We start from the raw sequence: 72,089 nt of genomic DNA, 5'->3' as shown, positions 1-72,089 counted from the left end.
CATGCATTGGTGTGTGCAGGGATATTTGAAGAATGCAATATTTCGGTGGTATTCCCTCAGCGTGAACGTGAAAGAAATCCCCAAAAGAAGCTGTCAATCAACGCATGAATCATGCTTCTGTGCCTCTCCCTCTGACCCTCTTTTCCCGCCAAATTCATCATCAAGATCGTCAAATCAAATAAAGGACGCACACATCGAAAATCACCCTCGTGCAGAAGGACTTTTCACTCGTCACCAAAATTTAGTTGTGAACCAACTTTACACTCAGAGAAAGCACGTAAATAGAGCAAGCAATAATTCTGGGTTGAATGCTAAATATTGTTAGCATTTTATCAAAATTTAAGTAAAAATAACCAAATAAATCGGAATTTATACATGCCTTTAAAGTTTAAACTTCTGCCCTCTACCGGAAAAATGTGGAGAAAATTATAAAATATTTGAATATATTTGAATTTTCAATAAATTGTTAGAAAATGAACCAAATACTTATAGAATAATGAAAATTTAAATAAAAACATCGAAAAAATAAATAAAGAATAATCACTGCGAGTGACAGTCAAATTTTACTATTGAATTGACTGCCAAATCTTTAGGGTTTTTGAACGATAAATCAATGCGAAAAGTGTTGAATCACATTGTAAGTAGAGCCAAAATCAACCCTTGTGCGCCTTTTTTCTGGGTGCAATGTTCAATTCTTCTCTGAGATTAGAATAGGAAATGAATGCAGAGTAAATATATTTCACAGGGAATTTTTCCCCGTCAATTCGTGTGATTCAGATGCTCTGAATTGACACTCCAGCGGAAAGTCCTCGTGGATAAAGAGAGGCGCCCAGGGTCTCTTGAGGAAAGTGTGCGAGGGTTGCAATTTGAGGGTGTGTCACAACTGAGAACTTGTCATCTGCACTTCGATGGAATCACAAATAAGCGAAATCCGCCGTTTTTTCTCTCGCTGTTGCTTTTCCTGTTGCCCCTTTGCGAAACGTGATAAATTCACACTCTTGCGACGGAATCTTCACAGGGTGAAATTACCCCAATAATGCCTCTTGAGTCTCGGGCAAACACACTTGCCACGTGACTCAATTACTGCTCCAGCATTATGCTGAAATTTTTAATTATTGACACAAGAGTGTGCGAGTAAATTGCATTATGTCCCAGGTTGAGTATTGAGTGGATGAGGTTTTTGGGGTATTTGCGAGCGTGATTCACGAGCGAGAGGTAATATAATTTATCTATGTGTGTATTTTCCAATTTGGCAGGCAAAATTAATAGCAAAGAATTGCGTGTATTTGTGGTGGGATTAAATTAATAATGAGAGTATATGTGAGTGGGTTATTTGCATTTCGTGAAATGGATTTAAATGCCTAAGTGCGCTGTTCAGTTAGGATTATCATTTTCATATTGTTCATGGTATTTTCAACAGATACCACATTGAAAATCGCCGCTATATTGATTTCATTTTGCGTGCATGCAACAAATATTTGATTCGTAAATCAAGAATTTATTTTGCATTATAACCGAATCATACTTTGTCATTCTCGGCATGGCGCAAAATTGCTGGACGCACTGAATATTCGCAATTTCATTGGATTCCATGCAATTTTTGCCTTTTCCACAATTATATTGATTTTCCCTTTATGTTTATTTGCCAGTACACGAGACAAATCACAGCGTGGTGGAAAATTAATGGAACTCAAGGGGGAGATAATATGCCTTAAATCTCTTTACCACTTCCAAACACTTCCTAATTTGCCTGACACTTTTAGAGCTTGAAGTTTATAGACTGTTCCCAAATTATAATGAATTTCTTAAGTTTCTATCTGATATTTCTCTAAGAATCAACTTAAAAACGCATTTTTGGGCATCTTTTCCGACCATAACCTCAAAATATAACTAAGAGATCTTCAAAAACTCCATTTCGAAGCATTCCATATCACAAAATGATCTGATTATGATTTGCCAATGATCTCAAAACTGTTGATGTACAGTCAAAATTGTCCAAAAAGCTTTCTAAATAAACATTTTTCAATTCCACATGACTATTTTAATCTGTCTGACTAAATATGTCCGTGATTCGTTACATAACCAAAAAAAAAACATTTTAATTATTGATTTTGCGCGAAAATCGAAGGAAATCTAGAGAATTGGGATAATTTGTCAGTAAATTAGGCACTCAGGACAGAAATATTGTAAGTTTCTGAACACTTTCACTTCTTAATGACTTCTGACTGTATTATCTCCCCCTTGATGGCAATTTTTTTCACGCATTTTCACGCAATCAATCTCAGCCTGCTTTCCGCCGATGCTTGTTAGCCGTGTGCGAGTGTAAAAATATCAAATTCTGATAAGGATTAATGTGGAAAATTGAATAAGAGCTGCTCACGTGTGGTAATTAATTGGAATCTCTCCCCCGACTTTGAAATCCCACCTTTGCCATTGTCCTCTCCCCAAAAGCCGGGGGAGATCGGGTGACATGTGGAGGCCTTTGCAATAAATGTAACGAATCGCTTATCATTAATCATTTTGAGACAAATGGCAAGAGTTGCCCATGGGAAAATGATGAGATGAGGATCACTCTCAGTCACTCACAGTGTTGCAATTACCTTTAGTCTCCCGCCAGTGAACTCGAGGGTGTTGTAATTTGAAAAGCTCTCCCAGATGAATGTTTCCAGTGAAAGATCACGTCTCTTCACCTTTCATCATGCTTTGTTGCCACACTCTGGGGCGCTTTGTTGAGCTTCGTCCCCTCCAAACAAGGATACACACACTTTTTGCTGTGCAGCTCTCAATCACAATTTCGTTTCATCTTGCTGATTGTCGAAAATGGCAGAGAGGTGAGAAGAGGAGCAGAAAAAGTTGCACATGATTGTGGAAAATTGGTAGAAATTGATGAGAAATGGAAATCATTTGCGTTGATGGTGGAAAAGATGAAATGTAAGTGGGTTTCTCATCACTTTCCCAGAGTGTCATGCTTTTTTTTTACTGAAGGGCGTTTCTCGCATCGATATTGCGAAAATGCGAGATTTTGTGATGGGAAATGTTTGCTGAATTTCTCTTTTTGTACATTTGATTTCCATCATGATTGCAGCAATGCGTGAATTTCCGCAATACAAAAGTTTGTTCACATTTTTCGAGCTTTTTGTATGATTTGAGAGGATAACTAGAGAGAGAGCTTCCTTTTAATTAACACAGAAAAAAAATATGTCAAATGCGACTCTTTGAGCAACAAAGCGCTGAATTCTCGAATGTCAGCTTCTGTTGGTTGCTTTCTATCGCAATTTCACCTCGCTCTCTTTGTTTTGGTGAAGCCAAAAAAAAAATCAAAATTCATGGTGAGGTGAGAAAATGTGGTGGAAAGTGAATCGAGAGGAGGTAAAAGTGCTGTTTTCTATATTGTTTATGCGAGTGAGACACAGGGAGTGGGTGGAAAATACCACAGAGGGTGCAAGTGAAGGGAAAAATGTAAGTATGTGTGGCTCAGGTAAAATATTTATGCAAATAATGGTGTGGATTATTCGATGGTTGGGCGCAATGCTGACTGAGGGGTGGAATTGTTGCAGACAAAAAATTGACTCTCAACTCGAGAGAAGATTCATCAGGTGATGCTATGCAAATGGCGAGGGTGGAAAGGACAGAAATTCATCTCGCTCTTCTGGGGGGGGCGGAAACACGAGCCCTCGAGTGTTGGAATAATCACACTTGGGGACACTCGATGGCGAAGCGCGTGGTTTGGCGACAGCGACACTGTTTTGCTAACGAGCACCGAGTTGATTTTCTCACTTAAGCCATCTCTTCATTAATCTTCCCGCCATCGATCTAATTCCCACCATCCGCCCCGCGGGAATGATAAATTGGCGAATGATTTCGCTTCTCATGCACTCGGCCATTGTCATCGCGCCGAGGCGAGGCGAGACGATAAATTATGAAAATATTTTTCTCTGCAATTTTCCTCAATTTACATATTTCACTGGCTCGACGTCATGAAGAAAAATCGCCATCAGATGCGAGACAATATAATGGATTGCTCTGTGTATTAATAATTAAATCGTGTAATTTTGCTTCATCATCAATTTGAGGGCCGAGGGAGAATTTTCTCTCCCCCCTTTTGGAACAAGTGGAATTTCATGAATTATTAGTAAAAACTACCCACATTCTTCATACATTGTGTATTGATTTTTGTGTCAGGAAAAGCCTCATGCATCAAACCATTTCCCCGGCAATGACCAGAGAGATTTCCACGATTGCTGGGGGAGAAATTCAAGTTCTTCTGCAATTAAACTCAATAACATCGCATTCGTCACACTATTTTCTCTCTCCCCCACAAAGCTGAAAATGCCATTTCTATTCCACAATACATAAACATATGTACATACATTGGGGTTATGCGAGGAAGGAAATATTAATGTGGAGTGGGAGCTTTCCTGCTTTTTCAGCTACGATTTCTAGCTTCCTTCACAAATATAATACAGTCTCGTCCTCGTATGAACTTTCACTGCACTGAGAGGAAAATCCTCCATTTTCCCCTAAATTCGTGGGGTTTCTCTAAGGGAAGAAGATTGTGGCAGAATAGACAGCGTTTCATTTTCTGGGAGGTTTCAATATATTTACAGTGAAGCCTCAAAATTCCTGAACAGCTCAGTATTGTCAATAACATATTGATTATGGTTAGACGGATTATTTATTGAATCAAGCTATTCTGTACATATCATTAGTCGTGAATTATATTTTTCTTTCAGTGCATTTATGTATATTGAGCGCGATCGGGACGCCAACAAGCCCAGAGTACCGAGTGTAATTTGAATATTATTGAATTGAAAAGCAACCCCAAATTTACCCGCACACGCAGCTTTACATGAGAATCCTAAAAGCCATTCAGTGTGGTTGTCTGATATGTTGGGGGCGCTGTGCATACATAAATTTCCATTGTGGATGACGCCACATGCTGATATTTCAATACGTCAGCGAATTATGTAGGAAATTCATGTCATTTACTCTAAGTAGAAAATTATTCCGGGCAGTTTCTCAAAGGCGCAAACTTCAAGGGCCTCGCAAAGTGGGTTTTGTGCAGAACTTTCCTATAATGCGATGAAAGCGCCAAAACTCCTTAAATTTTCATGGCACCTGAGAAAATTTTATACATGTAAATAATTTAACCTTCCGTGGGTGAAGAGTCATGTCTTATCTTTCGGGGGGGTGGATTGAGAAAATGGATGTTGCGGAAGTAAGTGGAGTAAATCAATAAAAGTCACCCCGAAGAACGACCTCAGAAAGCCTTTCGCCAACCCCCCTGTAGAATTGTGGCGATCAGAGGGCGGAAGTTCGCCGGATAGTGAAGGCAGAATCTATGACTAAAGAAACTGACTCCCAAGATGGAGCCTTTCTATGAGAATCCTTCCTGTTTTCTCTATTTCTCTGGCGCACAGCATAATTCGGTGTAGAGAAAATCTTCTCCAAAGGCACGAATAGCATACTTTTATTGCTGATTTAGATAAAATTTACAACTCTAGAGGAGATAGTCATCAAATTCACACTTCGAGGCGGAAAAGAACGACCAATAAAAGACCACCCCTTCTTATATGAAAAGAAGGGGAGCAATTAACGATGCCGTTTCATGTTAGAAAATCATTTTTACCACCCAATTAACGGCAATGCCATGTGCAATTTGTGGTATGTTGTAAAATTATAATTAATAGCTTTACAATTTGACAATATACAGTCGACATGGCTATAAATAAATTTCAATACAGTCCTCTCTGGCGTGTGGAATGTTGGTCGAAAGCGTGAGAGTCCACTTAATCCTCCACGTTTTGAACCCATTCCGCCCGTTCAATTTTCCACACACACACGCTTTTCCCTCCTTTTTCCCCACTCGTGCGACTTTGAGGGAGGCTTTGGGGGAAAAATGGTAAGCCACCTCGTAAGTGCTTGAAACATGACACTTAAATTGTCCAATAGAATTACCTTTAAGACGGTGTTGGGCACCGTATCAAATTTCGTGGTTTTTGACGTCAAAGTGGATAATAGCAGGTGAAAATGCTGTCGTTCGGGAACGCTTGGATTGCTCGGCAAACAATTCTTTTGTGCGGCTTCACCGGCCAGAGAGCAGAGGTGAAACATTTATTGGCATACGAAAATGCTCGCTTTCTTAAGGAAAATCAACATTTTCCCTCTATATATAAGAAAGTGTGCAACATTTGTAAGGTCTTTTGATTGAGTTCTCGAGACGTAGAATTTCATGCTGAGATCAAAACATGAATCTCGACCAGAATATTCTCCCATTTGAGTGAGTAGTTTATGGTTTTCATGTTTAATTTCAATGTATAATCACAATCTTATTACATTTCACCCCCATTGAAAGCTCTTCCCCTTGCCGAATCACTAGGGGGGTGTGATACATAACATGGAGAGAAATTTCTTAAGCTGCACGTGAATGGATTGAAACGAACTTTGATGTGGTTATTTAGCTTTCTGACTTCCTTTTCTGCTCATAATACGGAAAATCGCATCTCCCGCTGGTTCCACTGTAAACTTTACTTCACAGCTTTTGTGCGTCTGTCATTCAAAATAAGGAGCGCGCTGAAGAAATTAGAGGAAAAATAATAAAGCTCTTCGGTGGGGATTTTCTCACTGTTTTCCCGCGGTTTGTGTGCATGGGATCAAAGGGACGGAAAAACACCTCTTGACGATGGAAATTCATCAACGTGTGTTTGCCTAAAAGCTCTCTCACCCCGCACACTTAGTTTGCCAAACATCTTGTAATGTTCAAATTTCTGTGGTCTCACCATGAGCTTTCACTCCCAATTTCTCACAGCTTTTAATCACACTTCCCACTCCCATCTGCGCCTCTGCTTCGCACGTCATCCTCAAGAGCTTTCTCTAGGCGGTTAGACGCGTGGGAGGCGGGCGAAAGAGCTTCCGCCGCGAATTAGAAGGCTAAGGAGATTAAAGCACTTCGTGTGTAATTGAATTGAAGAGAAGACACGCTAAGAGCTTAATGCGACTCGGGGAAGTTTCTGCGCGCGCGGTGCAGAAAAATGGGCATGGAAAATTCATGCAGAGAAGCATTTTCCAGCCTGTCTCTTCACATAATGCGAGGATAAATATTTTTTCTGCACATATATTTTATTCAGGCGAAAATCATGAAGCGTAACGTGAAAAACATATCCATTTGTATTCACGAGGGAGTCGGAGGGCGATTGTGGTGGAGTTTTCTTGGCACCCAAAGACATCTCAACTCATCCTATTCACTGTGGCTGTGGCGTCACGTAAGTAGAGTTATTTTCCAACCATTTTCAATACATTCTTCTGCTATTTTATTCATTCAGGACCGCCAGAATTGCGCCAAGGGTGGGGAAGTTTTGGACCATCAAATGTACGGCCGCGATATGGTGGAAAATGATGCTGTAATTTGGCTGCAACTTACCCATAAATTCGCCCACTAAAAGCCCGCGGTGATTTGTCTCTCGAGCACACCAAGCAACGCACAATCACTGAAAGCCCTGAAAGCTCATATTTTGAGTCCACTGCGGAGGTTCTTTGTTAGGGATTTGGCACGCACAAGCTCGCAAGGAAGCTAAGGAATGCCAAAGTCAACACAAAGGCGAGGTTAGAAACATCCACTTGAGGTCCACCAAGGGCTCTATAGGGATTCCTTGTGGGCAGCACTTTGGGGTGAAACGATAAAATGGATGAAATACTTTGATATTTTGCACTGAAGAAAGGCGAAAAGCATCAAAATTACCCGCAAGATTTTTAAGAGGCACAGACGTAAACAAAAGCCGGCAACCAACACAAAAGTCAGCGACACAAGCGAACTGGGAAATTGGGAAAATGTGGAAGACTGTGGATGTGTTGGGGTGAAAAAGAGGGTTCGTCGTGGTGATTCGGGAAGTCACAGATTCTGCAATCGCGCGAAATGCACTGAAATCGCTTTAGGTTCATCGACTTATATAAATCTTTCTATTCACGGGGAAAAGTGACGTTCAATCAGAGATATTTCGTGATTTCATGTCGTGATAGTGCTTTATAGGTAAAGTATAGCGTGATAAGTATTTATGGTTAACAAAAGAAGCATAATTATATGTCTTGCGGTCTGGATTCCCGATGGTTTTGTTCCTGTCATTGCGCGTAAATGTAGTTGTGAATGGGGAGCGGAAAATTCACAAAGATTCAATGTTCGACATTCGTTTCTGGTAGAATCTTTAGAAAATTTCCCTCCGGGCAATCATTACTGAAAGAATGCATTGGAGGGTAGGGGAAAGAATTTCGTGTTTCTTTGAAGAATTTCTGGGTGAAATTGATGGTGAATAAGTATCGACGCACGTGTAAGATTGCAGCGAATGGAAATTGTCGCTCCCCAAAAAGACACAAACATTCCACGAAGCAGGGATGCAAGGGAAAAACATCCTGCGCCAAGGATCGATACAGTGAACTGTACATTAATGTGTGCGTGTGTTCCATAGGGAAAAATGGGCATGACAGGGAGGTAAAAGTGTTTCTCAGCAGGAAAAGAAGTTCCCTCCACCAAAAGCAACCCTCATGGCGTCATGCGCGCTGCCGAAAGTGTCCATTGTTGCGCGGGTGGGAAGAAAAGGGGAGAACAATTATATTCATTCCATGAACGCGATGATCAAAATGAGAAATTTCACCAATTTTCTTTCACTTCCAATTCACACCCTGAGTTGACCCTTCTAAATTTTCATCGCTTTTGTGTGCTTAATTGGGAGCTATATTGTCTCTTGGAAATCCCGTCATTGCCTAATGGATTTTTTTCTCGTGGGGTGAAATTCAGAGCATCACCGCGTGGACAAATGGAAATTCACTTTCAATGCACACTTTCGTTCTCTCTTCGCAACCATGGCATATGTACATTGTGCATATATAGAGTAGAATATAATAATAACGTACAACATATATACAATTTTTCCGAGTGCTCTCATTGTTCGGATTGCAAATAATTGTCCATGTTAATTTTTTATAGTAGATTGACAAATTGATATCGGTGAATATTCCGATAAATAAACTGATTACTACCTTTTGCAATGCATTATATTAATTGTGCAGTCGTCGCACAATTGGGTTAAAATGTCCACAAAACCAATTTTAGGGTTTGATTAAAATCTACATATAGAGAAATCTAAATCCAGCTGAGCCCTGACTGAAAATACAGTGTCTGGGTAAGTGTTCTTTGTCAAGCTGTGCAAAATTATGCATTTTCAGCGTTCTCTGGTCATTTTCCACCCCAGAATTGATATTAGCGCAAGAGAAAAATTACACTAAAATTGTATTAAGTCTATTTAATGGGGAAATGTTCATTTTTGGAAAATGCTCGAGCACGGAGTGCAAAGAGAGCTTTTTGCTTCTGTTTCGTATGCAATAATAAAAACTACGCTTACATGTGTATATAAATAGCTGATGGAGGCGCCTGGTGTCAGGTTTTTCTCCACTTCTGTCACTTTTGTGGCAATTTTCGTACAAAGGCAACACTTTTCCCGCCACCCATCGTGTGAATCATACAATCTGTGGAATTATTTTCTCGTTTTTGGGAGGAATTATGAAAACGCGAGCGGATTTTTCCTCCATTTCCTCCACATCACTTTATGTGTGTGTGTGTGCTTTTGGGGTTGTGCGAAGTGGTGGAATGAGGGGAGAAAAAAAACGATGAAATTTATATATATTGTGTGTAATTTAGAGTCTGCTTCTTGTGTGATTTATAGCACAGTTGCAAGATATTATTGTTTGAGGAATTTGCTCTCTTTTTGCCATGGCGAGAGAAGTGCAGAAAGTGACCAGAAGAGAAGAGGGCGGACAGAATGGGAATTTTTGGCACACAATTGCCGAGTGGGTGTAGAGAATTCGAGTTGAGATTATGCCATCATGAAACCACTCTGGGCCATGCCTGGAAAATGCGCCTCGCTCGAGAGCCCTTTTCAGAACATAAAGTTCAATTACACCAAGATGGATTCGCCCAACGTTTTCCCATACTGAAACTATCTGTAATTGTAGCCAAAGTCATAAATAAGTGGAGGCACAACTTTTGCTCTCTGTGTGAACTTTCTGAATTTCCCATTGAAGAGACCAACATGGAAATTTTCACTCATGCTATGCGGAATGTTTCACCAGTCATTGAAGCTTTGCATATTGGTTAAGCAGATAAAAGCAAGGGGGAGATAGTACATTGTGAGGTGGTGTACAGTTCAACGGAAGTCTTGGGAAGTGGAAGTGTCCAAAAACCTACAATATTCCTTTTCCCGGTGTTTCTTTTCTGGACAAATTGTCCCGATTCTTCGGATTTCTTTTCATTCTTGCGCTGGAAATAATCACAATAATCCTTTTGTGTACATATTTAGTGTATATTATTCTCCCCTTGGATGAAAGTGAAGTGAATTTGCTACAGTTTGCACAACAAGGTGTGGTAAAAGGTGAGAATTTTCATTTAATTCATAAACAGAAGTTTGAAAGTCTGTGTTTTGCTCAAAATTCTGACTCAATTGAGTACTTTTGGGCATTGATGACGCGTGAAAACATGGTTGAATTATTAAATTTTGCAAGAAAATTAACTTAAACTCGCTTCGATGATGGTTAAATTGAATTTCACTGTGGTGAAATATTTCAGGGAAACTTACACAAGTTCCGAAATGCCAGGGAAATCTTATCTTTTGCCCCATTTCACTTTGGATACTTGGGTGATTTGGTGTTTTATTGTGTGGTGGATTTGTACAGAAGCTCGAAACTCACATTATTTGATAGTCACTATGACTATAATTCCGAAAAAGGCCAAAAAAGAGCAATATAGTGGCTGAGGAGGAAAAGTGTATGGCTTCATAAATTTATGGTGGAGAAGTCATAAATTCATCAAATTGATAAAATGTGCCAACATTCAGAGCTTGTTTGCCTGCGTATCGTAAATTTATTATTGCAAAATTATAATGATTCTGCTGTGTGCTCTCTATCTAATGGAGTGAAAAGAGTGTCTGGCAGCTGACAAGATGGCACGGCGAGTGTGAGGTTGAGTAAATTTTTAATAGCACACCTCATGAGAGCCCAACATCCAATAAATTCATCAAAAGTGACCATGATTGATCGCACTTTTACCAATTTACCGCCGCACACCCACTTTGGAGGGGGGGGGGGGAAGGGGAAAAGGAGGCGAAATGATGATTTTCCTCGTGATTCTACACCCACATTTTTTCCTTCGTCTTCGATGAATTTCTTGCACATGATATCCCCCAAGTTAAATTGAATCTTATCTTGTGTGATGTGGGAAAATTGAACGTGGATTTATTGGGGATTGAGTTTTCCCCCACCCCTTTGATGGACATGGAGGCTATCTATATTGAATTTTCCGAATTTTTGCCATTTCCTCATGCTGCATCGCGGCGGAAAATTGAGGAAAGTAATTCATCGAGCAGGGAAGATTGACTGGGCGGCCAGAGAGGACAAATTTGCTCATGTTGCGCCTGTCCAGAAGAGTCGGAAGCCGAGACATGGCCATCAAAATGGTAAATGAGTGGCTGTGACTCTCTGTGGAATATTGCAAGCAATTTGCCTAATTCCCCTGCAGAGGAGAGTGAGAGGGGGGAAATCCATTTTGCGGGGTCAGAACGGGGTTCGGCAGTCACTGAAGGAGGCGAAACGAGGAAAAAGCATTAAATCCCCAAAGTGAATTAATATAAAACTAATCCTCCGGAACATGATAAACAAAAGACACTCAATCGCTTAATGGAATAATAATGCCAGGGGGTGGGATGGGCGCCAAGTGGGGCCCACAGCTCGGTTGGGGTTTTGTGTGTGCGAAATAAATGATCTCGCATGTGCCACCCGGAGACACATTCTGGGCGCCCGAGCAGAGAGTGTAATGACTTATGCGGAGACACTGGGACATCCTTCCGCAGAACAATGGTCGGGCTCTGGGCGCAACCCTGCGGCCGAGGGTGGGCGGAAGCCTCCACTGACCGCAACACGAGGGGAAAGCATTGAAATTGTCTCAGATGAACAAGACACATTCACCAGAAAGGATAATTATCTGCATTGTCACCCTCGAATGTTGAGGGTGTCAAGTCATCAGAATAAAATGTATTTCCCACAATTCATGTGCGATTTACACATTTTGCACGCTTTTGTGCGAAATACAGTAAACACGAGGAAATTACTTGAAAGCCCAGGTGTTGAGCTCAGGATTCATTCAAAGGAATTGTATGTTTTTGAACAACAGACTTCACTTAAGGGAAATTACAAGGGAAATAACTATCATATTGCAGTGCTCAGTGTCTTTTGTTGTGATTGAGGAAGCTTTTATTTGAAGTGAAAATAGAACAGTTTGGATATCGATGGGTGAATTGAAAGCTCTGAAAAGTCGATTTACAGAGTTTTCCTCTTGTGTATATTTGAAAAACTCTTTTCGTCGCACATTTTTTCGAAGAAAATTGCTTCAAACTGCAGTAAAACGGTATTTTCCTAAGATTTTCTTAGCTTTTAAATGAATATAATATTTATAAAATTAAATATAATAAAAAAATTTTTGAAAATGATTAATATAGAACAATGTTAGAATTTTATAATTAACAGCTTGGAAGATTTTTGAGGTGAACTTGGCAAATTTCGAATCAATTTAACGTTTAATTTTCCATTTAATCTCCTGAAAAATGGCAATTTATAAAGAAATTGAATGAGAATTCATGTGCAGATTTCACACAGGGCTATTAAATAATATAATGTCTTGATTAGGTTAGGAAATTCTCATTATGTTTTAGCGCAATGAAACTGCATTGTCAACAAATGATATTAAGCCTGTCAATGAGGATGCTTGTAAAGTTTATAGTTTTCAATTTCAGTCGTTTAGTACGGCGCAAACAGGAGGTCATTGAGCCATTACACCAGATAATCCAACACGTTCCCTTATTTACATTTCTCTGACTGTGCACAGTGATTGAGAGGCGTGTGGGTGGAAAATTCGCATCCCTTCGACGGGGAATTCAGCCCGGAATAATCCCAGCGTGGAGATGCATAGTGGGAAATGTCTGTTTCGATTGGACTTTTATTGATTGGCAGTGAAATTTAATTAGTGTATAGCCCAACCATTCAGAAGCACTCCCACTTTCACGCGCAATAATCCACCCCCGCGTGCCAAAACACCGTCAGCCGGCGCTTTTTGCTCGTCGCGGCGGGAAAACTCATTCACGTGGCTGAAGGAGGACAAAGGAGGAAATTCCCGTGGTGATCAAGAACTTCTGGTTTATTTTCCACACACATTTACGAGCGTCAAAGCACGAGTGGGGCGAATGGACAAACGGAATTTTTAATACCCCCCGCGATGGTCTTGAGATAATCCTCCCGATGCGAAGACTCCGGATTGCCATGGAGAAAATTGAGAAAATAAACGAAATGAATTGGCGTGTTTCTATTTTTAATTGAAATTTCCCCTTTTCCACCGTGTGGCGGAGATGAAAAAAAGGCCACTAAATCTTCACACCCGCCATGGAAAATCGAATCAATTGCTGTGCATTGAATGATTTGGAAATCCGTGAAAATTCCGCAAAGGCGCGTTTATTTTAATTTGTCAATGGGAAATCAATGAATGGTGGATTGGAAAAATAAATCCAACAATTGTCCATTTGCTATCTGGAGTTTCTCACTTTCAATGGATGTTTTTTTGTGTGGGTTTTATGTGTTTTTCCTTTAGTCATGTTGAGGAATTATACAAACCAATTTCATAAGAGATTTATTCATTGCTCTGCTGAATTCATTAATTGCGCCAAGAGGTAATTCAAGACTGTTGCAGAGGGAAATCCAACTCCATCGATGTGGAATTGACTTGCTTGTGCCAAAGTGAAGGAGTCAAGCGGGAATTTCACTTGAGAGCCTCCGTGATGTTTGTTCTAGAGAGGGTGAATTTCCAGGCGCCACTGCAATAAATAATCACCAAAGTGTCAAGGCGGCAATATTGAAATATCCTGGAGGATCTCATCATGGAGAATCAAGTGAGAGCAATGCCTCGGAGGTATTTTCACATTTACCATTCTCTCACATGACAGCGCTTCCCAATGGAATTCTCATCGTCGGCCGTCTCCAGTCATCCCTTTGCCTCCGGGCTAATGACACGTGACACGATGTGATGCGGTGAAAAATATTGGATTTGGATATTTTCGCCCTGACTTCCGATCAAACACCATAATATTGGATCACATCCACCACTTCCAATGAGATTAATTCATGGTCATCGAGGATTTGCTGGCGTGGAAAATAATCTTCGCCTGCATCCGACACAGAACGGACTTCAGTGGATTCCGGAGGCGTGGCTGCGAAGCTGAGCGTCGAAAGCAGAGCTTTTCCCAGTCACCAAGGGTGAAAGTGTACACATGAAAAAGCCCGCGAGCCATTTTCGAGGAAAACACTCAGTGATTGAAAATCGGAGATTATGTATGGAAGAGGGAATTTCAGATGGAGGAAAAATCAATAAAGAAATCCCTTTTTTTCTCAGTCCAAGAGAGGCGAATTCTTTGCAAGAGTGAATTGAAAAAAAAAAAAAAATATGGAGAATTTAATTGAACAAACATATATTCATGTTGTTCCAGAATGGAGCAAATATTTCGGAAATGTTTGGATATTTCTGTTTACAATTTGTCAGTGAATTCATTGTTAATTTAACTATTGCTTAAGTGCTTAAATTTCCTCTATTTCAGAGCTAACTATAAAGTTCTAATGGGAGTTAATGAGGGAGCATATCTTGGTGAGATGTTTTCCGAAATACGCTTTATCACCCCGAATTTCCCGCCATTCGCATTTTCCCCATAGGAAATGTCAATCAAAGTGGCGAGAAGAACACGATAAGGAATTTCTCCTATTCAGGTTCATTCAGCAATTGTTCTCATCTCTAAATTTCCTGTTTAAGTGCTTCAAACTGTACGGCTGAAGGGGTTTTCCTCTCTCTCATTTTCACACCGATGGGCGCTTCCAAGCGTGACCAAAACAGTGAGTGACAGATCGGAAATTGAAATTTCTGTGCGGCGTGAAAAGCCCAGGGAAAAAGTGCTTCACACAGCAGATGCACTCCGACAATAGCGATGGATGATCAGGAAATATCAAAACTTTCTTCACGGCGTGAAGGGAAATTTTTATGAAGTTTGTTTTTTCCCAGAGTAATTTCTGAGAGCAATAATTGTAGGTTTGGGGTGTGATTTAAAAATGAATTGAGCACCACTAAATGGTACTTTTTGGCAGTCCTTTTGGGGGTGTTTCAGATGCTTTATCGACGCCACACACACACAACCCAAAAATGAGACCCTGGAAATTAGTTAAATTTGCTGGGAAAACTCAATGAGAGTATTTAAATTTTAATTATGTGACTTTCTCACTTACAAGAGAAACCTCTGAATGTCTCCACAATATAATTCGAGTGCGGGTGAAGGGAAAATTGAGCGCGTAGAGTGATATTTTGTAGCAAATGGAGCCAATTATAATATTTGAGTGGTGGTTGTAATTTGATAAAGAAAACCACCGCGCAGAGAATTTCCACGGAGAAGTGTCCTTAAGTGGGTGAATGGGGAGAAGTATAAATTTTCACAAGCTCCTGTATCGAAAATGGAAGTTATATATGGAAAAGCCTGCGGGTTATAATTTTATTGAAAAAGACTTCTTACGGAGTAATTTCGCTTCTGTTCATCGCGTGGATTTCATTACATTTCTGACTACAGTTTGTTTAAATATGCATCAATAAATCTCTATGCAAATTTCTCTTGCTAATATTATGGGAATTATTGATGAAAATTACTCTCTGATAACTTTTTAGACACAGTCCACAGTATGAATATTGGAAGAATGTCTTTTCTATTGATTTTCCAGAAAGTCATTTGGGTGAAAATGCCTGTCAAATAATCGTCCTTTAAATGCTCTCTTGGGGGTGAAATTTTTCATATTCTCACCAAAGTGCCAATTAGAGTTATAAAAGGAATTCTCAGTGGAATTCGATGATATCTTGCATGATAATTCCTTCCTCTTCATTTACTTCCATCAATTTGTGAGGCGAAAAAACGGGTGAATTCAATATCAGAATGTCTTGATTATTTACACTCCAAATCACAATCGAAATGTTGTGTGTGAGTTTGAGATAAGGCAAGTATTTTGAGTTTTTTTTTCGAGTTGGAAAAAATGCTGCAACTTGAGAGATAATTTGAGGCGGACGCAAAGGGGAACTTAATCTAGACATGTACAAGATAAATCGGTTAACAAACAGAGCTCTGAAGCTCACAATTGTATAAATACACCACGCATTTTCGAGGAAGACATAAATTAAGAAGCTATGACACTTCTCGAATTGGAGAAAATGAATTACCATCCGCGTATACAATTTTACACACTCTTCCAGAGGTGATTTGGCCAGAGAAATGTTTTCCACTCCAAGATAATGGAATTTCCGTGTGCTCTATTTTTTCTTCGTGCGCTTGTTTGTCAATTGACGTGGTGAAGAAGGTTGACGAAAGAGTGATTTTTGATAAGCCCAAAGCGAAAGGGATTAAATCGTGTCTCCCTAATCACGTCCAATTACTTAATTTGCTCGACGTCATGTAATCCACATTTTCGATCAATTTGGTCTCAAATTATTTTGCGTGATCTCGAGAGTAATTTGAGGATTAACCGATGGGACGTGAAGATTTAATTTCCCGGGGCAGAGAAGTTAATTTGACGGACATTTCGAGAGCAACTGATTGGCGAGTTTATTGAATATTTCCTCATCATCCCGAAAAGTGCGAAAAAAGTCATACTCTCGAAACCACTTTATATCACTTGGAGGCGAATAACATGCTGATATGTAAAATTGGACACAATTGAGTTAAGAGCGAAAAACATTTATGCTCTGAAACACTTTCCAAGTACCTTTTTTCACCCACATTTCCACCGCCCATCAATTGTTTCCAATAAAAATCATTCCATCGCCGCTCGTCGTCTCAAATTGCTTCCACTTGAAATCAATCAAAAGAGCTTCATTTCCCTCTTGCAGACTTTTTGCAATTGTTGTTTCCACCACTCAATTTCTGGGGTTGAAACCCCACAGACAAAAATGTATTGCGCCATTGTGTGGCTCATGCAGAGGACAAATTTTTCCATCCAAATGTTGCCATTTGCCCATGAAAGGCGGCAGTAAGAGAAATCGTTTTCCCACCACGTTTGGATTTATTTGGAAATGTGAAAATCCCTTCCCTGCAATTGATTTCCCGAGTGAGTGTGTGTTCAAGGGATTCAGCCCAAGGGAAAGATAATACGACCAGAGGGCTGAGTCTTGAAATTCGTCAAAATCAGAATCAGTAGAAATTGACTGATTTTGAGAAATTTGCGAGTCTTGAGTAAAAATCAGTCTGAAACCGAGTCAAAATTGGCTCAAAATCAATCAACTCGTGTTGACATGAGAACATCGAGTCAACACGATTGCTCAATGTCTCAATTTTAAGATTTTACTTCAATTAGAGTATCAAATGGCCATCGATGGCATCGGAAATGGATAATAGAATAATTATTCTAATTGTTTTTAATTTTATATTGATAATTTTCCTTATTATTGCTGAGATATAAGCATCTCTTTTCTTGCGCTCGCGTAAGAGGCTCAGAGACGGAAAATAATTTCTTTCCATGCGCGCTGAGTCCCTGAGAGTCCCTCTTTGCAGTGTCGAGGCAACGATAATCCAAATTTTATTATGTCATACATAATCCTTGCCATAAACATTTTCAGTTTTGAAGGTATCTTTAATTGAATGGAATTCCCAAATTCTTCGCCCTTTGCTTAGTGCTTAAGTGTCATGAATTATTAATCAATGAACTGAACTTGTGAACATATAAGACAAATCCAAGTGTAATCAGAAGATGAACAATTGGTTCAACAAAAAAAATGGATGGAGAAATTTTTGCAAAGGGGAGGAAGTCGATCCCCATCTCGTGGGGCACCTCAAGATCACTCGCAGAAGTCTCATTCTGCTCCTGAGACTTCTCGTATAACCGCAGGAGAACATCTGTACGTTAATAATGCACATTATTCACATATTTGTCGCCCAAGGGTTAATTTTTAGCCTTCTTAAGGCGTGGGCAGACACCCCAGGATAATTCCTTGGGGTAAAAGTTAAGTTTGAGGAGCATTTTTATCATTTTCTGCCTCAAACACCGCAACTTGGCTCAAATCAAAACAACAAAATGACGTTTCTGCCTGCGTTCCGAAAGCATTTCCCCTCCCGAAAAATTCCGAAGACTGATTTTGACTCAAGACTCAAGAAACTTTCAAAATTGTGATCATGTCAACAAGTTAAAAATCGATGAGGTTCTGTTGATTCTGATTTTGACCATTTTCAAGACTCAGCCCTCAGAATTATGTACAAAATTTTCAGTTGCTTGATGAAAAAAATTATATATTTTAAAGGCATCTTTTTAGAATCTCTTCAAAAATATCTCAAAATCGTTGATTTTCCGTTGAAAATGGAGCAAATTGTTCTTTTAAAATACCCAATTTTAATGTTCAAATAATATTTTGAGGCTATGTTTGACTTTAGCATTAACTAAATTGACTTTATGTGTTCGAAATAGTATTTCTGTGATCTTTCAGCACTATTAATAGAGTTAAAATGTCCAGAAACACAAAATTTGATAGATTAAGATGTGATTCACTTGCTAAGATCTCTTAAATTGCTTACATAACCTAGAAATATTTTGTGAATATTGTGTTTTTTTTCATTTCTATCGCTATTTCGGCGAGCTGTACACTACTTTCAATCAGAATATGTGTCCCTTGATTCAGACCATTGAAAGCCTTCACCCTCATAAAATGTATCATAAATTGTATTCACAGGCAGTTTCTTATCTCGAATCAACTGCTAAAATTGTATTTTCCATCATATTGCAATAAGTATGAAAATTATTGGTCAATTCTATATGGCGAAAGTGTTCAATTCCCTCATGCTGACTCTCCTTTTGTCACCGTGAAATTGTTCTATTGTATCCCTTTTCCGGCTTCGCAGTGTGATTCCTTCATCTTCTCCATCCCATGGCTTCAGAGATTGTTTCTTCCACATCGACGAACCCACACTGCCTCCATCTTGCTGCGCGATCTCCCGGGAGAAGCTAAGCTACGAGAGTATCGAAGACAAGAATCCCGCCATTGAGCTCGAGTGGATGCTTTGGTCGCACTCAAGCCACTCGAGATCGTTTACCATGGAATTCAGCGCCTTCGGAGAGTGAGAAATCTGAAGTTCTCTCCAAGCCACATTTTTCTCCACACAGAGAGAAAGAGTGATTAATTGCAGCGGGAAAATTTATTTCCTTAATTAACATCATCGGGGAGTTGGGGAATTTTTCTCCACTTCGCAATTACAGCCGCACAATGCAGAAGATAATTTAGTGCCTCGCGGTGAAATTATTTCCATATTTTGCATAAATTATGCTGCACAAACGCTAATATATAGTCAAAGAGTTTTTGGCGCACCTTTAATACCAAAACATTTTTGGCACAATTATATTTCACTCAATGAGATTGTTTGGCCAGTGTTTATTTGGCAGAAAACTAGCGTAATTTGTGGAAATTTGCATAACTGGATTTTGGAATGTCACGTTGTCAATATGTGATATGATAATCCTGTTAGTTAGTGTTTGTTTAAATTGGTTGATTGATTGGCAGAAGGATGAATAATAATTGGTAGCAGAATGCAGGTTAATTAGGTTCTTGTACTATGTAATCAGTGGATAATTGGCAAATTCAATTCGATTTTCTCGAACCACAGAATATTGTAGGAAAACCCGGAAAATACAAGCGGAAAATATGTTTCAGACTTGCTAAACATCTGCAAGAATCGATTAAAGAGCAGAAAGAGACCAGAAGAAATAGAGCGAATCTAAAGATGGAGAAAAGAGAGTCCTTGTAAACCAATTCAAGTCATTTTCAACATCCCGAGATTTTCAGCATTTGAACATTTTCCCTTTTCATGAAGTAATAATCATGATAATTCATAATATAAGGACTAATTAGTCCTAATTGGTTCACATCAGTCCTATTTTTCTTCTAAAATTGTGTTTAAAAAGGAAATTTCAAGCATTTTGTGTCCTATTTTCCCCAAAATTGTGTAAAAACTTAGTTAAACATTGTCGATAAGTCAATTGTCGATAACTTTAATGGAGAAAGAAGAAGCAGACACTAAGATTGCTGTCTTTAGTGTGTTTCATCCAAGCATACTTGGTAAGTATTTCTTTTTATTAAATTCCCGTCTCACTACAATGTTGAATCTAAGAAGAGCGACTGCCTGATGGATGTTTGAGAAGCTCTGGCCAATGGGAGTCTGAGGAAGACGCCTATAGATCTGCGGAGGCAGCGAGCGAAACAGGTAGACGAAGAATTCCTCATGATCGCGCCGCAGAGCGAGTGATTGTGTTGGTTTGGGTTTGTTGTCAGTTCTTGGAGTCGCTCAGGTGCTCTCGAGTGTTTTGCCGCCGTGCAATTTTCCACGCTGATGTTTAGATGGACAGAGTGGGTGGAAAATTGTGCAAATAGTGTGAAGTGCCCTTGAATCCCTTCAATGTCGTGCGGATGAGTTGAAAATTCTGCCCAAATTTCGAGTGGAAATAGATGGAATTTGTGAGTGTCATCCACTTCTTGACGAGTGCTTTGCTTCGTATTCGTGCCTGGGCTTTTGTGTACCTGAGTGTGTGTGTTTCTGGCGTTTTATGACTATTTTATTGTCCCACACAAGCTCACAACACACTCTGGAGAGTGTGTGTTATTTTGATTTTCTGCTCGCGCCATTCACAAAACGCCTCGAAGCGAATTTCCCGGCCAGCCGGAAGAATGGGTTCCCGCGCCCCGAACTCCAACAGCTTCTTGCTGGGCGACAAGGCTCTGGCCGGCCTGCCGCAGCTCCTGGACGACCTGCAGCGCCTGTCCGAGGATCAGGACAGCGCCGACGTGGTCTTCCTCGTGGGACGAGACGAGGAGAGAGTCTATGCGCACAGGATCATCATGATGGCCAGGTGAGAATCCACATTCGAGGAAGAGCAGAAGATTTTCCCATAGAAAGACGGACAAATAGGCAGGAATTAGGCATAATTCGTCCTCTAACTCTGCTTAATATCATTGATAATTTCTCAGAAGACTTTTCCTGATCTTGAAGTCAAAAGCAAGGCTGTACTTGAGGTCTTGCGGAGAGGCGATTGCCTTCCTCTTGCAAGACAGATATTCGGAGCTGAAATGTGCACTTTTCCGCCCTGTTCTGGAGAGCCAAAGACAGCATGGGAAAATCCATTTTCATGAGATTTGCATGCGGTTTATCTTGTGTGAGGTGGAGGAAAATTGCAAATCGCCCACGAAATGGAAAAATGTTCCTTTGTCGAGAGGGCAAAAGCATTGAGAGAAGTTTCGAACATGAGACACATTTCATATCTTCAGCATCATGAATTGTACTTAAAATATTCATGAAATATTCAACTTATTTCATTCCGCATCGCATTCATCCGTCTGTCGGGGCTGCAGTGAAAGAGATTGAATTCTTCATTCTATTCTTCGCGACTCTTCGAGGAGGATGAAAAGCCAAAGAATTGATCCACATGTCACTCATCGTTAAGCACATTCAGGGATTTTCCATGAAAGAATCGCAAGCAGGATGTTATATTAAATATTTTTTCGCCATCCCGGGGATTTTCTCCTGGCGAATGTCGCATTGTTGGCGAAGGATTCCTCTAGAAACACCCGGAAATTGGAATATTTCACTCAATTCCCCTTCAATATGTGTGAGATACGATTTTCCACCCACTCGCAATGCCACAGGATGAATTCGGGAAATCAAATGCGATGTAATTGCGCCTCTTCAGAAACGCGGTGGAGCTTCAATTTGAATTTAGTGCTGTTCTATTGATCAATCAATTAACTGTACCAACTCAAAATTTGGCCTTCGACCATGTCTTTCCCTTCGCCAATCTAAGCTCTGTGTGCGCCGATTCCCACGCCAGAGTTGAAGAGATTCTGAATGGAAGATTACAATTGAACTATGAAGTTTAATTTTATTGGGGAGGAATTGATATTTATAGCATTTTTAAATGTTTTACACTTAATGGAAAACAATAAAAGTTATATCAAGCTTTAAAATTTAGTAAAATTAACAAACATTTGTTAAAAATGTGAGTTTCTTAACAAATTCCTTTAAGCTTGTTCGAATAAGACACTTTCAATCTTCAAACATCACCAAAATCATTTCTTATCTTTGATCTACAGCAATTCACTCTCAACTCCTTCCATTGCACATGTTGAAAATGATATTTGCTCTCCATCTTCTGAGCGGCTTAATTGAATGCTCGCCAAAGTTGTCTATTTGAGTAGAATTTTCCACTTTTATCCTCTCAATGGAACTACTTCAATTGTCCAATTCCGATTTTCAATCTTTTTCTCCCACTTGAGGCTGAAAAATAAACTCTTCTCGCTGTGCTTAAATATTTGACGATCTCTGTGCTCTATTTTGCAGGTGTAAAAGCTTCCAGACGCTGAAAAGGGGGGAAATCTGCCGCATTCCCGGATGCAGCGTCTTGCCAGCTGCTCCAGGAACGCCGATTCCCATTCGATTGCCACACTTGAGCGCCGACGTCTTTCGCCAGTTCATCCTCTACGTCTACACGGGCAAGGTGACTCCCCAGATGCACGGCTTAATGAATTTTGCACTGAATTTCGTCTGCTTCAGATTCTCCTGCAAGATTCCATCTTCGAGATGATGTCAATGGCTAAAGATTTGGGCGTCGATGAGCTGCGAACGGCGTGCGAAGATCACGTCGTGTCGACGCTTTCAGTGGCCAACGCGTGCACCTTCCTCATCGCCGTCATGGACATTCAAGAGAAAACAACAGGTATTATGACAATAATCAAATGCAAATTCAAGTCAGTCTTATTCGGCACGTTGAATTTGAAAGCAAAGTGTGTCTCTGCTAGAGTGTGTCTGCGATGAAATGTCGTCGATTAATCGCTCACGCGCGCAAAATATCGTGACGCCAGTCGAACGTTTATTCGGCGAGAAAACATAAACAAGCCGCTTGTGTTGCAAGTTCATCTGTGAATTTCCCGTGAAAAACCCGCCCGAAATGTCGTTCAAAGGCAACGCGAAGGTGCAGAAGGTGATGGTGCAGCCCATCAACCTCATCTTCCGCTATCTGCAGAACCGGTCGCGCGTGCAGGTGTGGCTGTTCGAGAACGTCAACACCCGGCTCGAGGGGCACATCGTGGGCTTCGACGAGTACATGAACCTGGTGCTGGATGACGCCGAGGAGGTGAACATCAAGACGAAGAGCCGCCGCCAGCTGGGCAGGATAATGCTCAAGGGCGACAACATCACGCTCATCCAGAACGTGAATCCCGGCTCGGGGATGCAAATGTGAGGTTAAGGCGTCCGGGAGGAGACATCGGAGGATTTGGCGCGTTCCAGGGAGGGCTTTTCGAATAAAGTGTATTATTTAACCCGGCCTTTTCACTGGATTCCGCGAGGGGAGCGCGCGACCGAATGTCCGGAAGGCAGTTCTGATGGTCTTCTTGTGTTTTGCAGGCGCCAAGTGCACAGCCTTCATGGAGAGATGCGTGAGCTACATCGGAGAGAATGCCGCGGAGTGCGTGAAGACGAATGCCTTCCTCAATCTGACCAAGGAGGGCCTGATTAAGCTCATCTCGTCGGACTACGTGAGTGCGAATGGGGCTTCCGGAGGAGCAGAGACTGTCTAACATTTGATTTCCCGCAGTTCTGCCTGGAGGAGGAGGACGTGTGGCGCTGCGTGCTGGCCTGGGCGAAGAACCAGGCCGGCGTGACGCAGCCCACGGCACACTGGACGGAGGAGGAGCGCGTGCGTGTGTGCCAGCATCTCTCGGGCGTCATCAGCCACGTGCGCCTGCTGCAGATCGACAGCAAGGTGTTCGCGGAGGAAGTGGAGCCCACGGGCGCCGTGCCGATGGAGCTGTCGCTCGAGCGCTATCGCTTCGCCGCGCTGAGCGCCCCCGTCGCCCTGCCGACGCCCGGCGACACGGACAAGCGCCTGCAGCCGCGCCTGCTGCTCAATCTCTTCCCCGGCTCGGCGATCCTCAAGAGCGACAAGCTCCATCTGCAGAGCGTGCTCAACGGCTGGTTCGGCGGCCCCAAGCAGATGTGGAAGCTGGCCTTCAGGGCATCCGAGCACGCCTTCTCCGCCGTGTCCTTCCATCGCTACTGCGATGGCGTGGCGCCCACGATGGTGATCGCGCTGGGCGCGCGCGGAGAGATCTCCGGCGGCTTCAGCGACGTGCCGTGGGCGAAGAACAGCCGCAAGGGCGGCTACATCCACTCCGAGAAGGCCTTCCTCTTCGCCCTGGCCGGCGGCCCCGAGCCGCCGCTCAAGTTCGGCATCGTGAAGAAGCCCTACGCCATCTGCTACCATCCGGAGTGAGTGATCCCGAGAAGAGTGTCTCTTCCAGTCCACACACTGACTATTTCCTTGCAGCTGCGGCCCTATTTTCGGTGCCGGCGCTGATCTGCTCATCTCCAACTCGTGCAGCTCCAACATGGATTCCTACTCGAATCTCCCGCACTCCTACGACGGCCCCGGCGCCAGCTGCTCCAGCATGTTCGGCGACTACAACTTCACGATTGTAGATTACGAGGTCTACACAACAGCTTCGCCGGCGGAGGCGGCGCGCGGTGGCGCCAAAGGTGAGCGATTCTGAAGGTGAGTTTTGCCTACCTGTCGGCGTTTTCTCTCTGGCATTTCGAAATAAACGATTCTCAGCCTCCTGATCTTGATGAAATGCAAAATTGCCGCGGCGTTTGTGCAGAATCATCTTCTCATGCGCGGCGTGAGAGTGCAGGAGAGATGCTGCCCAATAATTATGTGGCAGGAATTGTAGCGAGAAAAATGGCCGTGGAATTGATCTCGCGAGATTTATGAGGTGAAGACAAGTGCCTCTTTGATCGATGGACAAGGAGAGCTTCTGGAAGTGATTGTTAAATGCAATGATGGAGCAGTGCAGCGCGAAATGAGGCTGCAGATGGAGATCCTCAACGGCTGAGAAGAACCATTGAAGACTCGCGATCTCGCGCTGCGATCATCGTCTCTAAATCATACTTTTGGGAGTGACATTTTTTATGGATGTGTTCCGCCCAAAAATCCCTCCCGCACTGCGCCAAGTGAGAGAATCTCTTTCTCCGCGACATATATTTGTCCACAAAGTGCTAAAATATGGGTGGGATTAAGTTTCCGGAATTTTTATTCGCACGAAGCGCGCCTGAAGAGATCTTGATCAATAATTTCGTGAACAACGGGATGATCTTCGATTTCACCCAATGAAATTTTATGCTAATTTATTGGGAAAATCGATCGAGATTTATCAGATTTTTTTTTCTTCTGCCTCAAATCTCACTCAATCGATCTTTTGGGGGGGGTTTTCGTGTGGCTTGAAAAAGGGCACATTTGAGTGTTTTTTACAGTTTGATCGAGAGCTGAAAGTGTGAGAAAGACTACAGATTGGGATTAGCATGAAATTTTTCACCTTTTTGATACATATCTTAATATGAAAGATGCCTTTTCTTTCGGCTTTCTTTCCAATCTAGATAGAATCTGATTCTCGAACTGGATATTTTGACAAAAATCACAATTTTATATTAGAGGAAAAGTTGGCGCCACTTTTGACAACTAGAATCTGACAATCCAGAATTCATAGTGTGCTGAGTTCCTTAGACGCTATTTATCTTGCTGTGGTCAAAGTGACCAAACCTTACATTCGAGATGAATAATTTTCATGAATTTGTCTTCGTCCAGTGTTTCCATGTCCTAGGAAATGTTCTCAATGTTCTTAAGAAGCTTCATACAGCTGAAGAATCTGATTAAACTCCAAACTGGACAATCTTCTCTGGATCTTTCAAGGATTAATTAACGAATTTAAAGGTCTGTGAAATGTGATTTCCGACACAATTTCCCCAATCGGAGTGTTGCAACGCGCAGAAACATTGCTTGAAGACTTCCTTTCCCGCCCCGCGAACGGTGTAGAGTTACATTGTGACTTACAAGAGCTTCTGCAGCAGTGAAATCAATAAAATCAACGAGAGCGCATCCGCAAGTGCATCGAAGACGATGCGCGAGAAATAAATTTAACGAGGCTAATTCCTAGCATTCGCGAAATTACGACTATTGTTGACTATTGAAGGCGGACAATTAAATAAATAAAGCGCTGCTGGAGATCAATTTCCAGGGGGGGAAAAGTCCTCCAACTTCTTCTTCTCCTTCGCGTGACTTTATCGCAAGACGTCCAGTTGGTGGTGATAGAGAAGTAAATACACTTATTTATGACAACCTTCGCAATTATTTTTGCGAAATTTCATTAACGCCGCCTCAAATTGGATTCCTTTTTCTCGCGGATTCCTCGCGGCTCTGCCAAATGTGAAATGTGGCCAAAATTGAGAGATTAATCTTCGGACGACTCTCACTTCGTCTCACAATTAATTGACCATTAATTCATTTGGGTGGAGAATTTGTCGAGAGAGAGAAAGAAAGAAAAGAAGAAGAAGAGGTCAAAGAAATTGAAGAATGTCACCGCGAAATATCATCAACAGACTACCAAAATATCACTTTAAGCACCGCAACTAAACTCTTTCCCCTTTCCCAGCGCTGGGAGACTTTCTATATAAACAGGTGGAGAAGTTATGGAAATGAAGATAAAATCCTCTTCCGGATCGCACAAATGTGCGCGCGCAGGCGAAAAAAAAGAAAGAAAATCTCCTGCAAAATTCACGCGATTGAACTCTTGATGGACTTTGGAGAGCTGCGATGACAAGGAATCGTAAACAAAAATTTATCTATATTGTCAAGTGTTTATCACATACTTTGGGCTCTTTTCCGTTTCTGCGTATAAATTTCCCGCTCGCATGCAAATGATGCGTAAAATGGGCGGGAATTTTATGTGATTTTAATGGAGCATCTTACGCGCTGTCTGTGCGATATTGACAAGGCGGTTTGGTGGAAGAAAATGCGGAGAAAGAGATACTGTTACACGCAATCATTGAGGAATTTAACACCTCCGAAACGGTGAGATTATTGTATTTCTGTGCGCTCGTCGCTATCAAAAGATGCGTCTTTTGGCCCATTGTTGCCGATGCGCCTAATTGGATCTAATGCCCTTTGCCAATGATCCTCTTATCACCTCCACATTCTAACACACACATTCCAGCCTCAGTTTCTGATGGGTGAAAAATCGCTCTTGTTTGAGAACTCAATTCACACACAAATTTTCAGCGCGCGCGCGCGCCTCATTTTTTCTCCCAGGGAATTTCCAATAAATCTCATCGATTGACCAAACTCTTCGTGTTATCTTCCACCAGCTCTCCTTTTTTTTTGGTCCACGCCATGTTCAGCCTCACTGTGTGTGATTTATACGATTTACCATGCATTTTCATGCTAATTTAATTAAAATCTTCTAAGGTGATTTAGAGTCATCATGTTTGGGACAATTTATGCTCAACGAGACGCACAATCGTGCTCTTTCTCTGTGTGATACGATAAAAGATAAATTTCCCCCCTGAATTCCTCAATGGATTGTCGCCAGAGATTCAATCCAAGGGGAAGATAATTGCCTTCTGTACACCACTTGCGAACACTTGAAGCACTTGACATTCAAATCAGAAGAAATTTATCAGGTTTGCATTCGATATTTCCTTAAAAATTCCATTAAAACAGCTTATTGGTATCTTTTTTGACCATAACCTTAAAATATCACTAAGAAATCTTTAAAGATTCTGTTTAGAATTTTTCTAGATAACAAAATCATGTGTTTTAATTTGCTAATGAACTCAAAATTGCTGATTCAGAGCCAAAATCGTCCAGAAAGTTATCCAAATAAGCAGTTTCCAAGTATAAATAAATATTTTTGAGGTTATGTTCAATCTTAACGCATTTTGCAGTGTTTCATGACATCAAAGATTCAGAATAACAGTGTTTATTGCATACAAACGTTAAATTCTGCCAATGATTAGCGATCTCTAAGACTTGAGCATAAGAATTGATGTGCTAAAATGCAAATTATTCACTGAATCTGTTTCTGATTCGTTTTAAAACCTAGAAAATTATTGCAATCCTAAGAATTGGGATGATTTGGCAGCAAAAGAAGCACTGAGGGAAGAACTATTGTGAATTTTTGAACGTTTTGAACACTTCCACTTTTCAAGACTTCTGCTATACACCACTTTTGACCATATTATCTTCCCCTTGATTCAACCAAATCAACCGAAAGTATCTCAACGGTGAGATAATCTTGTGACAGAAGAACGATATCTTCCAGAAGGCATGGAATGAGAAGACGATGAGTGAATTTCAGATCGCTCTCGCACTTAATTGCGATGGATAAGAATCATGTTGGATGAAAATGTGGACAGAGATTGAAATCGGTGAAATTAAGAAAGCGACAGATGAAAAATAATGCAAAACTAAGCGAAATTGGACAAGAATTTCGAGTGAATGCAAAAATTCATATGTAATTCAGCACCGCGCGAGTGAATTCTAATTTGCCCACCCATTTTGCGAACATTAACTTCTTGATGGCCCATTAAAATCGACTTTATGGGCGATTTTTGTCAATTGGACGAAAATATACACACACAGAAGAAGTTCAACGTTCGTTAAATTTGTAAATTTTGTACTAATTTTCCGACGGTGAAAAATCACGCGCAAGAGACATAAAGTGAAATATTTCCATCATCAGCGGAGGATGATCAATTTTCATGCTCTCGATAATTTACTACGTGTCGCGGTGGTCGAATAAAACGACACGCTGTAAATCACGAAACGCCCATAAAATGAGCCCTCATTGGGGCAAAGTGACTTGAGCATTGATGTTTTTTTCGGCCATTTCCCGCGGACGGCGCGGATTTCCCGCGTCGAGCAAAGAAGTGAGAGAAGGAAAGAGGTGAGAAAGAGGAGGAAAAAAACAAGTGCCCATGCGAGATGAGCGTGTATTTGAATATCTCTTAAACGCTTTATTAGATGACATTTATCATTCGCCGTGTGGACTGTTGTTGATGATTACATTAGACATATTGGGGAATTAGCATGAGTAATCACCATTTTCAAGGCACTCACTCGCACTGAGAAGGAGTCAATTTGGGCGGCAGAGGCAGACTCAAATTCGCGCCGCGTGCGATCACAAGAGCCCCACGGAATCCGTCGCTGGACCATCGCCGTATCGATTGAATAACGATTGATTGTTTATCATTTTCGTCTCTTTTTCTTTGTGCCTCTCTTTTTTGTCCCCTCATTCACCATCGCGCGCCTCTTCTCGGCTGCGGGCGCCACAGAAATAGTGTCTTGCATCAACAGACGATTACGATAGTGGCCAGAGAGGCAGACGCTTTTGGGACGTCAGAAAGATTCCGTCGATTGATCTTCCAGAGCAGGCAATTTATTTTACTGTCGTCAGGACTGAAGAAGACCAGAAAGGGGACATAAACTGGATATAGAATTGAATGTAGAGTTGAAGAAAGAAACACTTTCTTAATTATCATCCCCATTCAGCTTTGATATCTTGTCAAATTTCATAATTAAATGTTATATTCATTACGGGAAAAGCCAAAATCGCAATTTTTCAGCAGAGCAAGTTCAAAATTTAGCGTTAATACAGCTACGAAATTTGCCAAATTTACTTAAAAATCCTCAAAACACCTTCAAATCGTCCGATAAAAAGCAAATATTGCTCTGCATTTATTATTTTGTAAATGTTTTAATTAGAAATATTCATTCAAAGTCTAAAAAACATTTTAAAATAATTCTGAAAAGATTTTTTACTATTGTCTCATAAGATACAAACAAGGATACAAACAAAGAAGAACAAATAAAAAGCTTTGATTCACCCGTCGAATTTCTTTAATCGTCATGACATTTCAGATCTTCTAACATTGTTTTTCACACGAAGTTCTTCAAAATGTCACTAAATATTACGAAATTTGACATCTTATCTGATAAGATAAGACGATAAAGTTGCATAGGATCGTGAATACAACTGAATTGCAGCACTCATTCGAATCTGCATTTTATTTAAATACAATTTTTCCTGTAAGTTCCGCAATTTTGAGTCACTTTCAAAAACCAAAACCACCCAGAAAAAGCATGAATAATTGTCATGGAAGCTATTAGAAATCCTCTTTGGCGCTACTTGCTAATAAAATGTCTGTCAAATAAAATTTCCCCACAAACATTTATGAATATTCGGAATTTGCACGCTTCATCATAATTAATAACACGATTATTCGGTCCAATTGGCGATTAATTTGGTTAATTGCATTAAATCTCCACAGAAATGCTGCGGGCATGTGGCGACTTTTGCGTCTTAATTGAATAATTCGTGGACTATCTTTTGCCAAAATCTCTCACCAGAAATGATCATTTAGTGGAATAATTTACGATATTGCTCAGGGAAACTTCTTTTATCTCCACTATCAAAAATCTTTTATCGACGGTGGCGCATTTTCCTGTCTCAGTAAATCAAACCATCACCAAATTGACTTTTTCTCCTCCAATTTTATATCATCTTTAACGAATTAATTAGGCGCTTAATTTTATGCACAATCTTTTCGGTTGACATTTAGGCGGATCGATGCGGTTGTTAGTGTTTTTTCTGCGTGTGCGCGCATATAAATTTACTATTATAGAAGGAAATCGAGCTCTGTGGTGGGCTAAATACCTTTTTTTTATCCACTTTGCTTCTTCTCTACTGCACAAAGATTATAATTACTATGTTATATTGTCTTCTTCTGGAGATCAGTCTTCGGTTTGGCCAGATTTTTTGTGCCCTGCGTGGCATTTGGAAGATCGCCTGGCTGTGAATCCTCCGCACCAGTGTGGGAATGAGATGTCAAAGCTCATTTTCACCTCAGCATTATCATCCGGAACTCGCGCGGTGTCGCGAAGAGCGTCTTCTGCGGCTGTTTTCCACTCGTTCGGCCATTGAGGTGAGAAATGGCAAAGCGACATTAATTAATTCAGCTGTGTTTGAAGTCTTGAGCCCCTTGTTCGATCCGTGTTTCGCTGGTACTCTGATTTAAATGAGCTTGTGAGTTACTGGAACACAATTCTCCCACCGCGGCGCGCTGATCACCTCTCAAAATATGCACGACAGCGCGCTTGTCTGGGCATGAATATTTATGAGGGAGGAGTTTTGTGGTCCGTGTTCGGCACTGATTAAACATCGATTAGCAATAATTTATCAAAAAATAAAATTTTTTTTATTTACGAAAACAACATTTATCCTCCACTGACACTCCCCAGTGAGTTTCAATTTCTCCCAACAATGCGCGCATTTCTATCGCCACGCCGAGAGGGACACATTTTCCTTCATCTCTGACTCCATTGCCGGCCATCGGCGGAGAAAAATTATCATATGTCTTTCTTGGCTCCGCCCTCGATTTTCACCGCTGCAAATTCCATTACAAGTGATCTTTTGGGTCAAGGCGGAGATAATATGGCTAAAATCTTACCTCAAAAACCCACATTCCTTGCTCAGTCGTGTCTTCAATAAAAGAATTTGATGGATTTTCAGTTCCATAAACTAATGTTGTGTAAAGAATTCGATCTATAGATGAATTTCCAATATTTTCACGATTAGAATCTTGAAATTTGCTCTTTTCAATAGATTAAAATCCTCAATGACTTTGTTCCTCCCAATTTTGAGCCTTTTTACGCCGATTTTCAGGTCTTTTGCTGAAATTTCTATTTTATCCGCGCTTCAGATACTTTAATCCAGCATAGAAATCATCAGAAGTCTTCAACACACAAATAATAGCATCAAAATCTGTGATCTCCCTAAGAAACTCAACTCTCTTCTGAGACGTCGAAAATACGATGTAAAAACGGACTTTAGGAGATTGATTAAATGTCTCCACCTAAATTTCCCCTTTGGATATTAATCCAAATATAAAATTCGAGAAATCCTCCACGGACTTTTTGCCCTCTTCGCTGTTAATTCCACAAAATATGATCATTTCATGGAGTGTGAGAAGAGTGGAGGAGAATGAGGCCAGCATTGGTCGTGGACAATTGTGGCCACTCCGGGAGGATTTTAATGGGAAATTGGTGAAGTGAAGTGGATGAATAAATTAATTTTATTAGCTGAAGGAATCAAGAGAGGTATAAAATGTGTTTGGCGACATCGCGAAGATCTCTTTTTTCGCGTATTTACCGGCACAACAAATTCACGATATGGCCACCATTAACATAATTCTCTGTCCACGGCAATGAGGCAACTTGGAGGCGCTCTTTATCACCACGGAATCATTCTATATATTGGCGGGTGGGGAATAAATTGCCATTTGAGTTGATGCGCAAAAACCGTGGTGCCCAGTGCAGTGTCATCAATTAATAGGATTAATTTTTCCATGTTTGAGCCCGCGATGGGCGTCTGGCGGGAATGCATGAGGAGGAGGGAGAAAAGCACCTCATTTCGGTCCGGGCGAGAGCAAATAAGACCCGCGATCATGTGAGTGTGGGATGCAAGTCGATGAGTGACGATTATTAACTAGTTTGGAGGATCGCGATTGCCAGAGACGATCATAAAGTTGTGAAATATTGAAGGCAGCCCCAGAGAAATGCCTGGAATGCAATAATCCGAGCGATTTGCAAAGTGGCAGGGGGTAAACTAGCCACAAATTCATTTGGGCGCTGGTGTGCGTGCGCGGAAAAAGTTGATAAATGCGATAACTAATTTAATACGTGGCCTTATAAAGTGGATTTGATCTTCTCACATCTGCCACATGTGGCCCATGCCATTTTTTCCAGGCGCGCTGCATCTTTTTGTCCGCGCCACACTTAATCTTGTGCTCCGTATTTGGCAGAGGCCAAAGATGGGATATAAATAAGTGTATTCAAAATCAATCAATTGCAATTTCATAAATCATTTTTTGCTGCAGCGCAGAGAGAAAACACTACTTTTTCACAAGAGATTCCTTCTGTCGCTCTTACGAATCCTGTCCAAATGGGCGTGGCTTCTGGTGGGGCGGGGCGTATTCAAATCAAGCGTTCTATTTACTTAGAGTGTGATCCTCCAAGCATCCTTCGAAGCACGTCCGGAGATCCGTGCAGAGATAGAGAGAGCGCAAGAGAGGTTGATTTATTGGGTGTAATTCCATAAATTAGGCACATGAGGAGAAAAAGTACGATCATGGAGTTGAAGAAATCATTTCTTTCTCCACTCACCTGTGGGATTGTGTGAAGAAATTCGATAAATGATCTGCGAGTGGAGGAACAAGAGTATTATATGGGAAAAAGGTGAGAAAGTACGTTCATTTGGCATGGAGACTCCCATCCAAATCACTTTTTCATCTTTGCACATCCAATGCTCGGGTGAAGAGCAATAGGGTGCAATTAATTCTTCACACCTGCAAACGAGTGCATCAGTATAATTTTGTGTTGAATTAATATCATCAATTGAGGTGTTGCGGTGTGGCTTGTAAAAATATGAGTGCATCTCACGCAATATTTGCTGGAGTGCAGCATAAATAATGCTTCTCACCAAGTGACAAATCAATTAATCTGTGTGTAGAGTGGAATTAGAATCCATTTTATGAATTAATCGATACAAATTAATTATTGCGAGTGGCGCTCTTACTCTCACTCCTTGCAACTGGCCCAAGACGTGCCTTCGCCCTCCAGTCGCGACCTGGAGCAAAGGCATGTTGTGCATGAGGAAGACAAGGAGGTGGATTTTCAACACGCGACGACATATCATTCGTCATTGCAAAGGGAGAAGAGATGTTCCTGTTCGAGATGAGATATATTAATATGCAACTTGGTTGCGGCAATTCATCTTTTAAATAATCTCCCCTTGATTAACTGTGCATTTTGAGAATGCAGCAAACATTGCCATCGCGGACGCCAAAACATGCCACGACAATTAACCCATTGTGACATTTTACCAGAGTTGATTGTATGTGAATTTGAATGTTTGTCGCGAATCCTCAAGACAAGCAGGGTTTAGAGCATTTTTCAGCGCTGGTATTTTGCTAAAATGCTCCATTTTTTAGGAAAAAAAATACAGAGTTAAAGCCATAACTTGAATTTTGGCAATGTAAGGGTTAAAATAGGGTTGTTTTTCGTGAAAGATTTGACATATTTCTCCACACAAACTCTCAATTATTAACGAATTTAGCATAATTTCATCGCTTGTTGGCGCAACGACGATTTTCCGGCGACGCGTGTGTGATTGCGATGAGTTAAAAGCGCGGGAAAGTGCGCAAGGGAGGAAAAGAATTCGCGACGATATATGGTGTTCATCTTCACGTGGTCTGGGCAGCGCTTCTCCCACAATGTGCAGCTCTTTTGGTGTGGAACAGTGCTTGCACACATCAATATAACTTAATTGTCTGACCTTTCCCATCGCACATCATATATACTAAGCTGAATAGTTGTTGGCCATTCGAGGCAGAGGCTAGCTTCGGATGGGGTCAGGAGATCGACTCCGTATCGCCCACACTCATTCTCTCCCTGAAAATCTAATTAGACCCACATAGTGCTCATCGGAGCATCATCATATCTAATGGGCGAGAGAGACTCCTTGCGTGTGACTCTGTCTCTCCCGCCGCCCCGCCGCATTTCCGCCCAGGCGGTGAGATTTCACGATAGGCCCAACCTCCGTGAAAGCCATCTAATCAGTGACAATTATTAGAGACTCTGGCCCCAATTCTTTTCCCAACGCTGCGCGGCGCACGGGAAAATTGTACAATTGCACCTTTGCGCAGATCGCATTTGATTCTGTGCCTGTTTCGCTTTCAATATCGCACTGAGAGATCGAAGATCATCGAAAAATCATCGGTGATCTCGCGCAGTCACACTCGAATTTCATGGTGTGTGAGATGTCTGGCGAGAATCTCTCACAATTGTCCGATCCATGGACAGATTGAAGGCTCGCGATCGTGGAAAAGGCGTTCCACAGCCACATGCCTCGCATATTTTTGGATGCGAGGCACTTTTTTTTTGCTCTTCCCATAGATCACCGAAGAGGTGATGGCTGGGCTGGAGGATGATGAAAAAGAACATGGAGTGCGAACAATTTGTTTATTGACGTGATTTATATATTGATGATTTTGACAAAATTATTAATGATGCGCTCCCCATGGTGAGAATCGGTTCAATCGCGCACACAATCATTCCAGTACTCACATTTCCCCCTTTTCCATGTTCCTCGCTGATGCTCTGCCCTCCTTTGCTGCCCTCTTCCGTCCCATAATGTGCTTGGGAGCATTCCTAAGGGAAGATTTGAGGAGTGAGAAAATTACATAGATGAGAAATTGCTCAAGCACACATCTCTCTTTGCCTCCTTAATTCACATGTATGTATGTATATGACTTGGCTGCACGATCAGCGCGATGTTTAGTCACTTAAAGAGGGCTTTTTTGCTTGGGCGCGAAGATCGATCGGGCGAGGAAGCTGTGGCGCGCAGAATCGAATGGCGATGGAATGAGATCAGACGCAGCATTTATTTGCTTTTCATTAAGGCACCACAAGCAAAACGACGTGTGGCACAAAGAGACGTAACAGCTTCAACCATTAATTGTGGTGTTCCTCAGCCTCTTGTAAAGCTTTTTTCTCCCTCTCCCATCGAAACTTATGCTCAAGATTCGTGTTATCTCTCGCTGGCGACTCAACACTGTATTAACACCCAGTGCCATCGCACCATGTGTCTTTTCCCCCTGGGAAAAGAAGCAGTAAAAAGCCATCGAGTGTGTGTGTACAAGAAGATGCTTCGGCTCCAGATTCCTATCGCCACTGGTGAGTTATGAGCTTAACACCATACTGCTGTGCTGTTGCATTTTCGCTGGTCAGCGGAAAGTGTCCTCCGGAATCCACCTCTTCGCGCTTCAATTTTCACGGCCATTTTCCACCAAATTCACACCTGATCCACACCCAGCACGGCCAGCACGGCCAGCAATCAATTAAACACCAAGCAACATCGCAAAGTAGCATCGCTGATGGATTTTTTCCTCCCGATTCAACCATGTCAATCGTGTTTTCCCCCGTTTTGGCCATTCAATTGCACAACGCGCACCGTCAGCTATTGGCAAAATAGACGATGGAAGCGCGCATCTTGAGCAGCGCGCAATGTTTACTCAGCGAGAGCTTCTATGCCAACGGTGGCAATTAGAGAGTGCGTGGAGCAGGAGGTGGATCGACAATCTCTCAAAATCACTAATTATCCCCTCGAGTGATGTGCACCACTGCGATCAGGCAGTGTGATCTCCATGATCGTCCAATCATTGCCTATGATTGTCTTGGACATCAGCTGTGCTCTCGGCCATGGTTTTTCTGTGCCAAATGATCACTCGAGGCGCCTCCCACGAGTGTTTACCACTGGCGATAACAGGAGTAGGTGAGTGGCTATGTGTAAATGTAGAGATCACAAGTTGATGCTGATTTGGACTGAATATATATGCAAATATCCCAACAAAATGTTTACGATTTACAGAAGGTTATCGCCACATCGGTGTAGATTTCGTGCAATGGACGCTAAATCACAGTTTTATTATGCACGATGAATAGAAATTGATATCCGACTAACAAAGGCAGAGATTGCTCTGCAATATTAGGAAAATTCCGACTGATTTGGACAAATGAAAGATACGCTTTGGCAAGCTCTTCTCCCTCCGTTTAGAGCCTCATTATTGAACTCCGTTCTCTTCTGCTATATTAAATTCCACTGTGTAAATCTAATTTCCTATACCAATCAGCAAAACATTCAGCCAGCGGGAATGCCACTGTCATGGCGGCCTTCTCCTTCTGACGAGATTCTCGCTGTTAGCTTTATTTGACGGCAGAGGCAGCACTGAGGGTGACGCGGAGAAACTCGCGAATCAATCAGTCGTATCGTGATCTCAGAGCGAAACAGGATACGCAGCGAGATGGGGCGGCAGAGGGAGTTGGCTACATAAATGTCAACCTTCCCCTATGATATCAGAACTCCACGGTTTGTTTTGCCATCTCGAGCAGAACTCAAATGCTGCGCGTTGATCTGCGATACAGGTGAGATAATGAGAGATATTCTCAAAAGATAAATTCAATCTTCAATCTGATGAAGCAGCAACTCGCTCGAGCCACCCAGTTTGGTTTAATTTAATTTGAATCGACAACAGACATAAACAGTCACATTGATTATGGAGTGAGTCACATAAATTGCCCAATAATTGTCCAGAACAGAATGAAAGCTATATGATGTCGAAAAAACGAGAAGAGGAGCAGCAACGGCTGCGAGACATGAGTTCCCGACTGTGAATTATCAAATCCAATTATCGTGGCGCTGGTGTGTGTATCTTTAGCAGCTAATTAACATAGATCGTCAGAAAAATTGTACCATCGCGATCGGAACGAGAAAAATTCCCCAAAATGGAGATGACATAAATTAGTGGGAGAAATATAATATTCCGATGATCATTGGACAATAATTTACCTGTTCATAAAATATTCCTCCATCATCCTGGAGTAGAAGATAAATAATGCCAGCACGAGGTGGAATTCCAATGCTATGTTGAGACACTTTTCCATTGGGACACTCTGTTGAGGAAGGGAGGCAAAAAGGAGATCAAATTCTCCGGGTGCCTCAACCAAAAAATACTATACGGATTGAGATTGTTATCGATCTCTCCACCGCGAGTGATTTAAATTGTGGATCGGGTGAGGAGCTGTGAGATTTATGGGCAGATGGTGGAGATTCCATGGGTAGGAAATATTGGTGGAGAAAAGAGTTCATTTTCGGGGCACGAGAAAAATGCTCTCGAAGACAGAAAAATCCACCACCAAGTGAGAAGGACCAGTTCTGTGTCTCAAATTCCCGCATGAGACACACACGGCCGGAGCACAATATTAAATTAAGAGGGCCTGTGCTTCAGGTGGAAAAAAAGACGAGGTAAGCAGCGAAACAACACACATCTTGTGCGGTCGGACAATAATACAACTGAAAATTGGAATCTTTACAACCAAGTCAAACGATCAATTGATTAGTTTTATTCATCTAATTATTCACCTCGTTTTTTTTCCTCTCTGTCTTGGCTCACAAACGGCAGTTTCACCTCATGTTGATACACTCTTTCGATTGGAATCAGGTGGTGATCAGGTTTCTCTCGTTGGACACAAAATATCGTGGTCATAATTTTTCCTTGTTGCTCTTTTCGGGAAATTGGAATAACAAGTCATTGGGGGTTATTTTGGGGATCGTTTTTAATCTCACTCTCCTCAATATATTATTTATTCCATATGTTATACATGTATTTCAAGCAATTCTCGTAAATTGTATCCTGCTATGGCACTTCTTACATTTTCTATAGATTGTATTTCTTCGGCGTAGCTGATTTAACACTTTTTTTCACTGCTGATTGATTAAAGATTCTGCGGTCTGAGAGAGTTGTCCAGTGGCATTAGCTTGAGGTCATCATCATTGTTTCGGGTCAAGGATTCAGTAGTCAGCATCCGGCATGCAGTGAGGTCCTTTCACCGCAATGTCCTTGTGCTTGATCTTGAAGTCCAGCAGTGCCATGTTGTCGCGCTTCGCGAACTCTTCTATGCTTGGAGCCATGAGAACGCGATCGAAGGGGAATCCCATGGCTCTCTTGTCCGGATACTTGCGATCCTTGATGCCACAGAAGACGGCGTTGTCATTGCAGGCGACATTAATGTCATCGTTGGTCTTGTCCAGCTCGTACGGCGTCAGCATGACGAAGAGATTGCAGGGAAAACCATCGGCAGTGCCAATTGGCAGGAGATGATAGTGAGGCAGACCACAAGCGCAAATGGAGGCTTGCATAGAGCGCAGCGTTTCGGCATCTTGCTTCCAAGCAGTGGAGAAAGTCCTGTCAAATGGCACAGTGACATTTGAGTCCTTGGAGCTGCGGAAGAACTTCGTTTCACCGGGAGGAACTGAAAAGACAAAGCCAGATTAACGATATCACTTGGTGCGAACACGAAAGGACTTACAAGTCGCTGTTGTCCTGTCCATTTCTATGGCATTCCTGCGGAACATGTCCATTTCGAAGTTTGTTCCGTTCTCATTCCTCACGGGAAACATGAAGATTCTCACGGTGCACTTTATGGGTTTATCCGTGGAATTCGTCACGTTGATTTTGTAGACGAATTCTTCGTGGTTGATGTGACAGAAGCGAATGTACACAGGCTCGCTGCCGTCGCCATTGAAATCCAATCCTAGCGACATGTTGACGTCATCCCACTGCCAGAAGGTGCAGAGCTCCTTTGTGTACTTCTGGTTGACGATCAAGTTGACCTTGTCCACTTTGATGCCCGGACAAGCGAGCTGCTCGTCAGTGTAGGGCGCCAGCGTGTACTTGTACTCAGATAAGAGGTTGTCGATGAACTTGTGCCAGCGATAGAAGACGGGATCGCGCATAGCAGTCGATGTGTCCGCCATGACGCCCGGTTGCTCGAGATACTTGACTGTCGTCGTGTCTGCGGCCAGGGCGAAGAACATGTGTCCCGTGTTGTGCAGACTGCTGTAGTATCCCATGTTCGGGGAAAGCATGCAAGACTCCACCATGTTTCCCAGATCATCGATGCCCTTTGCCTCCGTCAGAGGGTGCTTTTCTCCGTTGCGGCCAATGGCGTAGCCCAAGTTGATGGCGGTCTTGATTCTCTCCACGACTGTAATCATGTCCTGGCAAGTGACAGCCGGACTCGTAACACCGTTGATGGTCTTCCACTTGAAGCCCCTCTGGCGGCCGATGATCATTCTGGATGAGTTGTGGTTGTCCAGCTTGGGATAGTAAGCTGGCGCCACGTCGTCCAGGAAGTTCTCATACGGCTCCACACGATGCAGTCCAACGCAGATCCTCGAGCAGTTGTAGCGATTGATCATCTGGTTGTGCATGAAGTAGAAGAGCTCTCCGCGACGGTCCTTGTTCACAATCTCCATGGGCCCCATGAAGGGGTAGGCCAAGTGCCAGTGCCAGTGATGAAGATTGATGCCAGGATCCTCGCGGAAGAATGCCATCTGGTGCTCGGGATCCAGGTCAGTTGCTGTCCAGTTGCGCGGAATCACAATCGGCTTCCGCAGATCCGTCGGCACAACGTAGCAGAGCTCCTTGGCCTCCGCCATGGTGGATTTCGGCAGGAACTTCGTGGGGAAGGCCAAGAGACAGTCGGGCAGCAGGATGTCCTTGGTGTCCTCGCGATGTGTCATGGCGACAGAGAAGGTGTACACGAATAGATACGGATTCACCCTCTCGCGCGCGTACACCGCACACGCCAGCAGATCCTCAGCTTTCTCGATCTTGAAGAACAGCTCAATGAGCTTCCCGGCAATTGCGTTGTGCGGTCCGTGGAAGATATTGAAGGCATCCTCGCGCTTGATGACGAGAGCAAAATCCAAGTCCGGCCACTTGATCTCCTTCACATTCACTCGCTCCTTGTCTCCCGGTGTCTCACTGAATCTCGACTCGAGATCCTGTCCGAAGCCCTTGTACTTGTCCAGCATCGCCGATTGCGGGATTTCGTAGATGGTGTGGTTCTTGGGCGCAAAAGTCGGCTCATTTGGGCGATAGAGCAAATTGCAGAGCGCCTTCTTCTGTACATCTTGAGCTCCAGGCATGATTGAGACCTGTTCACAAATCACACTCACGAGACTGAGTGATGATGAGAAATCTGACGCGATCTTTATACTCTCGCGAGAGCAGCGGCCAGGAAATCTCTTATCAGCCGCGAGACCACAAATGAGAAAAGAGCAACAATTATTCAGATTGAGGTATTGAAATATTGTGAAAAGTTGCCAAGTAAAAATTTCAATAATTGTTGGACGAAAAAAAACTTCCATTTGACGATCAAACTTGCCTGAATAAGGGCGTTATTGTTCGTTAAGGATAAAGGAAAATTTCTGAACTGTTCCAATGTTTTGGCATAAAACATAATCACTTGCAAATGAGATATAAACACATACCTGTAATTGCTTCAAGGGGAGTTTTCCGTTGTCTTGAGGAATGACACGAAAAGATAGGTTATAATTATCCGCATGATTTATTTTTGATCTTCTGCCGGACTTTGCATGCGCGCGTGTGGAAATATTTCACAGAACAGTGGAAATATTTCATATGGCGCGTTATCTCAATCATTTGGCGAGTCAATGATCGCGTCTCCTTTGCATGTGATATCTTCACTGATTTGTGGTTTCTGTGGGAGCTTCAATGTTGCAATTGCACAAATATTTAATATGTAATACATGGCAGGGAGGCCAGAAGGAAATTAATATTTATTCATCAGCATCGGGGAAGATGAATAATATTCAAATTTTTGTATACGCGCGGTGAGAGAGATATGCATGTTATCCCGTGAGATGCGCTCTTTTCTTCATGAATCAAAAGAAAACGGGGGGAACATCAATAAAATGCTAAAAAGATGGAAAAGATTTCTCGTTTGGTGAGATGCCAGTTGATCTTTCATGCTTAGGACGCGAGCTGCAGAATCTTGCACACAAAATGTTTGATTTATGATATCTGCCTCGTCACATAAATCTCTCGAGGCGCGGAGATGAGTGTCGAAGTACATAAATTGATATATTTTCCAGCTGAGGATCCTCGTGTGTGCTTTCGCGGGATTTTTTCCCCGGCCAAGGATGCGCGCAATACACAACTTGTTCCTTCTTTTTTCCTATAATTGAGGGATTCTTTTGTGCGCATTTACTCTGGGCGAATTGAAAGCACGGCGAAACATATAATTCATCCTCATTTTATAATAAATTGCTCTCAATTGATCACGACAAAAACACCGTGAAGGATTCTCTCTCACAAGGTGTATTTCTCTGGCCACAATGCCGACCGAGAGTCCATTCTGAGCCCACATTGCTGGGTTCACCGTTAAAGACGTTTAGTCTCTTAGCGTCACTTCTTCTCATGCATTTTTCACGATTATTTTCCCGCCAAATTCCTACCTTCTCGCTCCGTTTGGAATATTTCACATCTGCGAGCTCTATTGCCGTGTCTCTTGGATGCTGTGGGAATTTTTTAACATCGCGAATTGGTCCATGCGGAGCGTCTTTTTCCGAAAATCACGAAGAAACAGAGAGAAAATCGTGGTCTGCTCACAGTAAATTTATACAATTTTATTTGCGCCTTTTCATGCATATATTCTTCAACTACAAAAAAGTACACAGTTTTTTTCGCACATTTAATGTCTCCTTTTGCCCAAAACAGCCCAAGAAGATGTTCTCTCTCTCTCTTGTCCACTAAACACTCTAATAAGATTATTTCGTATAATTGCTTGCTTCTTGTACTGGCCATGAATGTCCTTTTTACCTATTCTGCGTGATTTCCTTGTCTTTTCTACCACCAAATTGGACATTCTGTGGTGAATTTTCGCACTGACTTAACTGCTTAAGATGAAATGTCTTCTATCTCACAAGTATAATATCTCAACAAATTCATTCACTAACATTTTACAACCCTAATAAAAAAAAAACACTACAACATTATCACTAGTAAGAACATTTACTGTATAATTCTCAATCTATTCACTATCCTTTTTTTTGCTGCTTTTTTTCCTTATTTCCTCTTCAATATACCATCTATCTATACACTTATTCTGCCTCTTGTCGACTCTCGGCATTCCTGAACATCGGAATGGAGGCGCAAAGAGGTGAGATTGATAAAATTACACAATGCAACTATGTATATTCACAATTTTTATTACCTACAATTTTTTTGACCTCATGACGCAATTGAATATATGGTTTGAGTTTCATGAACTGCACCACACTTGGAACTCTTGTTCTGCAATTGATTTCCCACCCCTTCAATGGAGGGTGGATAAGAATAAATTAAAATCGTTCAACATTGCTTTCTATACATAATGTCTTGCAATACATCATTCACGTGGTCATGTCTTTGAGAAACTGGCCTTTTAGCGACAACACAACAAATTGTACAGAAAATTAGAGTCATGGTAATTGAGTTTCGTCAATGCTAAAGTTAGCCCTTAGTCACTATACTGGCCCTCAGCAGATCCACTGGGCGTCTCGACTGGGTGTTGATTGGGGGAAAATCGCGGGAAATTTTCAGGCATGTTAATTTGCGCTCTTATTGAAGCCTAATTGGGTGCAAATATCTTGGCGAACTCGAAAGTTTGCCCTCTGAAAATGTAGTCAAAATGCAAACTGATTGCGCGATATGATTTTCCCACAAATGCGGTGAGATTCCAACAGGTTTTTCCCCACCTCAGAGCCACACACAAATCTTTTAATCCACTTTAATTGATTGCTGGCGCACTCATCCCGCGAAGGTGGGATTCGGACAGCTCTTGTGGCGTATTTGTATGCCCCCATGGGGTGAACTTGTCAGTCCAATGAGCATAATTCAATTTGCACGCCAAAATGAAAGCCTGACAATTGATTTTCACCTTGGCAACACACATCACATCCACCCTCTTTCGCGGTGTGTCTTCACCTCAAGGAGTGACATGGGAGTTCGCGCTTTGAGAATGTGTTTTAAGCCATAGTTTCACCGCGCGAGATGCAAAATAGTTTGGCTTTTTTCTTCTGAGCCTGATAAAAAAGAAAGTTTCACACTCTCAGTGATTTATTTTGCGCCGAAGAGTGAGCTCGTCTCTAATCTTGGCGGTATAAAATTGTTAATTGGACGATAAAAGAGAGTTTGACTGTTTTTAAAGTGATTATCGATATGGTCAGACGCGCATTTCCTTATCTTAATTCCAACTCCATGTCAATTGACTCTGGGTGATGAACGATTTCTGCGGGGACTAAGAATAAATGGCCGATGTGACAGCTTTCATTTTCGCGCGCAAAAATGTTTGGTGGAAGATTTGCGAGATTTCGAGAGTAGCTTCAGCCTCCACTTGATGTAGCGTTAAATTGAGGATGGCGAAGACGTCAATGACAGAGTGTCTGGTATGCAAATGGGCAGCGCGGGTGGGTGCGAAAAAGGCGATCACCAAATTGCAGCGCGCTGGGCTCTGAATTTGATGATTTCGCCTCCCACAGGAGTGGCACAATGAAATCCACTCCAAGTGCATTCATCCCACGATTCATCAGCAATCATCTCTTCACTCAATTTCACGAGCGCGCGATGTTCGCAACTTGCTTCCACCGCATCTAAGTCAGACGTGATATAATTAGATGACTCATATTTTTGATCTGGCTGGTGTGCCCAAAAGGGAAGGAAGAAGTGGAGGAATAGTGCGTTGGTGTATGAGCGCACACGTCAATCATTCATGCCTTTTTCTCTCCTGGCCTCGTCTTCCCGCAGAGCTCTTGAGCATTTGGTGCACACACTGTGACTCCATTTTTTCTCCTTTTGGTACCCTTTCATCTCTTTCGAGGGCACACCATCCAACGCATTTCGGCCCAATCAGTGACATAGTCACTCTGTGATTATCCGCCACGTCTTCCTGCAATTACACCGTCTCAGCGATCGGAAATGGGTGGAGATCGCTGAGACAGATTCCCTTGCAGACTCTCAAAAGCGCGCACTATTGAAGCCACGCGCTTCCCAGTCCCCCAAATCTCCACATTCAGTCGTTAAGGAATGGATTATCATGCGATATTTTGAATTTACGGAATATTCTTGTCGTTCTTGTCAGTCTGCAAACAATTGTCGCATGTGCAATTCAGCGATTTACAAGCTTGAAATCAGTGAAATTTCAGTAAAAGCGAGATTAACTTCACCTGCTGAAGAGCACTCGAAGTGCACATGCGACAATTGCTTCTAAATCTTGCCAGTGCGAGAGAAGCCCAGTGAATCTGTTCGGAGGTGAGAAAGTCGTTGTACTGATTGCGGTCAGTTCTAGGCCCCAGCTAGACTTTCGTGGTGAGATCAAGTGGGGTTGTGCCCTGTGTCTTCATGCGCTTCACCTCGCGCTCGTACTCCGTCTCGTCATCCAGGTCGCTGCCGTTGGCCAGCTTCTTCTCTGACGCGTCCTCGTGCTCCGAGCCCACGTCGCTCACCTCGCTGGACGCTCTCCTGCCGCCGGTGGACGTCGTGCTGCTGCCCGTCTTCATGCTCAGATCAATGGGGTTCTCCTGGATGGTGGTCTCGTTGGCGGCCGACGGCGACCGCGGCGGCGTGAGGGCCACCACATCCTCGGCGTCCACGTCCTCGTCATCGGGCTCGCTCTTCGTGGCGCCATTGCTGGGCGATAGTTGCGACTTGAGCACGGCGTCGAGGTAGAAGCGCTTCGTGAGCTCCTCGGCGGTTTTGCTATTGTGGTTTGGTGTGAAGCGACTGTTGTTGTTCGCGGCCGCGGCGGCGGCGGCTGCGGCGGCCTGCTGGCTCAACAGCTGCTGCTGCTCGGCGGACTTCAGGAGGCCCTGGTGTGGCGGATACAGCGCCGGATGGTAGCCGGGGAAGAGGAGTGGCGACTGAGGCAGGAAGCCGGGCGGCGGCATCATCGGCAGGGACGTGAGTCCGGCGAAGGGCAGCGGCAAGAAGAGCTGCTCCTTGCTCAGCGGCGGCGGGTGGTCGGGAATCTTGCGCAGCAGGGAATTCCGCCGGTCGCCCACCTCAACGCTGCTGTCTGAGTTGTGGCTGTCCGGCGAGCTGACGGACGGCGAGGCGGACGGGTGTTTGCTGTAGTCCTCGATGCCCAGCAGCATCAGCTCCTCCTTCGTGCACGGCGGCCGCTGCAGCGGATAGCCGGGCGGATACGCGGCCGGGTGGCCGAGCATCTGCAGGCCTGGCGGCGGCGTCTTCCTGTTCCCGTGCGCCGCCGCGGCGGCCTGCTGCTGCTCCTGCAGCAGGCAGTGGATCTTGAACCAATTCGAGCGGCGGCCGTAGCGAGAGCCGCTCTTGGACATCCCAACAATCAGACACTTCTTCAGGCGACACGCTTTGCACGCCGTCCGGTTCTTCTTGTTGATCACGCACTCGCCGTTGTTCTTGCACTCCGAGATCGATGACAGGTTGTTGTACGAGCGCCCGAAGAAGGACTGCAAAGACAGAATTAGTCACAATATTTCGCCAATACACAAAAGGGGGAAAAGCGCTCGCGAGCATCCAAAGTGCTGCAGAAAAAGCTCTCCATGTGAAATACAAGTTAATTAACACCGTGATCGCGTCACGCAAATGATTTATTGCATTCCTCGCTCAATTTTCTCCTCGCATGTCGCGATTTCACTGGTGGACCGGGCGGCGCGAGAGAGTGAAACTGATCCCGAAAATGAAAAAAAGACACGAGTGAAGAGCATCAGTGACAATTTAATGTGATCAGTGAACTGAGGAGACGCGATTGTAATCCAATTGGAGGCGGGTTAGACATGAGTTTCCGTTTTCTGCCAGACACGATGGGATGGTGAATTCCTCGCGAGCGAGACTCTCAATTAGGGCTAAAGACGCCGAGTTTAGTGAGACAGTGTCTAAGACATGGGGCGCGGATAAGTTCAGGCATTTTTCATTCCTCGTCGTGTTTGATGTTGGTTTGAAACAAAATCAAAATTCTGCCATTGCGGAATTTATAGGTAAATTGTCATGGAGGCGAAAATGGAGAAAATTGAGGAAAATTGTGCCCAGAATGTGAGACAAGTGTCTGTTGCAAGACATCATTGTTGCTTCTGGCCACTCGGCAATTTCCACAAAGTAAAGCGTTCATTTTCCGCTACCTTGCGTTTTTGATTAAATGTACAAAAATTGTTACACAACTCTGCTTGTTCTCTTTTGCACTCGTGCCTTCTCACAGTGCCCCAGACAATTGTGAATTTCAGTGACTCACGCTTGCACTTGGATTGGGGATTTGAGTATCTGTGTCATGTGTGCTCACCTTGCATCCTTCACACGTGAAAGCGCCGAAGTGGAATCCTGCCGCGGGTTCGCCGCACACCTTGCACGTTTGGTTCATCTGCAAAGACAGAGAGAGAAGAATGGTTGTTATGAGTTCGCTATGACTTGAGAGACATGAGTGAGAAATTATTGTTTTTCCACCAACACATTGACCTCTTTGTTGCCTTTTGGATCATCTCGCGAGGCGTTGGAGGTTTTTTATGACTCCTCGCGAGTTGATTTAAGATCAACAACAAGCAACGCAGAGCGTTTGGCGAGCGGGAGGACGAAAAAAAGGCCCCAAAAGAATTGATTGTTGCCAGACAAAAGTGAAGCGCATTTGCTCCAGCGTCGCAAAGTACAGAAATTATGCTCTCATGTTCGAGGGCAGATCCACTATTTCGCACCGGAATATAATTATCCTCGCGGACCTCATCAAATTAATGCTGCACCATTCGCATGGTGGCTTTCGGACGTGCAAAAGTGTTGAAGAATGGCAATATTGGTGTTGGGGTGTAAAAGAACAATTCCATAATAAACGTATAGAACAATTCGTTTAGGCAAACGCAATATAACTCAACAGTAATCGACATTTATTAGTTGTAATTCATTCCCTTCTCTCACACCACCAGAGAAGCCTCATCTTCTCAGCCTTGGCAACATTTTCAGCATCGCCAATTCTCAACCCGCGAGTCTCTGGGGCTGAAGAGGAGGCGAGAAATTAATATGGCAATTTCTACTGGAACACTTTTTGCACTTAAAGCAAAATCTCAGAAGATAAGACACATTTTGCACTACATTATCTGTGCGTGAAGTGTTGGGAATGTCACACCATCCGAAGAGGCGGTTTATCGAATGTCAGTTGATTTAAATAATTTAGCTGTTTCGCGCAGCATTAATCGATGGTGCATGGACAATTTGTAAGGCAGTCAGGAATCTTCAATTCGGCAATTTCTCTTCTAAATTCGAAGTCAAACAGCCCAAAATATTATACTTCTTTTGGGACGATCAGAGAGTGGATATTTTGTGGTTGAAAAATGACATGTCCTCTGTGTTATTCAAATTCAAATCTGTTTCAGTTGAATAGACTTATCTTAAGACGATTCAACTTGTTGAAAATTCACCTCTTGTCCAATTCGGCAGATCGATATATTATTGGGTTTGGAGGATTTTCTTCAACATCTTTCCAAAATTCATTCGGCACAATCAAACACGAAAATCCAATAGAATAAATAAGAAAATGTCCGTGTAGAATTGACCAATAATATGTATCTCATGGATGGTTTTTCAGAGCTGCCCATAAAGCTCACCAGTATTTCATAATAATCTCCAAGATTATAATGTGCTATAATGATAGAGTCTAAATATTTAATAGCCGCTTAGATACATAAATACACTTGGCCATTTGCATATTCATTAATGAATTCTCAGCTTCATTTGCATAATAATATTTAACTGTGTTTCCGACTGCATAAAATCACACTTCATGCCACTTTTCTTGGTCATCGCACAAGAAGAAAGTCCCTCCGGATCGTCCAGAATTCTCGCACTGAAGTGATTCTAGGCAATAGCGAGAGGAAAAGCACACACACACACACAAATTGCCAGTAAGTGATCTTAGAAGGGGGAGAAGAAAAAAAAACTGTCATGTATGGCGGAGAACGTGAAAAACGCGATCATGCAAGATTAGTATAATTTTTGCCTTATTTCGATTACTATTTTTCCATCCATTTCATTATACCGGATATATTAGAGTGATGTCACCATCGCTGTCCTTGTGTTTCCTAACCACACCGCGAGCAACGTGTGCACGCTTCAGAGATTCGCGTCGTCTTGACGGGCCCTGTGCGCGATATTTCATACAGCCCATCCGATTTAAGCTGAGCCTCCGAGCATGGGCAAGTGCATGAGTCTGGAAAATGTCTGTGGAAATCCACATGACGTTGAGCAATTGCCTTTTCCATGCGGCATCGCATGAGAAGTGCCAGTGAATTAGGGTCAAGCGGGAAAATTCTGCGCTCAATGGGAGGAAGTTCACGTGATCTGTGGTCGATTGGGCAGCGCGATCGCGACATGGAAATAACTCTGATGGCTGGGATCAGACGTATGTGTATTTCTTCATGCAAAATCACCTCAAATTTGAAGTGATCTTGCAGAAGATCACACACGATCATTGCTAGTGCGGATTGCGTGCAATATTTGCGACGATCATCTCTCGAATTACACGAAATTGTGAAAACAATTCCAAAAGCGATTTGATTCGTCCTATTTCAAAATTTCACGATCGCGCGATCTCTGCCGCGACGACGATGATTAAGGTTGAGGCGAATGTGCATATGGAAATCCTTCGGATAAGTCGCAGGAGAGTGCGCCAAAGAAGATCACTCGGGCAAGAGTCATCAATTTAATATAAGTTGGCAAAACATCTGAGAAACTCCCGTGGCTATGGCATGATCGAGTGCCTTTAATTTGTTCAATATCACAAATGGCAGAGTGGCATAAATTTATTGTCTGGCTGCATCTTCATGGAGTTATTCCCGTGATCTCATATACGTATTAATTGGTACTATCGCATATATCACTCATGCGAGTCACACATCAGCTGCAATGCTAAATTATTAACGAGTTCTTTCACAACCAGACACTTTTCATCCCATCGCGCGCCTTTTTATGCACATCTTGTCATTGTCTTCGTTCCAATTTTGTCTGAATTTCCATCTGAAGTGTGCAATTTTGCACACATCCAGCAAACAAGAATGTTACTTTGTGGCTGAAAATTATGGTATCAAGATCAAATGAGGGAGAGAAAATTTCATTAACCCTTAAGCAACTCTTCCAAAAAGACACGCAATTTTTACAAAATTTCTCTTTACAATATTTTGTAGGGCGGAAGAATCCGAATATGCCAAGTATTTGTGGAGTGAAAGATGAAGTTTTTCAATGTGACAACGCTGAAGGGTTAAATGATAGTTGGGAGGTTTTGAAATTATTAACTTCAACAATTTATAAGTAGCCTTGTTGGCGTCTCTCTCTCACCACTTTCCGTTGCCTTTTAATGCTCAACACTTTCAGGTATAGCACTGAAACGATCAACAGATACTTAAACAAGTTGATCGCGCATAAATATGATATTTTAAGTATCGAATTACTAGGCGCACCGATCCTTAATTGATAATAAATAACTAATTTTGACGTGAGATCACATCAAAATGGTGGAGAATATTCAATTTAATCTCATAGTGGAAGTGCTTAAGTGTTGATGCCGTGACAAGAGTGGCCAGAGCTATATTATGCCCAGCTTCAGCTTCATGCCTGTGCACACAATCATGGCAATTTTATTGGGAGTATTGAGGAGATCCCGTGTTTTCATTCGCGGCAATTAGAGAATAATTAAAGTGGTTATATCGGCGCTTTTTCACATGCGGCGACATTCGGAGCACACGATCGCGATGTGAGTCTCAAGATCACACTTTGCAATCGCCGAGGGATGAGGAGCAAGTGCGCTCTCTGTGGCAATATGCACACCCCTCGACACCTTCAATGTCGCTCGCGGTGTGGCTTTTCTTGGCAAATACAGCGTGGAAATTTGTCAAAGAGCCCAGGTAATCTGTGGCGCGGAAAAATTGCACCAATTTCTTGGCTGTTTTCTGTGTCTCTCCGCGAGGCAAATGCCACACGAGACTTCTTGTACCCAAGGTTGAAAAGTGAAACTGTTTTGTGTACCCAATTTCCATGTTATTTGGTTGTTTGTGGCATGAAGTTGGAGGCACAGCGGAGAGAGAGAGACAAGAAAAACGCCACACAACAATGAGACGTGTGTTGGGTGTTTTATTGTGTCTCTCGCCATGGCGTGACAAAGTTGCCAAGAAGTTTATGTGTGTTTTGAGGCACCCGAACAAGACAAGTCAAATTGTTGCCAAAGTTGCCAAGGAGGCAAGCACACAATCGCGAGGAAGGGTATAATTTAGGTGAGACCTGCAAATCAAGTCATCCGAAGCGCGATCACAGGTTGACAAATTAATGCCCCCCTTTTGTGTTTGCAGTTCCAGCTGTTGTGTGGCTCCTTCTGCGCCCGCAATATTGCATGAGGAAAGAGTGGAAATGGCAGAAATTCCATCCCGCAATTGCTGGATGGCATCAAGACCACAAAGTATTGTTCACATGACCTACAAATCATCCCCCGCGCACGTGAAGACACCGAGGGAGCTTTTCGCAACACCCAGTATCGACACAATTGATTGACTGTTGCGTTAATGATTTTATGTTTCCTGTTTCCACTGGCCAACATTAGACAATCCACTCTCGATCTCTGTGTTTTTCCCCCATTTTTCGAATTCTCCTCAGCAGAATAAGCACGATCTCGAGCGGAGTGTTTTTTTTTGCCAAGGCAGTTGATCATTTTTCTGAGGTGATATTTCACCGAAATACGTGTTTTCGTGCGATCTTCATTAGTTTTCTGGCTCTGATTTCGTATGCTTTTAGCTCTCTTATTGGGAGTAAATATGCAAAAATCGTCCCGTGACTTGACCAAAATTTTTAATAGGATGTCCAACATTTCCCCCACCTCCCAAATGGCCTATAAATAGCTAAACAAGTGATCTTCAGATGATTTATCTCCATATTGTAGAGAAAGAATATTGATTCTGGACTTAAATATTCTCACGATAGTATTTAAGAGGAAAAATTCCAAGTTTCTTCCTCTCTTTCTCTCTCTCGAAACTGATGATCTTGAATCATATGCACTCTGGCGATCACTCATGATCAATATTTATTCGCGATTGTCTCGCGATCTCGCAATCATTGCTCGATTTGAGGATGAATTTAGAAGGCAATAATCTTTTCTGATAAATCTTCCACGCTTTTCACGCGATCTTCAGCCGTTCGATTATCGATCTGGTGATCTTTTCTTGCTGTGCAGTTTCCCCGAGGATTTCCTCGTGCTCCACTTTTGAATGTTTTCACGCACGATGGTGATGAATAATTCTGAGAAATCACAAAATGAATTTCTCACCTCGCGCGATCGATATATTTCACCTGATCGCGCAAATGTGAGAAACATGGTGAATGTTTTGTGGTTTGCCATTGATTATTTCCTGAGAATCACTCGAAAATGCATAAATTCTCAGATAGACAAGTGTGAGAAGTGGCTTTCCAGAAAGTCATTCTCACCAGAATTCACAAAAGCTGCGCGCGCGGATGAATGTACAATTGATGCTGTGGCGATGGAGAAAGATCCGCGCGCTCATCCATATTTTGTCACAATTAAAGTCGATCTCGCATTGGTTGAAAAACACAACGATAAATCATGTGCACTTAATCTCATTGACGGAGTTAAATTGATAGAGGACTCTCTCGGTGAGTCACGGCGAGGATGGGAGAAAAAAGTGTGCTTCTCGATTGGCTTTGTTGGTCGAATTTGTAAAATCACTTCGTCACAATCGAGGGATGGATATATAGCAGAAAGATCACCGAGAATGACAAATGATTCGAATCGGATCGAATGATTATCCGCTTCTTTTTGGGGTTCCACAGAGAGAGAGAGAGACGAGTTTCACGCAATGTCTCACGACACAATTGCATGACAGTTTTTCCCTCTGCGCCTTCTTCTTCTGCTTCCTGCCGTGTCTTCTCCATGCTCATGGGCGGATGAATTGATGCAGAAATTGAATGAAAGTGAAAATTTGTAGAGTCACTTTTGCCATGGGCGCATTTAGTGGCGCGATCGGGCAAAAGAAGTGAATTTCATTGAATTTGAATTGGATTTTCGTTGGCAATTTCAATTTCATTCTCAATTGTTGCTAACACACCGTGATTCGCGAAGAAGTGCAAGTGTCTTTGTTGTCTTGTCTCCTCTCCACCTTCTCCCCAACAACCACTATATATTTGCCAACATACACTCACAACAATGGCACAAGAATTTATGGACATTTTGTATTCTTTCAGCGTAACGATGTGCGATCTCGTAACTATCGAAGTACACGCTCTATTTAATTTACAACTTTACAATATTTTTCCAGGCAAAGTCTCTCCGAGACACTTTTTGCCATTCAGATTGGACGCGCTTCGGGTGGGCAAAGGAGGGAAGGTGTGTTTCTATTAAATTCGTGTCTTCGATCGATCGATGTGATTGATGGACTTCTTCAGGCAATCTCTCAGTGATCATGCACAATTTTCATCTCACAGCCGACCGAGGATTTGCCGAGGAGGACAGAAATTGGTGCAAAGCCAAATAGATTTGAGGCTTGGATGTGAAGAGGGGCAAAAAGGACAAAAAGCGGATGTGTATAAGGATAAACACACAATGATTTCCAATCAATCATGCGACAAAACGTTATGACAAGTCAAATTTTCGTGCCCCTCACAGTTCTTTTTTTTTATTCTCCTGCTCAAACGACAAATCTCCCGCCAATTGCATGAAATGACTGTGGAGTTCTTCTCACCTTCCGCGCCATGGCAATGCAAGAGGAGTCAATGGGAAAATCGTGGCAAAATTGGTTATTTAGGGCAATCATGGACAGCATAAGATGCATAATTTATCTCTCCGATTGAGAGTTCCAGTCATAAATAACGAGATGATCTATTTAGGGCTACAATTACCTCGGATTTTTCGATAAATCATACTCACAAATATGATCAATCTTCCAAATTGCCCACTGCGCAAGGACAGACATGATCGCGCCGTCCATTGTCCGTCCTTTGCCCGTGAGCAAATTGAATAACATGTCACCATATTCGATTCCTATCGATCTCCCATGGAGATGGAGAAAATACATTTGATTACTGTTGTCAATTGACACTCTTCCACCAAACACAGATGATACAACGCATTGTCATGTGGAGCCAAGGTGAAGTAACTGTCCGGATGATTTTGCAATTTCTGCAATCCAATGCGATTCTCAGATTATTCTGCATCTAATCACAAATTGTGAATCTGTATAAATGCAGAAAACACCCAACATTTCATCCACTTCTAAGTTATGGCTATTTTATCATATATTAAATTCTCTTGTTAAATTCCATGTCTTCTCATTTTCTCAATATTTATTCAAACTTTTTAAATATATTTAAGCTTTTGATTTTTTTTAGGGATTTTGAGTGCGACAAATATGCTTTAAAGGGCAATTATTGCATAATCACAAAATTAATTATCTGAATTCGCAAGTGACTTTTCCTTGGGGAAAATCAACTGATTTCTATCATTTCTACAAATCTACCTCAAAATTCTCTCTTGCAAATTATTTTTCCACATCTTTAAGCGCATCATCTCCCCCTTGGATTTATGCTCATGCGAAGCGAGATTCTTGTGTCCCAATTTGCGCGAGGCATTCATATTCAGAATGACCATAAACCGCGATGACCCGCGCATCCGCGCAAGTGTACAACAAATCAAGTGTGTTTCCCTTGATGACACCTCTTCGGTCTGTTTGGCAAGAGCCTCTTTTGGGTCTGAGGAGGTGATCGTGGCATGTTGTTGATTTACAATTGCGCGAAAAGCGACGGCGCAAAGGGAGGAAAAGTCCGGGCGAATCAGCGAGCTGATCATCAAGTGAGAGCACCAACAATCTTATCGTTTGTTTCTCATCTCTTCACATGATAATTATACACTTGGGTGATCAATGAAATGCTGGGAGAAAAGAGCATGCGCGCGTGTGTGTGTGCTTTGAGACCCGTGAGCGAGAGACTCGCTGATGGATGGTGACAATTAGTGAATTATTTATTTATTGTACAAGGTGTTGCTGCCGATCGTTTACGGTGATCGCGCGAATATCGTTGCCACAATCAATTGTGAATTGAGGCCAGAGTGGCTCTTGCTGCACATCCAGCCATCGCAATTATTAGACACACCAGTCCATATGATGAAACGCTCCCTCTCCGTGTGCTTGGCAGCCGAAAAAAGACCGCGAAGACGGCGCAAGATGCGCGCAGAAGGTGAGCCAGAGCGCGGGACAAACAGGTGAATTGATTGATATTAAATTATTCCACCCGGACGATTGATGGAGCGCCTCCATGGGCAATTTTATCAGGGTACGCGCACGGGGGTTCGATTGCCCAACCATCGCCCAATGTATACACAAGCCACACTTTGTGCCAAGTGAATTAAACCGTAACGAATTCCTCCAGCTTCTCACCGAGAGCCTTACACTTCTTGCAGATGTGCGGAAAAAACAGAGCCGCGACTTCTCATCTCAAAAATCTGTTACTGAATTAATTAAACAAATACTTTGATGTGATTGACAACTGAATTATAACCCACTGTGTGGCATTCATCATGCGAAAATGAATAAATCACGCGGCGGGTTGTCGAAGAAGCGCATTTCTTTCCTTTGGCCTAGTCTGTCTGCCGAGATGGCCTGCTTCGCTGGGGCTTTTCCAGCTCTTGAACTCGCGCATATGTGGAAAAATTTCTCATGGCACAGTTTTTGGGCGAATTGTGAGGAGTTCTGAGAAAAATGCAAAAATTTGAAGCACACAGATTGTTCTGAGTGAAGAAAAATGCACACAATGCGCGTGCTTAAGTACAGCAATTGGACTTTAATTACACTTTCCCGCGATCTCAAGCACTGGAGCTTATAAGCTTTTTTCTCCATGCCATAAGTTCAAGGCTTTTGCATCTCGGCACACAAATTGAGTCACTTCAACTCCCCACCCGACAATTTACTCTCATTTGCCATCTATTATTCTCACATTTTCATATTTGTGTGTCTCTCCGAAGATACGCTTTTTCTCCAGGCCTGACAACATCATCCTTGGCGTGTGGGAAAAAAGTGATATGAAAAAATTACCAACAGTATCAAGTTGGGAATCGTGGAAAAGCCATTGGGTGAGACGGAAATTGATGGAATCGGACTTAATGTGTATTTAATTATTGATATTTGCCTGTGCCACTCAAGTCTCTATCGTTTTCTCGCGATTGTTTGCCGGAGTGAGAGATAAGTTTATTCATATTCACGATCACTTGTGGCGTTACTGTGAATTTCTGGTGCACATTTCTGAGAATGTGGCGAACCTGGGACACCCAAGACACTGGAGGAGGATGCCGATAAATGAGTGTCTGCTGTGACATGATGGCGAGAGATGGTGGAGAAGAAGAGCCCGCGAGATCTGAAATTCTGATAAATTCGCCCGAGGCGATTCTATGAGCGAGAATTGATTTGATGCAATTAACAATAAAATGTTTGGCGTATGGAATCTCCCGTCAGAAGGCGGGGGGGAAGAGAAAAAAGTGTCTTTGAGAATTAATTCTGGTTATTATTGTGAATTAAATTTGAAAAATTACCAAAGAGCTTTTAGCCATTTTATGTGTGGCGTTAAGGAGAATTAGAATTATCGAAACTGATTTAACCGAAATTACATAAAATTAATTTAACCTTCAGCTCTCTTATGTGGTTCGAAATGTGAAATAAATTACATTACACACACACACGGCGCGCTCTTTTTTCTACACCAACAATACCTTCCACTTGCGACTCATCGCCTTTCTGGCCACTCTCGGCGAGTCAATCCGATTTTACTAATTCACATTTTGTTATATGAATATGAGAATCCGCCACATTGTGATTTCATGGACGGTGGAACAAGTGAAGTCGGATTTTTTCTCCGGACGCTTTTCGAGGGGCTGCCCATTATCTGGCGATTCCCCGTGAGAGCCGCGATGAACAGCACCCAAATTGGTCAGCGGTAATTTCAATTTGCTGTGCGCTGCCTCTTTTTCACTAATTCCCCAAGAGCTGTCTTGTTCTTTAATTTTTTTCCAACCTCTTATTCTATAACGCCATTCCAGCCGAAAAAGTGCGCAAGGGGAAAAAACTCTGGCTGCTTCACAACACTGAATTGAGATGACGGTGGAAATTGTTGGCAAACAGTGGACAAACGCACCCGTCAAGGGGCAGATATTGCTGATTCAGAGTCAAAATCGCCCAAAAAAATTTCATAAATAGACAATTTCTAAGTCCAAATCAAGATTTTTGAGGTTATGTTTGATCTTCATTCAAATATTCCGAACAGTAAAAGTATTTATTTGCATGCAAATGCAAAATTTCGCCAATGAATAACGATTTCTTGGATTTGAGCAGAAGAATTGATGTGCTAGAATGCTAATTATGCACTGAATTTGTTCTTAATTCGTTACATAACCTAGAAAATGATTATTTCTACGTACAAATCGAATGCAATCTAAAGAATTGGGATGATTTGGCAGTAAAAGAAGCACTCAGGGAAGGAATATAGTGAGTTTTTTATAACACTTTTACTTCCCAAGACTTCTGCTAAATTGTACACCAGTTTTAGCTATATTATCTCCCCCTTAGAATACTTTATTTTCAAAATCACATTGAAATTTGACACAAAGAAGTCAAAAACTGCAGAAAATGCGTGTAACAATATCGCAAAAAGCCGGAAATCACGTGTGGTGTACAGTTTTCGGCCATTCTATCTCCCCCTTGGAAAAATATATTCAATTAAACGCACATAAATCGTTCGGTGTTTTCGTTTTTCGTGGAAGCACAATTTTTCCTCCGCCGCGCCGCGGAACCCTTTTCACTCTCCAATCTTGGAAAGTCGTGCAGCCACTTTGACCATTATCACCATCGAGAGAGCCGGCGAAGATTTACCGGAGAAACAGTTGTTCTGTGGAAGCGCATTAAATCAATTAAATTCCGATAAAAGCCACGCTATTCACCAATATACACTCTATTATTATTTATGTTGCCTCCGTGATTTATTTTTCAGGCCTTTTTTCACCGCTTCTTCCACAGCTGAGGGAAATTTTGCTACCGCGTCGCTCTTCTTTTTCGGGTGAAATCACACACCCAGCGAGTGTTGTTGGGTTTGGAAAATGCGTTAGCGCATTTCCCCATAAGTTCAACAAAGTGCTAATTTCCGATCATGCTGCGGAAACAACAAGTGATCCTCTTGACATTGAACTTCATACCATTCGCAACTCCACGTCTTGCCAGTGAGAGTTTCTCTGTGTACAGAAATTAACCATATATGATGTAAATATTTGCAAGTTTGTAAGTGATTCCCTTCCATTTTCGCCACGATATGACTTGGCTTGCATTGCGCGGTGAGGGAGAAACGCGAGAAGAGCGATGGGCATGCAAGAAGTGGAAGAGCAAAAGCAAACGACGGATTGAATTATCAGAAATTCACCATCAAGCTCAGAAGCATAAAACATGAGACGATAACAAATTGGTCAAGTGATTTGTGTATGGCTTGATTGTTGGGGATTGGGAATGAGAGGGAGAAAATGTTCTCGAAGATGTCATCAATAATTTCTAAGAAGCAACAACCGCAACATCAAATTCCGCGGAAAGCAGCGCGACTCCTCGTCAATTTCACCGCGAAAATTTCCCACAATCTGTGTGTGTGTGTGTTGGGGGGAGTGTTTTGAGAAATTGCCCATCAACCTCTTCACCCCCATTTCTCGGCTGCGCGCGCGGTGGGTGAAAAATACACGGTCAAACAATAAAGTATGATCGGGCAGACTGCGCAGCATAAGGTAACAGATACCAGAAGCAACATCGTCTCCGATGGCCAATACAAGAGCAAGGATTGTAAGTTGCAATTGTGGCGTGTACATTGTAAATTATTCTCTTCATTCCGGCCATAAAAGAGTGTCTCTCTGACTTTCTACACGCCACAGATTCCTCCCAGAGCGCACAAGAGGAGTCTATTGACATTCAATGTGACCGTACAAAAGTCAAATAAATTTGAACTCTGAACGAGATTTTACATAGTGAGGCACATGAGCTGCAGAGACTCTATTTGACTTTTAATATGTGCGCACTGGGAGTGGTACATGACTCAAAATCTGCCACTGATGGCTCTCTTGGTCAAATCACCATCGACTATTTGTCTCCCTGACGCGCTGCTGATCTTTATGCGCCTTCGCGGCAATTTTTCTCCGCGCGCGCGTTGTCTTTTTCCCATGGAAATCCGATGGAGCGCTTTTGGGGAGATCGCGGATTGTGGCGGAGGTCCAGATTTCGGGGTCAAGAGTGCGCGGGCTCGCGATGGGAGAAAAATACGCACACAGAGAGAGCCAAGAATGACTTTTGAGACTCACTGATTGATTGTCTCTCCTTGACAACACGCACAGACCGCGAGGAATCGGGAGGGAATGAAGACGATGTTGGCGAGAACACTGGGAAAATGGACTTGGCTTTCGTCGCGGTGCGATGGTGAAATGAAGGATTTTTGCATAATCTCGAGCCGCGTATCGCTGAAGAAGCTCTCTATTTAGGTTTAGCCAGCATAATGGGCAAGAGCTGCAGTCGACGGCACCGGAGAGAGAGTCTCTTCTGTGTGGCTCTGGCTATTTATCCACTTTTGCCTGACAATAAAGTAACGACACACAGTGAGACAAGTGGTATTTGATGATAGGTGAAATTTATTGATAGCTCGCCGATTTATCGTTTATAAATGGTAAACTCATTCCTTTTCTGGGATGTCACACATCTCCCTCCTTGGCCGTTACGCCTCGAGAGGATAGACCAACATTTCATGGCGCGACAGAGGAGCGCGCGCGTCTCGCGGGCGGCAGTAAAGCACGGCGCAAGCACACTTTCAGAAACTTAATTGCTACTATGCACCCTATAATCGTTTCTACCATTAGCAACACCTCTTTCGGTCGGACGCAACGCCCTGCGGGACTCTATTTTGCTTATGTCAAAATACCGAGTCCATTTTTCCCACAAAGTGTTGATTAATCACACTTTCAGCCACCTCGTCAAGACGGCCAAAGACGTTGGGTGTTGACAAGAGGCAGCGAAGAGACTCGTGAAATTTTCGAACACAGTCCGAAAGTTATTTTCAAGTGTTTCTTGTAATGTAAAATACTCTGCCAAAGGAGTTATGACACTTTTATCGATAGAATAAGCTTGAAATTTCTTTTTTATAAAACAATTTCAGGGGAAAGATAGGAAACGATCACGAATTGGCTCAGTATATTGGACTCTGATGCCTTAATAAAACACAAAAAACTTCCCTTAGTTGAAGGACCAATTTTTCTTAAGAATAAATTTGTCAAGTTTTGAGCAACTAAGGGAGTTTTTTGTGTTCTTTTAAGGTGTTAAAGCCTATTCTAGTGAGTCAATTCAAGCTCATCACTACTAATTAAATATGAAATATAACTAGGAAAATCTGTGCTCAAATCTTATTGGTCAATTCAAGTGAGTTCTGGTGATAAGTGACCAGAACTAGCCTAGAGATTTCAGAAATGTCTCGAAGAAGGCCATTAAGTGATTTCCAGGACGATTTAAGATTGGGAATTTTGGGCAGAGAAAATGGGAAAATGATTCTTGTGGAATATTTCACTGAATTTTTCACACGCGGCGTTTCCCTGTCGCCGTTGAGATTTATCTGTTTCTGTTCTGAGCACGTGGAAGGAGTTCCACGAGGGCAAGGATAGGAAACTGTAACCTCGTGGCATTCTCAGCCGTCCATGAGATTGCGTATAATTTATCAATTTCAGCACAAGTTTGATGAATCAATTTATTTAGCGCACTGCTTGGGTGCATCTCGAGACGCTCGAATCCCGCCAAGTCGCTATCTTCAAGTGGAAGAAAATTCCATGTTCCATCAAACAAATTGTGCAAATGATGAATCTTCTTCATCACTTGCCAGACCATTTGAATTCCTTCTCAACTTGCCGGAGTCGCTCGTTTTTTTTTTCTCTTTCTCCTTCTGCAAAACTGCAATCGCGCAGTTCAGAAATTCCGCCACTCATTTTGCCAAAGAGACGTCTCTATCTCGCGGGTTGCGATCGAGGAGTGAAGATTGCGGGGCGAAGAGGAGAGGCGAGTGGTGCCAAGCTCAATCACGTTTCACCGGCCGCCCCCTTTTCACAAATGATTGCTTTATTAATCATTTTACTCCAATTTATAATATTTCCGGGGCGCCCTCGATGTTGTGACTCTCGGCGAAGAGTCTCAACCTGCGCCCATAATTGCAATTTCACGAAGTGATGATGGCTCAATTAGAGGATGGACGGAGAGAGAGAGAATGCAGATTAATAGATTCTGCGATTCGAGGGGGCATCGCCAAAAGACTGTGGCCAGCAATCTCTCACCTGAGACACGATCATCGTGCTCTTGCACAATTTATTCTAATATTTTCTCACTCTGGCGCAGTACCAATTTTCCCTCCCTTCTTGATATACTTTTGCGTGCCCAGTCGATGATGAGCAATTTGTACAATTCACATCGCATCATCTTCAATGCTCTGGCTCAACACCTAAATCATGCCTCGTTGCATAACCACAAACACATATACTTTTCCAAGTCACTCGCAGAGAGTCCATGAGAAGTTTGCATCGCTCGCGAGATGGCCAGAAAAAAAGCCAGGAGAGTCGCGAGATTACATTTTTCCACAGTCCCAGCAAATGCCCCAATAAATTGTTTTCTTGCACGAAAGAGGGCAGCGAGGCAAAAAAAAACTGCCCATCCATCCATTCTAAGGTAAACAAATTGCTCTCTAAACGCAAATTCGTAATCATTTAATATAATAACATTCTCTATCATACTTCACAAAGAGCAACCTGCAAATTAAAATTACCCAATCATCATCATTATTTCCCATTTTTGCTATGGCGCAAAGGAGTTTTCAGACGCGATAATCTTGGCGGTGTAGAAAAAAAAATACATTGAGTGTATATCCAAACCCGTGAGTGATCGTTAATTGATTTCAAAATATTCACATCTCGTCCTCAATGGAAGACGGTCGTGGAGAGCAAATAGTATTGCATTGGAGCAAACGATGCCAAAGTGACTCTTCCTATCCAATTACACTACCAATGAAACTAACAATTTTTGATTCCAAAAGAGAATTGCGCGTGCTTTTTATTCTTCTGCAACAGAAGCGTATCCACCCTGAAAAAAGCGACATTTCACAAGTTATTATTTAATCCACGCGATGGTATTGAGAATTCGTCGCGCTTGATTTATCGCTACTGTTGCAGCAAGTGTGGAAGAAGAAATCTTGGCGAATGGCATCATCAGCAGGATTATGTGTGGAAACACTTTTAGTCTCCTGACGGACACGGGAAACTCGGCAATCAAGGGGCAGACATTGCGGTCAGAAGTGGTGTACACGCCAGTGGAAGTCTTGAGTCCAAATTGTCTTCAATCTTGAGAATTTTAATCAGTTTAAATCTGAGACTTGATCGTCTTTTTCTAGGTTATGCAAATTGATCACGTTTCTGATGTCAAGAAACAAACATAACCTTAAAAATATCCTTCCTTATAAACTCAATTTGCCGAAGAATTGAATGATTTAAGTCGCAGCGATCCGCCATTTGTGCTTTTCTAGCTGTCAAATGATCCGGGTTTAGCGCTCAACCAGCTCTTACCCTCCCGTGGATCATCAGTATGTCTGTAATCGCTCTAACAAGTGTCGAAGTGTTAAGGATCAGGCTTCATGCAAATTGTGGATGTGACAGGAAGCGGTGTACGGAGTATGGCCGCGCTGTCTGCTCCTTGAGTGCACTGATTGCCAGATAACGATCTGCGGAATTCCTCTTCACGTGATGGTGTGAAGTAGAATTTAGGAATTCATAATGATCAGCATGAGATCGTGGAAGATCCTCGCGAGATGGACTGCTCGTGCGATCGCGAGTGATCTCGGCTGATCCTCGAAGAGCTGCGAGATAGCGATCACGAGCAATGTGGGGAATTCGAAATGGTCGACGCGGTCACGATCACGAGGTGGGGCTCTTCTGATCTGAAAATCGTCTCGATCGAGCTAGTCGATCGCGCGGCGTGGGAACTAGATCATTAGAGCCCGACGAAAGGCTTGAGAAGAGGCACTGCGGCTGAGGTGATAGTGTTCTCTCGAGTCGTTTCTCTCGTGCGCTCTCTCACCATTTTTCTTGCGATATAGAACAGCGCGATCGAGTTATTATTATTGAATGCGGGCAACACTTGCGGGGGAGTTGGATGAGTGTGTGCGACTGAGACGCGCGATGAGAGACAGAGAGAGAAATTCTTGTGTGCGGGATTGGAAGAAAGCGCGCAATGGAGGAAGAGGATCAAGATTGATCGTACAATTTTGCGCGCACTTCGCACTGAATCGAATCTCAAGACTGCGCGCGATATTCACTCTGAAGATCATCGCGGTTCTCAAATGCTGGGCAGATGGAATGTGGAGGCGTAGATGGTGAAGTACAAATCTCTTGATAGTTTTCTCTTAAGCCTTCATATTCGATTTTTTTCGACTCTGCAAGTGATTTCTTTGCGTTTCTCACTCCCATTTCACCCCTCTGCAGTGGCCATACTTCTTCCTGATCGTCCTGCACATGAAATGGACTCGCGAAGGCAGTGATTTTCTGGGACGGCGAGTGGATCATCTTGTGTGATCTCCACCTCTTTCGGCAGGGCTTTTCGGGGATTGTTAATATGCAAAACGAGACACGATCGTGTCGCGGGAATATCGTGCTCATCAATGGGATTAAAATCACCATTCCGCCGCCTCTTCTTGCGCCAACTTCTTCAGCTGGATGTTGAGCACCAGTAGCTGAGTTTGTTTTTTCCACCTGTCTTCACTCCACCGCCAGATTAATTAGTAATTCTCTCTAAGTAGCTTGACATCAAAATTTTCTGTCGCTACAGACTTTCAAGGCGATTCGTCGATTTATGAGGTGAATTTTTGGGTGTTTCGCCAGGCGACTTTGTCGTATTTTGCATGCTCAGCTGCTGAGATTACAATTGTTGAATTGATTCGCGATATTTTAACTGTCTAATTCAAGGAATAATCAGCAATGGAAATGGGACGAATTTCGAAAAATTCCCCATCAATTTAGGTGTGGTGAGAATAAGTTGTATTTTGAAATCAATCAATGGCTATTCTTAAAATTCAAAAGCTCCTTTTGACTGTCGGTGAGGAAGATCAGCTTTCTCACTGCTAACCTTGGGAGTTTGCCGCTTCCTGCAGAACATCTTCACGACTTTTCTTCTCAGTGTCGCCGCGTGCGCCTTTGTTTGGTAGCCGTTTGTGTGCCAGGAGTCGCTGTGCACCTGGGAAAAGGTCTGTCAAGTGAGCACACCATATCGATTGAGGTGAACGCGTGTGCGAGACATTCAATCACGTTTCTTCTCAAGAGAGTTCACTTTTTTTTTCGTGCGAGAGAAAGAGAGATGCCTTTTTGCTCCAAGTGCACATGAACAATTGGAACCTTCCTGGTGGCGACAATGAGAGGAGTCAATGCAAAGTGTTAGATGCACAGCAACATTGGAATATTTATCTGTCTATTAATCCACATAAATATTCAGCAAGTGCCTCTAGTTGTGCCACAACTCTTGAGCATTCCAGGTGGAAAAATGGGGTATTTTGTATTTGAGGCACGACGTCAAATGTGTAACGAGTTCTTGCACAGAACTCGCGCGAGGGAGAAAAAAGCCGTGAAAATTGTGTAAGGCATTTTTTCTCACATCTAAATGTGTGAGCTTTTTTCCTCCGTGTCTCTCTGGCCGATGGTAATTTGGAGTGTATTTTTCGCGGTGAATTGATAGGCGCACCGCACTTTTGGCTGATTTGAAACCATTTGGTCAGTGAATGTCAATTGAGTGACAATTTGGTAAGATTTGCTTGCTGATGGCGAGAAAAAAAAAAACAGCGGCTCAACACTTTTTCCCACACATCACGAGAGAGAGAAGATGAAGGTGTTCCTTTTTTCTTTGGTGTGCAAGCCAAGAAATCCTCGACTCATTGAGGAATTTCTGGGCCACATCAATTATTTTGACTGTTTGCGCCTCAATAGACGCAAAATTGTACAATTTGCTGAGGCTGCAAAAGAAATTTCATACAATAGCACCAAACAGTCAATAATTACACAGCAATAACACAGCATTTCACATGTTTTTCTGCATGCTCCTCTTGCTCGTCTCTCGATCTCAATATTTGCCTGCACTTGTGCGGCCTTTTTTGCGTCCAATCACTGTGCCAGCGGATTGTGAGATGAAGTTTGCGCGATAGTTTTCTCACCCATCAGTGACCAGCACTGGTCAAAAAGAGCGCGCGCGCACTGGAGATGATTTGAAAAGGAACTGTGAGTGTTTTTCATGGGATTTCACATGATGGGAAAGAGCGCTGTGGTGAAATATTTTAAATGAATTGCGCACTGGTGTCAATACATCATCTGTGATTTGATACAAAATACCCTGTATTTTTCCAGTCTCAAAACCATGTGAGAAATGTTCCCCTGGGAAATTGTGGGCAATCCAATTGACTGTTAGCACCTTTTTCAGGTGGATTTATGGCTGTGGCAATTTTGACGCTCCATCCTGGCCACTTTGGATCAATCTTCTCGCCTTGCTTCAGTTTTATTGACGACGCATGGTTTTTTTGTCCGGGACAACGCGATGATTCCATTGAAATGATCGGCGATGTGTTAATTAAGTGTGGAAGTTTTTAACCAACTATTGATGGCTTCTCAAGTTGAAAAATATCTCACTGTGCAAATTGATCTTTAATTCAAATGACCTCATTGCTTATTTGCTGGTCAAAGTTGCACTGCACCGCCGAAAATCCATCTTTTGTCTTCGCGGTCTTCTTGGACGCAATATTGCAAATCAATTTGCATAATCATATTCTGAAGCATTTGATTTTTTGGTTCAATTAACACCTCGATGTAAATCAGTCTTTAAGAGACTTTGAGAAGCTCCCGAAAGTGTAATTCTCGGGCTTTTATCGCTGGGTGTGAAAGACAATAAAGTTTAATGCTGAAAAATCTTCCGCTGCCATGGGATTTTCATCCGCGGCGGAAGAGTCAATTGGGTGAGTCGCGAGATGAAATTTTCGCACCATAAAATTTTTCGACTCACTGGCAAATAAATAAGATCCATTGAGTATATCTTCTCTACAATTCTGTTCTGAAAAAAGCGCTCTGTCGGTGCATACCAATTAGTTACATGTATAAAAATTTTAATGAGTGTAATAAATCCCGTCGCCAAGAGGATGGCGCGGCAGAAGAAGGTGTAATTGTATTTAATAAGGGGTGTTTGTGTGTGAAGACGATTAGTTCAATGATTATGGAGTTTTTAGATTAATTAAAATAATATTTGGGGAATCTCTTGGCGGCGAATAGAACACTTCTTCCTCCGTGTCTTCCATTCATCCATCAATGGGTCTAATTTACAGCATTTGTTCACGCCAGGAAGTTGAGAGATTTCCAGCATCTCTTTTTGCCCTTCCACACACATCCAGCATCCCAATGACTCTGAGCACATCTTTTCTGAGATTTCTTTTTAAATGCCCCATTCCGGAGTGTGAAAAAAGTGCCGCGCTCTTGCGTTGAGGAGAGTGATGAGGATGTAAAAAAGCCACCATCCAAATTACCATGCTAATTTAATTTGACTGGTGACCAAACCCAGAAGATCCAATTCTCAATTGCTCTCTCATCGCCGCGCGCCTTTCTTCCTTTTGGCGACTGTGAGACACACACAATCATCTCAATTGTCTCCCATTTTCTCTCCCACAGCAAATAACATTTTCCACGCTCATGACTCGGCCGTTTTTCCCATCCACACTGATGATAAATACATAAAACATCACAGCGCGGTCGCCAGGTGAGTTTCCATTGCGCGCCGCGCGGAAAATGTGCGACATTTTCACGTGACATGAGAGCGTTCATTGGCTGAGCCGATAATAAAAAGTGATCTAATGGAAAAACGTGAATTTCAACACAACCTCTTGAGACAATTTCCATTCAAACACGAACAACTCGCCTTTTTTCTCTCCACCCAGAGATGGAAAAACATCTCAGAAATTGATTGGGAGGCGGATAACTCATGGAAATAATTACAGATTAACTTGTGTTTCTCTCAAAATCACATCTATTTGATAAATTTTCTGAAAAATCGTGTCATTTTTGCACAAATTTACTCTATTTTCAATGCGAAGACAAACTTAAATCTCGTTCAACATGCATAATTCTCTCTGGTGAGCCAAAAACACCACTGAATTTTCACGGTTCAGCGGATTGTCCAACAATTGCGGTTGCGGCGCCATCGGAGCCTCGGGGAAAAAAAAGGCAAGGATGACCGCGAGAAGTTCATGCGGAGGACCCAGAAGAGTGGCGCAAAGTCGCGAGAAAAATCAATTCAATCCGCGCCACACCAACTAAGTAATGACTTTCACGTAGCAGCGCCGATATCTTGCATCATTTCAATTTGTATTTTTGGAATTGCTCATGTCCAATTGTGTTATGCCGTTTGGATGTTGCAGGTTGCCACGAGTTCTCTTTCACATTCACTCCCAATTGCTTTGGGGAGATTCACTTGGCGGCAAAGTGGAAAGAATTCAACCGTCTAATCATGATTGCGTGCGATTAATTGTTTCTTTTGTGCGCCTCTCTTTTTTCAGCTCTTCAGCATCGTGTGTCTCTCTCAATTTGCATCCTGAATTGACCATTTACATTCACGATGACGATTTTCCAGGGAAGAGGAAGGAAAGTGTATTTGGAAGTCGCCGAATGTGCGCCTCGAAACCTTGAGCTGAGATGCTGATAATCTCAACAGACGTGATTAATTTCCGAAGTAGCCAAATTCCCCCCAAAAAGAGACTCTAATTAGTGAGCAAAATTGACATGAGTCAGAAGTGTTTCATATTTGGGAAACTCGCCATAATTCAGTGCTAATAAATACGCCACTTGGACATTGAATTCCGCACAATATGAGTGAATAGGACAGCGAAAAGTGTGATAAGGTTCACTGCATTGCATCACATTTGGCCACAAATGCGGCGAGATAATGTACAATTGACCAGAAATTCACAAGACCTCCAAGAGGCTGAACAAAAAGCAATTCACTGAGTAATTACCATTAAACGAGGCACATGAAAAAAATACCTGCGTGCATTGCACTGTTGACTTCTTTTTCGCCTCTTTCTGCCTCTTTAATTCAACCCCGCACAGAGGAGAAAAAGCACTTTTAATTGTTACTCCTTGTGGCAATAAATTAATGCACTTGTGCATTGTGTCGCTCTAGAGTTCTTTTGTCAAAGCGAACGCACATTTCTGGCGAGTTCTTAGTCTCGCGCATGATCTAAGGACACTACACTTGAATTTATGAATAGAATTGCTATTATTCATAACTCTTAAGTAGCTGATCTCTCAGAGATTGTCTCTTGGTGGCGCGAGGGCACTTAGTGGAGGAAATTGCAGTGTGGCGCGGTCGGAAGAGATGGTGTTGGCATGATAATGCCAACATATGCCGAAGGATTGCGGACTCTAGGATGGACGAGACAGTGATTGAAGAGGTGTTTCTGGAGCGCATATTGCTTCAGAGGAAATTTCTCGGAAATTTTCCCACGAATCAATTATGGGCAACTTCTGGATCAATGCATGTCTCTCTCGCGGTTGGCTCAATAGCCATCCAATCCTCAATAGAGTGTCAATTGTACGACTTTTCTGCGGATGGGTATTTATTAGTCAGTCAAAAGGTATTGCAAGAAGCTCTTGGTGAGATCTCACGTCTCTCCGGGAGGCGATTTATCTCCACACAGACTTCTCACAAACTTCTGTGCATACAATTCCCCTGAGTGCATTGGAAGATTATTGGGTGTGAATCTTCTTTGTGGCGCGCATGATTGCAAAGTGAAATTCTATATAGCGACGAGAGGCTTCAATCTGTGGCGCTTGGGATGCAAAGTGTCCCAACTGGCAATTTCTCACTATATGGCAAACGGCAGACCCATTTGAGCATCACGAATTGCTGGGGCTCCACATTGCGAGAGAGGATAAAGGATGATTTATCAGAATCAATTCACATGAGACTATTTATAGCATTGTTCAACATTGCGGCTATTTTGAGTGTGACTTTCAATCACTTCTGCCTCGTCATATTTGAGTAATTAAAATCAATTTTAATTGCATAGCACGACGCGCAGCATTTCATTGCGAATAACAAAGATGTAATTGAATTTGGAGGAGCGACGGAAGCTTTACATGCCATTCTTGAAGTCCTTCCCGAATCTCCCAAAAGGTGGGTCACAGTTGAGGAATGTCTGTCTTGGTCTCCAAAGTGTGCTCTTCTAAGCAAAGAATCGCGTCTCATGCGCGCACACGTAATTTATTCAATGGCTTTGGCAAGTGGCACTTCTGTGATGGTGTATTTTTGTGGGTTCTCTCGCTTGAGCAGCGCGACTCTTCCAATTATTTGTGTAAATTCACTGTCTGCCACTCCAGAATGTTGGTTCTTTTGGGTGATTTATTGGTAAATAAAGTACTCAATTCAGGGTCTCATTCTTCACGGTCCATCTCTCTCCTTTGAGGCCTCGCACATATTTTCATATACAGTGCCGCGCGCGCATATGGGAAAATGTCGATTTACTCGAAAAGCCACTAAAATCACCTTCTTGATCACTTTCACATCAATTCTGCAGCATCTTCTTCTTTCACTTTAATCTGATAATTTGTGTAAAGTTGCCATTTAACAGTCCCTCTCTTCTCTCTGCATGTAAATTTCACTCTAATGAAACTTCAAAGTTGAGCATGGCGAAGTGGGGATGCGCGCACAGGTATAAAGAATTCATGCTTAATTAGTCCAATAATTGAATAGTCAATTTGCATGGCTTGCCCAAGTGATTATACTGCAAAATGCAATTACATAATTGCCAAAGTTGTCTTTTCGGCTCTGAATATTAAATATTGTGTGCGATTTGCTGGGTAAACGGGTTCGTCGCTTAATTAGCAGGTTGAAGTCTTTTGTCTCTGGGCGGAATTTTTCCGCTCAATATTCACAGGGTGGAAATTGATGCGACTTACCTTGAATAAGTCCTCAATTTTGATGCCGTCACACAATTATCTGCCAAGGGATGGACACAAAATATCAATGAGAAGTCACTCGCGAACGTGATTTCAATAGTTAAAGCACCATCATTCGCGATTGCCTTGCGTATTTCAGTCCACTATCCATTATCACATGAGATTTGGCGGAATGTGTCTCACTGTGTCTGCGATTTCTGTGGAATTTGATCAACTTTCTGGCACCTTCAGGCTCTAATTGGACGGTTGAAGTGTAGTGAGATTAGGAGTGGATCCATTTGGCACTCGGATCGCGGCCTGAGCATCTGTCCCAACACGATAATCACAGAGTCACTCGTGAATTGATTCACACTGTCAATTTTCGGGCAGTCAATCTGGGGCCATCCGGTGATCTAATTGCAGGTGAATTGGTAAAATTGGATTGCTGTGGAGTTCAATTAGAGCTCAACTGCTAAATCCACAGTGGTGAGGAATCGGATTGTGACTCATTAATTAAGCGTCTCAATTGATCACTTTGATTGTTATCACTTTGTTTGGAAAAACAACAACAACAGGCGATCCTCAGTGAAGACACTCTGTCCTTTGGCGGATTGCGAGTCAATTTTGGGGGGTGAATCACTGGGGAGAAAACACACCCTTCGCGCGATCCACGATCACAGCGAGAAGCAAAACAACCGCGATCAGTGATCGAGAGCGCGCAGCAAAAAGTCAAGTGATCGTGAGCACGAACGAGAGCGAACTGAGTGGCAGAGTCAACATTGGTGTGCTGTGTAGTGCCGAAGAGCGACGGTTCGGCTTGGGACTTCTTGCAAAACTGGTCGTGCCCGAGTCACTTGGGTGAGATCACATAGGTAGGGGAAATTGTAGCACCAATCCGTTGGTATTACACCTGTAAAAGGCGGAGTTGAGCGGATGTGAACTATTAGAAATCGGGAGGTCTCAAGATCCCACCAGCAGACAACTGTTCCAGGTGTGTGTATGCTTTTTTTCTCTCTTCTGCCTCACGCTTTGATTCGATTCCGGAGCTCGGATCGCATTTCTGACGTGCTTCGCGCTTGGCGCTCTTGTTTACTTTTCAGAACATCTCATCACGTTTTCAAGGGTTGGACGGCTTTTCTGGGGGAAATTCCTCAACTGCGCGGTAATTCTTTAACCTATTTGACAGCGAAGAGGTGAGCAAAATTCTCATTTAAGTGCTTAATTCGTAATAGAAAACCAAATTTTCATACCATGTATTTTTGGAAAACCTTAATTTTACCTGGATTATTTAGTGTTGTTTGTATTTTGTCCTTCTCGATATTTTAATAATAATTATTATACAGAAAAAGATTTATTTTATCAATTCGGAGTAAAATTAATGGGAAGTTTGTGCGATTTATGCTGGTTTTGTATTATCGATTTGCTTTCTCATTAATATATTTTACCAATTTACAACAGAAGGAGTAAATTTGAGTCAATAAAGGATGTTTGAGTTTCTCAAAAGTCCAGAAAAATGGGGCGAAGATTTCGATAATAAAGTGACTTTTGCTGAATGGGACTTTCTTAGTCCGAAAAACTACCTGCTTTGCATGAAGATGGTCAAGTAAAGGACACGAAGAATGCCATCTAAGCTCATTATCGGTGTGTTACGGTTCTGACCATCATCCAAGTTAACAGCATTGTGCGTCCTAATCTTCACGGGTGTCCAACAAGGGGTGCACAACAGTGAGTTACTGCCAGGACTCTTCGTCCAGTGTGACCCAAAACCATTACGAGCTGACCACAGAGTGGACTTCTTCAGTGAGCGGCCGCAATTAGCATCCATAAATTTGCGGACAGACCTCAATCAGCCCTTTCTTCCACTCCTTTTACCTTCTTCAACCCTTTCACTCGAAGTCATTCTCATGCAAATACGACGGAATGCTGTCGATGAAGACTTTAGCGATTCCTTGGCAAATATCTCTCTCTCTTCTTTCAGACACTTTCTTCCTGGATTTCTGTTTTATTTCTGCCTTTTTTGCTATCTCTCGGAATAGGAAGATGAGGAAGAATGTCACCTCTTTAGCCTCCAAAAATTCCTACTTCGTATATTGTCACTCCTTTTCAGCACATTCTTCGCAACCCAAAAGCGTCCCTGAGAAAAAAAGGGGGCAAATAAAATTAACTTTTTCATTTCATGTTGATTTTTCGCATTTGCCAGGTAACACAAGATGACACTGAGAGTGCAAAATGTCATTTTCTAAAACTGCGCATGTTTATGTTCTCGGAATTTGCCACCCTCATTTTGAAGGTTGTCGTGTAAACCAATAAAAGGGAGAAAGCAGTTCTTTTTTAGGGGGAAGGAATATGATTTTTTTTGGCAAAAAAACATTTCTGCAAATTTACCGTTCTTTGGAGAAATGTCGAAGTTGGAAAGAAAAAGATTGCATTGCGCAAAACGTGCATAGACATGCCAAAATTGGTGTCAATAAATCCCAAACTGCGGCAAGACAATGTCCTGTCGTGTTGCTCTTTTATTGGCACAATTCAGTGAAGAATTTCGGTGCGTCTTTTATGGGTTGTTGGCCCATAAATGGGGTTGTAATATTTGCAGAGAGAAAATGTGCAAA

The 72,089-nt window shown here is 42.5% G+C and overlaps 4 protein-coding genes across 4 annotated transcripts; 2 read left to right on the top strand and 2 right to left on the bottom strand.

Annotated features, from left to right (window-relative positions):
- The first annotated feature begins 20,809 nt into the window (after nt 1–20,809).
- LOC132255985 (uncharacterized) lies at nt 20,810–24,906 on the top strand. The gene is made up of 7 exons (XM_059752162.1): nt 20,810–20,991; nt 22,476–22,632; nt 22,689–22,851; nt 23,541–23,671; nt 23,731–24,404; nt 24,463–24,671; nt 24,794–24,906. The coding sequence occupies exons 1-7, from the start codon at nt 20,810–20,812 to the stop codon at nt 24,904–24,906; spliced, it is 1,629 nt and encodes a 542-aa protein (XP_059608145.1).
- On the top strand, nt 23,013–23,455 carry LOC132266085 (probable small nuclear ribonucleoprotein E). The gene has a single exon (XM_059766922.1). The coding sequence runs from the start codon at nt 23,083–23,085 to the stop codon at nt 23,374–23,376; it is 294 nt and encodes a 97-aa protein (XP_059622905.1). The 5' UTR covers nt 23,013–23,082; the 3' UTR covers nt 23,377–23,455.
- Nucleotides 24,907–38,218: 13,312 nt separating the features above from the next.
- LOC132255984 (phenoloxidase 2-like) lies at nt 38,219–40,576 on the bottom strand. The gene is made up of 2 exons (XM_059752161.1): nt 38,953–40,576; nt 38,219–38,895 (listed from the first exon to the last, which is right to left on the bottom strand). Exons 1-2 carry the CDS (start codon nt 40,574–40,576, stop codon nt 38,435–38,437), a joined length of 2,085 nt encoding a protein of 694 aa, XP_059608144.1. The 3' UTR covers nt 38,219–38,434.
- A 1,479-nt stretch (nt 40,577–42,055) lies between these two features.
- Nucleotides 42,056–70,085, bottom strand: LOC132265547 (knirps-related protein). The gene is made up of 3 exons (XM_059766254.1): nt 69,502–70,085; nt 46,744–46,821; nt 42,056–45,916 (listed from the first exon to the last, which is right to left on the bottom strand). Exons 2-3 carry the CDS (start codon nt 46,819–46,821, stop codon nt 44,786–44,788), a joined length of 1,209 nt encoding a protein of 402 aa, XP_059622237.1. The 5' UTR covers nt 69,502–70,085; the 3' UTR covers nt 42,056–44,785.
- Nucleotides 70,086–72,089: the final 2,004 nt, after the last annotated feature.

Source organism: Phlebotomus argentipes, unplaced genomic scaffold (assembly GCF_947086385.1).
Source record: "Phlebotomus argentipes unplaced genomic scaffold, Phlebotomus argentipes genome assembly contig_5, whole genome shotgun sequence".
Lineage (NCBI taxonomy): Eukaryota > Metazoa > Arthropoda > Insecta > Diptera > Psychodidae > Phlebotomus > Phlebotomus argentipes.
This window is presented reverse-complemented; position numbering and strand designations above follow the sequence as displayed.

Coding starts and splice junctions, on each gene's coding strand:
- LOC132255985 (XM_059752162.1), top strand. CDS start 20,810: ATGGGTTCCCGCGCCCCGAACTCCAACAGCTTCTTGCTGGGCGACAAG. Junction 22,633..22,688: donor TCTACGTCTACACGGGCAAG/GTGACTCCCCAG, acceptor CGTCTGCTTCAG/ATTCTCCTGCAAGATTCCAT. Junction 24,405..24,462: donor GCCATCTGCTACCATCCGGA/GTGAGTGATCCC, acceptor ATTTCCTTGCAG/CTGCGGCCCTATTTTCGGTG.
- LOC132266085 (XM_059766922.1), top strand. CDS start 23,083: ATGTCGTTCAAAGGCAACGCGAAGGTGCAGAAGGTGATGGTGCAGCCC.
- LOC132255984 (XM_059752161.1), bottom strand. CDS start 40,576: ATGCCTGGAGCTCAAGATGTACAGAAGAAGGCGCTCTGCAATTTGCTC. Junction 38,896..38,952: donor GGACAGGACAACAGCGACTT/GTAAGTCCTTTC, acceptor TTGTCTTTTCAG/TTCCTCCCGGTGAAACGAAG.
- LOC132265547 (XM_059766254.1), bottom strand. CDS start 46,821: ATGAACCAAACGTGCAAGGTGTGCGGCGAACCCGCGGCAGGATTCCAC. Junction 45,917..46,743: donor TCACGTGTGAAGGATGCAAG/GTGAGCACACAT, acceptor CTGTCTTTGCAG/TCCTTCTTCGGGCGCTCGTA.